This window comes from Setaria italica, chromosome VII (genome assembly GCF_000263155.2).
Source record: "Setaria italica strain Yugu1 chromosome VII, Setaria_italica_v2.0, whole genome shotgun sequence".
Lineage (NCBI taxonomy): Eukaryota > Viridiplantae > Streptophyta > Magnoliopsida > Poales > Poaceae > Setaria > Setaria italica.
In genome coordinates, this window is record NC_028456.1 from 20,247,003 (window position 1) to 20,313,629 (window position 66,627).

General features: G+C 46.1%; 10 protein-coding genes, 3 long non-coding RNA genes, 1 other non-coding gene and 1 pseudogene across 17 annotated transcripts in view; 9 read left to right on the forward strand and 6 right to left on the reverse strand.

The window, feature by feature from the left end:
• The window catches only part of LOC101758855 (thioredoxin M3, chloroplastic), a 1,881-nt gene extending 1,685 nt beyond the window's left edge, over positions 1-196 (reverse strand). The window contains exon 1 of the mRNA XM_004975574.3: positions 1-196. This exon is cut by the window's left edge and continues 107 nt beyond it. Coding sequence (XP_004975631.1) covers positions 1-140 — 140 coding nt within the window. The 5' untranslated portion in view covers positions 141-196.
• A 9,569-nt stretch (positions 197-9,765) lies between these two features.
• Positions 9,766-11,669, forward strand: LOC101764817 (putative magnesium transporter MRS2-D). Its single transcript, XM_004977937.1, has 6 exons — positions 9,766-10,098; positions 10,198-10,371; positions 10,490-10,618; positions 10,733-10,878; positions 10,980-11,139; positions 11,253-11,669. The coding sequence occupies exons 1-6, from the start codon at positions 9,766-9,768 to the stop codon at positions 11,529-11,531; spliced, it is 1,221 nt and encodes a 406-aa protein (XP_004977994.1). The 3' UTR covers positions 11,532-11,669.
• A 1,661-nt stretch (positions 11,670-13,330) lies between these two features.
• On the forward strand, positions 13,331-18,128 carry LOC101759254 (uncharacterized protein At4g26450). Of its 3 annotated transcripts, none has more exons than XM_004975576.3 (5): positions 13,332-13,531; positions 13,678-15,623; positions 16,325-16,490; positions 16,619-16,667; positions 17,621-18,039. In XM_004975576.3, the coding sequence occupies exons 2-5, from the start codon at positions 13,732-13,734 to the stop codon at positions 17,671-17,673; spliced, it is 2,160 nt and encodes a 719-aa protein (XP_004975633.1). In that variant the 5' UTR covers positions 13,332-13,531; positions 13,678-13,731; the 3' UTR covers positions 17,674-18,039. The 3 variants fall into 3 exon arrangements, with proteins under 3 accessions (XP_004975632.1, XP_004975633.1, XP_004975634.1); XM_004975577.3 differs by having other exon boundaries at positions 13,681-15,623; XM_004975575.3 differs by having other exon boundaries at positions 13,331-15,623; positions 17,621-18,128.
• A 147-nt stretch (positions 18,129-18,275) lies between these two features.
• LOC101760216 (protein GrpE) lies at positions 18,276-20,786 on the reverse strand. The gene is made up of 3 exons (XM_004975578.3): positions 20,528-20,786; positions 19,306-19,767; positions 18,276-18,745 (listed from the first exon to the last, which is right to left on the reverse strand). The coding sequence occupies exons 1-3, from the start codon at positions 20,732-20,734 to the stop codon at positions 18,563-18,565; spliced, it is 852 nt and encodes a 283-aa protein (XP_004975635.1). The 5' UTR covers positions 20,735-20,786; the 3' UTR covers positions 18,276-18,562.
• Positions 20,787-20,960: 174 nt separating this feature from the next.
• LOC101760626 (F-box protein 7) lies at positions 20,961-26,523 on the forward strand. The gene is made up of 11 exons (XM_022828604.1): positions 20,961-21,337; positions 22,537-22,623; positions 22,755-22,861; positions 24,061-24,177; positions 24,250-24,346; positions 24,986-25,059; positions 25,221-25,274; positions 25,367-25,471; positions 25,556-25,614; positions 25,704-25,914; positions 26,067-26,523. Exons 1-11 carry the CDS (start codon positions 21,328-21,330, stop codon positions 26,124-26,126), a joined length of 981 nt encoding a protein of 326 aa, XP_022684339.1. The 5' UTR covers positions 20,961-21,327; the 3' UTR covers positions 26,127-26,523.
• A 146-nt stretch (positions 26,524-26,669) lies between these two features.
• LOC101761027 (acetyltransferase At1g77540) lies at positions 26,670-27,718 on the reverse strand. Its single transcript, XM_004975580.2, has 2 exons — positions 27,353-27,718; positions 26,670-27,016 (listed from the first exon to the last, which is right to left on the reverse strand). Exons 1-2 carry the CDS (start codon positions 27,632-27,634, stop codon positions 26,933-26,935), a joined length of 366 nt encoding a protein of 121 aa, XP_004975637.1. The 5' UTR covers positions 27,635-27,718; the 3' UTR covers positions 26,670-26,932.
• A 1,012-nt stretch (positions 27,719-28,730) lies between these two features.
• Positions 28,731-29,887, forward strand: LOC111255667. The gene has a single exon (XM_022828222.1). The coding sequence runs from the start codon at positions 28,836-28,838 to the stop codon at positions 29,778-29,780; it is 945 nt and encodes a 314-aa protein (XP_022683957.1). The 5' UTR covers positions 28,731-28,835; the 3' UTR covers positions 29,781-29,887.
• A 674-nt stretch (positions 29,888-30,561) lies between these two features.
• On the forward strand, positions 30,562-32,967 carry LOC101765625 (annotated as a pseudogene).
• A 625-nt stretch (positions 32,968-33,592) lies between these two features.
• Positions 33,593-36,474, forward strand: LOC101761954 (U-box domain-containing protein 33). Its single transcript, XM_022828023.1, has 6 exons — positions 33,593-33,931; positions 34,067-34,295; positions 34,375-34,795; positions 34,885-35,007; positions 35,201-35,701; positions 35,884-36,474. Exons 1-6 carry the CDS (start codon positions 33,703-33,705, stop codon positions 36,472-36,474), a joined length of 2,094 nt encoding a protein of 697 aa, XP_022683758.1. The 5' UTR covers positions 33,593-33,702.
• A 1,980-nt stretch (positions 36,475-38,454) lies between these two features.
• Positions 38,455-42,199, forward strand: LOC101761681. Of its 2 annotated transcripts, XR_002678414.1 has the most exons (4): positions 38,455-38,852; positions 38,991-39,113; positions 39,456-39,509; positions 40,774-42,199. It is a non-coding gene; the product is annotated as an uncharacterized LOC101761681 (long non-coding RNA). The 2 variants fall into 2 exon arrangements; XR_215522.2 differs by lacking the exon at positions 40,774-42,199 and having other exon boundaries at positions 39,456-40,291.
• Positions 42,200-42,335: 136 nt separating this feature from the next.
• Positions 42,336-47,599, reverse strand: LOC111257847. Its single transcript, XR_002678415.1, has 2 exons — positions 42,784-47,599; positions 42,336-42,671 (listed from the first exon to the last, which is right to left on the reverse strand). It is a non-coding gene; the product is annotated as an uncharacterized LOC111257847 (long non-coding RNA).
• A 3,753-nt stretch (positions 47,600-51,352) lies between these two features.
• LOC101761424 lies at positions 51,353-52,532 on the forward strand. The gene is made up of 2 exons (XR_002678629.1): positions 51,353-51,922; positions 52,037-52,532. It is a non-coding gene; the product is annotated as an uncharacterized LOC101761424 (long non-coding RNA).
• Positions 52,533-56,125: 3,593 nt separating this feature from the next.
• On the reverse strand, positions 56,126-56,197 carry TRNAQ-UUG. The gene has a single exon. It is a non-coding gene; the product is annotated as a tRNA-Gln (tRNA).
• Positions 56,198-56,439: 242 nt separating this feature from the next.
• Positions 56,440-59,306, reverse strand: LOC101762635. The gene is made up of 4 exons (XM_004975581.3): positions 59,054-59,306; positions 58,706-58,906; positions 57,224-57,334; positions 56,440-56,870 (listed from the first exon to the last, which is right to left on the reverse strand). Exons 2-4 carry the CDS (start codon positions 58,820-58,822, stop codon positions 56,646-56,648), a joined length of 453 nt encoding a protein of 150 aa, XP_004975638.1. The 5' UTR covers positions 58,823-58,906; positions 59,054-59,306; the 3' UTR covers positions 56,440-56,645.
• Positions 59,307-65,262: 5,956 nt separating this feature from the next.
• Positions 65,263-66,627, forward strand: part of LOC101763048 (serine/threonine-protein kinase SAPK7) — a 5,014-nt gene continuing 3,649 nt past the window's right edge. Inside the window, exons 1-6 of the mRNA XM_004975582.2 lie at positions 65,263-65,578; positions 65,677-65,751; positions 65,838-65,939; positions 66,062-66,115; positions 66,223-66,315; positions 66,556-66,627. The exon at positions 66,556-66,627 is cut by the window's right edge and continues 21 nt beyond it. Coding sequence (XP_004975639.1) covers positions 65,459-65,578; positions 65,677-65,751; positions 65,838-65,939; positions 66,062-66,115; positions 66,223-66,315; positions 66,556-66,627 — 516 coding nt within the window. The 5' untranslated portion in view covers positions 65,263-65,458. The remainder of the gene's footprint in view (positions 65,579-65,676; positions 65,752-65,837; positions 65,940-66,061; positions 66,116-66,222; positions 66,316-66,555) is intronic.

Below are 66,627 nucleotides of genomic sequence, written 5' to 3' on the forward strand. Positions count from 1 at the left end.
CACGGCCACCGCCGGGCGGAGGAGGAGCCGGAGCCGACCAGCCTCCAGTGGCGGGACGCGGAGGGGGAGAGGGCCGGTAACGCCACGGCGGAGCAGAGCTGGCGCGGCGGCGCGGGGCAGGAAGCGGCGGCGGCGGCCATGCGTGACTTCGTGAGTCGAGGTCGAGTCGTGGCGGAGAAATGCGGTTGGTAGAAAATTCACGAGACAGCCGCACACGGCCGATCCTGCCTCAAGACAGCGACGGTTGACCCCACGGCGAAAACGTGCGGGCGCCCGACTGCCGAGCGTTGGGCGTTAGACCCTTAGCCTTGCGATTTCTCTCGCGTCTCGCTAAAACAAAATAAATTTGACGTAAAAATAAATTTCGGTAATAGTCTCTAAATTTATGAGATATTCTCGCTTAAGTGTACAAACTCTAAATTTCAGTAAATATAACGTTTGGATTGCAATATATAAAGCATAGGAATTACTCCCTCCGTTCACAGATACTAGGCGCAACTACTTTTTCTATTTGTCCACGGATACTAGGCGCAAGGGGCTGCGCATGCGCTGGATCGACGGCTGGATTAATTGCTGGAGCGTTGGACTCCTCGTACCACTCCCCTCCCGTTGAATCTAGACGTTATGGCGTTAACTGAGTCCATATATCTACCCAGAATAGTAGTCCTTGCATGCATCTCTCGCTGGCTTCTCATCTCTTACCACTTCACTTGCATTTGACCGACGATGGCGAAGCGGCAGGTCGTGAGTGCCCGTTGCATGCGCGCCCGATGCATGCAGCAGCAAGCGCAGCTAGAGCTCCGCCGCGCTCGAGCCTTTCGTGTCGTGCCATCCGCGCGCGGCAGCTGGCGAAGAAAAGCTATGAAGATGCCGTCTCCATGCAGCAGCAAGCCAACGGTGAATCTGGAGGTCATCCGCTCGCGACCAAGGCCGATGTCGATCATGGCGCCGAGATTGACTTTGACAGCATTCGGTATGTCCCTGACTCACTAGCCGGCGACACCTATGTTCCAGACTCATTTGAGGACGTCGAGGAAGAAGCTAGCATTGCTGTAGCTGTTGCTGCCGAAAGAGAAAAAGAAAGGGAAGCAAATGAGAAGGCCCTTGCAATCGTCCGTCCTATGATGTACAAAATCGTTTTTCCTAGTTTTCCTGAATTGCATGAATGATCTAAATATTTTCATGATGTAATCGATTACATGCAGTCTAGTTTGCTGAAGATCAAACAAAAAAGAGACATGTTGTAAGCTATGCAGTGATGAAACGCACTGCATCTACATAAATTTCCTTCTCTACTTGCAGCCTTATTGGAAGTTGACCAGTTCTCTCCAATGTTCCCTTATTCATATGCGGAATTTTGTAATGATGTCCTCCTTTTGCAAGCATAATCTCCCTCATGCATGCTTGTAGTGTAAGGAACACACGATTTGCCCTGTCCACCGGGTATTCTAGATAGGCTTTAACCACATTAGCCTCAATTTCTTGGATGGTTGACGGAGATGACTTTTCAAACAATGTCTGCAAGGCTGCAAAAAAGCCTAGATCCAAAACATTAAGATCAGGAGAATTGGGTGGCTGACACGTCAACCTTATATCCCACCCATCTTCTTTTGCAACACGGCAAAAATCCGGGTCATCAACTGCAATGTGAGTCTTCGCGTTGTCTTGTTGAATGAATATTGGGCGTCCTCGTTCTTCAGCAGGCCATTTTTCTTTGACGGCAGGCAAGACCTTGTCGACTAGAAACGTACGGATAGTTTCTCTGTTGACCGATGTCATGGCCTTTACCTCCATGGTTCCTGTAATCAACCATGCATGCAAGTAGAGTAACCAAGATAAGTAGAGTTGCTATACTTAGTGCTCCTATTTAAACAAAATTAAAATTCGTACCTCTCGGCCTATTGGGACTTTTTCTCTTGGCCGGCTCCAATTTAGTGAAGGGAAAAATTCCTATTTTACCATCAAATGTGCATACACCATTCTCAAACCTTGGGCGGGCTGTCACAGCAAGAAACATCACCTTTTCAATGAAATTTTTGCTCTTCACAGCTCTACGAGGGATCTCTTCGCCCGGCGCCAAGTAATAAATTTGGTTTTTCTTTGTCCTATAAAACCATTTCTCATCTATGTAAATGACATTGTACAAAGATTTGAATGTTGGGTCATCTGGTAAGCTAAGGTTGTCAAGCATTTGTGTGCAAAATCGCACACGTTCCTTCATGTTTTGTTCAGTTAAGGTGAACTTTATGGCATTTGTATGGCGCCTAAACTTTCCTTCTTGTAGACGCTTATGCAATGTGCTCTTTGGCATCTTAATGGAATTGGCTAGGCTACGGATAGTTTGACGCTCTCTAAGTGGCACATCTTTGATTACATCTGGGTTAAATGGATGTTTTTTACTGCCACAATTTTTTTTTCTTATTGGAATCAAAAGCTGAAATTCCACCACCAGTTTTCCCTTCACGCCATGCACGCTGGACAACTCTCCACGGCACCCCCATATCACTAGCAACAGATTTCGTCACTCCCTCCTTCAGCACGCCTGGAGTTGTTCTTTCTAAGCACATCGCGTACATGATTCTTTTAAATTCAGGAGGGTAGTACCGCCTCCTCTTGATATTGGCAGGAGTGCCTACACAAAGACATTGGCATACTCAAATTTTGCATGGGACTGTTCATTCAGCTTTGCATGCATAAAAATAAAAATAAAATAATGAGTGGAGTACCTGAGTCAAATGCCACAACATCAGCTTCATCGCCGGCGTCTGCTTGAGGCACGTAACCAGCTTCCTCAACTTGCTGCACAGAGGCCGCCCCTTGAACTTGCTGCACTGTGTGTGCACCGCTGCCTGCTTCAGGTTCGCCATGGACTGCTTCAGGTTTGCCATGGACTGCTTCTGCTTCAGCTGTGTTGCCGTCACCTTCACCTTGGCCATCTTCATCTTGGTCGTTGTTGTCTTCGCCGTCAGCTGTATCATTGCCAATAAGTACACCGCTCGTACAATGAAAGAATACAAAAAAAAAGAGAAAAGTCTCTGTGATTACCTTCGTTGCCATCGTCCCAAACATAGTCGTAGTTCAACTCATGTACTTCTCCCTCAAATTCCCCAATCTCATCCCAGTTGATAGGTTCATTCAAATCTAAACCAGGCATGGTGTTCAAACAAAGAAGGAAGATTAGAGAAAGGAATGTTGTCAGCCGCACGCGTGCTTGCATTGCCTATTTATAGGAACACAAACGAGCCATTAGTGGCGCCACTTGCATGCCGAAAAACCAAACTAGTTAGGCGCCAACAGCTGAAAAGATAGCGCGGGCGTAGATGAATCTGAAAAATTAGCGGATGTAGATGAAAGCCGAAAAAATAGCGCGGGTGCGATTTGGATCTGCATGCAGGTGTGAAAATTGGAAGGAAAAAACGCGCGTGGAAACGGGAAGGAACGCGGGCTCTCGGAAAAACTCGCGCGAGCGGCTGCATGGTGCATGCATGCACTGGAGACGGAGAATGCGGAGCGTGCTCGATCGGTTAACGGCGCGTTACGGAGAATGCGGAGCGTGAAGTTATTACGGGGAGGAACCGAACGTTTTTTCTGGCAACGAGCCGTGATTAATGTCTTCCTTGGTCTTTGCAATTTTTGAATCGCGCCTAGTATCCGTGGACGGAGGGAGTAGAAAAGATAGAGGCATACCAAAGTTTTCAAGCCTCATGTAAGTTTGCCTTCGTTTCATAAGAATTTTGTTGGATTTTAGAATGATCGACCCTTTGTTCTAAAGGATCACAAAGAAAGGAAACATTTGCATATGAATCCTGTAGGTGCAAATTTAGGGACAATATACGAACGCACTCGAACGTGCAGCGTGCAAGGAGCTCCTTGCAGCACCTCCACAAAGGTCGGTCAGACCGGTTTTGCGGCGAGTCCAGCGAAGAAGCCAACGAACGCTCGCCCGGGAGGGATCCTGTTAGCGTAGGCGCACGCAGGGTTGTTCTAGGGTCGGCAGGCCACCTAGAACATTCTCAATCGATGTAGAGACGAAAGAGGAACAACAAGTAGTAGATTGGAAAAGCTAGGGCAAAGGGAAAAGATAAAAGATGTATTTTTGATCGATTGGATGCCCTCAATCGACCATGGCACTTTATATTTATAGGGAGGGGAGGTCTTGCCCCTAATGGAGTCAAAACCTTTACAAATCTCGTGCAAAAAAATACAACTCCTACTCGGACTCTACAGATCCAAACCGGTCTGACCTGTCTCCTCGGGTGCAGATCTTACCGAGGTCATAACTCTCTCATCCGAACTCCAAATCGGACATTCTATATATGAATTTTGATCTACTCAATGAGAGCTACATAATAGTGAAGTCCAATTTAATTTGGAGGATTTTGACCAAACTGGTCTGACTGGTTGGGAGACCGGTCTAGACAGGTCTGACCAGATCTGCCAATTTTGGTCGTCAACACATGCCTCCCTATTTTTTGCAAAGTATGAGTGCCAAAAAACACTCTCCTGGACCAAAATTACCTAAGGACGATTATGAATAATGCATCAGCCATATATTTTTTCCTCTAAGGGTGATACCATCTTATCGGCCATAAGACTTGCTTTTAATTCAAGAAACAACTTGTTTTGGCCTCCATACTTGCTTAGTAGCTGCTAACCTCGCTAGCATCACCTCTGCATGTTGCTCCACTGATCGTTGCTTCCGTAGTCGTTGTAATCTTCTCTTTTGAGTACTCAGCTGTGGGAATTTTGAATTTTTCTTGATGTCTTTCTCACCTACTTTATGGTCAACAGATGGACTTCTGTCCAGATCATTGCTAGCAACAATTGGTCTTTGCATTGAACCATAATTTGGATATGTAGGAGGGTATTGAATGATATATGGTTGCATATGTAAACTACCATAATCCAAAGGTGAATAATAGCAAGGATATGACCAAAACTATAGTGTAGTCGATCCAACATATGAATAAGGTGCGTCAACATAATTAACTTGAGGTTCATAAAAGTATGGTTGTTCCTTAGGTGAAAAATTCAACCTTTTACCTTTATTTGGCTGACTTCCTTGTTTCTGGTTCCCTTCTTGTACTTGGCCAAAAGTTACTCGAAGGTTGGCTTCACCATGGTCTTTAACTTGGAGTCAGCCCCACTGCTTCTGGATGAGCCGGTCAGACCAGTTCTGAGACTAGTCTTTACAGCACTGGCGTTCTTGCTTTTGTCTTACCCCCGAGCATTGAAGTCTTCGATGTTCCTTGAGGGGCCTTCTGCAACGGCACTTTTTCCTTCTGTTTTTCCTCAATAATGATTACATTTATCCTTTTAGCCTTTTTAGCTTGATGTGGCCGAATTTGCACTTTAGGATTCCGTACTTTAGTGGTGTTCATGAAAGCATTTATAGGAAAAGGATTCTTATCAACCTGCATTACACGAATCTTTAATTGTCCTTCATTGATGGCTGACTGTATTTGTTTACGAAAAATAGTACAATCATTTGTTGCATGAGAATGAGAATTGTGCTATTTGCAATAGGCATACCGTTTTAAATCTTCAATTGGCGGTATGGCATGAGACAATCTGATTTTTCCAATTTTTAACAACTCATCGAAGATCCTATCGCACTTGGCTGTATCAAAAGTGAGTTTAACATCCTCTTGCCAATTTTTATTAACCAGCTTGATAGAAGCACAAGCACTAGGTTTATCTTTAGGAGACCAAACAAATTCAGCATCATAAACATCTTTACCTTCATCGTCCGAGTTGCAAGATTCACAATTAAATGCATAAACACGATGACTAGTCTTTTCATTAGATTTTTGTTAATTCCTAGATTCTTTAAGTCGGTTTTCATTAGCTAGAGCTTTTTGCAATAACCGACTAACATCTAGGAATTCTTGACCATCTAGCTTCTCTTTATGAATCAAGCAAACCAGCATAAGCAAGATCAGCTAGATCCCTATTAGAAATTGTCAAACTATGGCATCAGTTTCTAGTGTCTCTAAATCTTCTAATATACTTAAAAACAGATTCATTGGCTTTTTGCTTAACCAATGTAAGGTGTGACAATTTTAATTCAATTTCACCAGTAAAGAAATAATCGTGAAATTTATTCTCTATATCAGCAAAGGTGTGAACTGAATTGGGTGGCAAATAAATAAACCAAGTAAATGCAACACCCGATAGAGATAAAGGAAACAATTTCATCTTACAAATATAATTAGAACTAGTTTCACCACATTGTATAATAAATTAGCCTATATGCTCTATTGTATTTCTACTATTATCACCATTGAATTTAACAAACTCTGATATTTTAAATCCTGGTGGGCATGAGATATACTCATAACTATCAGGATACGGTCTTTGGTATGACCGATTCTTGACTTTAGACTCCGTACCAAAAGTTTGTCTAAACAACTCAAGCATCTCTTCTCTAAATCCTTCCATCCCATAAGTGGCTTTAGGATTACTAGCCAATTCAGGACATTGTGCTCGAGTTAAAGTAGGCTGTGGTGTGGTATATGTTGGTGCTTGGTTCGGCAATGTGTTAGAAACATGCTTCAACGAACTATTAGCATTAGACAAAGGAACATATGAACCTACAAAGGGCTCGCTATACACAACCGTATGTGGCATCATAGCATTACTAGCGGTAGTTGCACTCCCTCTACCAGTCGAATTACCAATGGTAGTCCGGCTATGTATGTGGTTTATTGGTGATGCACCAATGGAAATTTTAGGTATATGCAAATCTGATGGATTCTCAAGTGCACTATATTTAACATTTTCGGTATTAGAAATAGATGCATTAACATCATTACAAGAAAATTGTTTATCAAATTTGGCCTTTACTCGCTCTAAACGAGAATTAATCATAGACTCAAATTTTGACTCATGGTAGCAAATTAGCTCCATCAATAAGATTAGCAACTTCTGAGTTAGCTTCAAGTGGTTTACTCACATTGGGTGTTACCTTTGATCCTTGATCAAGGAGAGGAGGAAACTGAAACTCTTTAATCTGCACCACTCCTTGTTGACGAGTCTTTTGAAAACCCGACATCAATTCCTTCCACTCTTCCGAAAACCCAACATGAATTCCTTCCACTCAGCTTCCCTCGAGCTTTCTGAAATTCCTTGAAGGCTTGGCGCTTGTCATCCGGAACATCTCCGTCGGTCATGTCGATGATGTTCTTGGGGTCGATTTCCGCAGTAGCTCCTTTATCATCGGCCATAGCAACTGACAGATCCTTCTTCTTCTTCCCTAGAGGAGTCACCAAAATGTGTTGGCGCAAATTTAGGACCAACACACGAACGCACTCGAACGTGTAGTATGTGGAAGAGGCTCCTTGCATCAGCTCTACACAATCCGGTCAGACCGGTTATGTAGACCGGTCAGACCGGTTTCGCCGGTGAGTCCGGCGAAGAAGCCAACGACCGCTCGCCTAGGAGGGACCCCGTTAGGCAGGCGCACGCAGAGTTGTTCTAGGGTAGGGTCGGTAGGCCACCTAGAATGCCCTCAATCGATGTAGAGATAAAGGAGGAACAACAAGCAGTAGATTGGAAAAGCTAGGGCAAAGGGAAAAGATCAAAAGATAAAAAATGTATTTTTGATCGATTGAATGCCCTCAATCGGCCGTGACCCTTGATATTTATATGGAAGGGAGCTCTTGTCCTTAATGGAGTCAAAACCCTTACAAATCTTGTGTAAAAATACAACTCCTACTCAGACTCTACAGACCTAAACCGGTCTGACCGGTTTCCAAATCGATCCGATCTGCCTCCTCGGGTGCAGATCTTCACGAGGTCATAACTCTCTCATCCGAACTCCAAATCGGACGTTCTATATATGAATTTTGATCTACTCGACGAGAGCTACATAATGGTGAAGTCCAATTTGCATTTAAAGGATTTTGACTAAATCGGTCTGACCGATTGGGAGACCGGTACGGACAGGTTTGACCAAGTTTGCCAATTTTGGTCGTCAACAAATCCATGTTCCAAGGGAGGCTAAAGGGGCATTCATGCCTGTTTTGTCTGTGTCACATTTCCATTTTTCTTGGATTATGTACGGAGTGCCCGTGAAACTTAGACCCAAACAAAGAATTGCCAAAAGACAGTAAAAGAAAAAAAAAAGTAGAAATAGGATAGAAATGCATGAGCAAAATGGAGGATTGAAAAGCACAAGAATTTATTGAAGAAGTTGTTTGAATGAGCCATAAGAAAAAGTAAAAATTTAGGTTATTTATGTAGAGTGGACGAATCGTACCGGTTGATTTTGCTTCTCCGTTATTTTCCTCGGCAAATTAGGTCCTATATTAGCATTGTATGAGCCGAATCTACCTCGAAGGTAGTCCTCCCCCTCGGCAGGTAAGTAGCCTTTGCGACTAACATCTTTGCTACTGAAGGGTATGGATCCTGGATCTAGGGGAGGTGATGGCGAGGAACTCCAACAGATTCGGTTTCCTCCTCACTAATTGATGGAGCCTAAGACTGCTTGACGACTTTAAGACGATCGGATGGACGAGTCTCAGTTCGTAGCTAAACAAGTCGAATGTCACACCGTTCAAGCTTGTTTCAGACTACTAATCTTTCAATGACATCTGCAGGTTGTCTCCATTGGCATGACCTCTTGCAGCAAGGCTGCCGCCTCTGAAAGGAACGAAAACAATAGAAGCGCCACATTGGGCTGCATGGCTCCCTATAGGCCGTCCAAATCACCGGGCGGGGTTTCGCCGAGCGACGCACCACAGCTTCGCTAAACCTCTTCAACTGCAACTCCACTAAAGCTCCGGAACCGCAACTTCACCAAAAATATTACAAATTTTACCAAAATAAACTTATACAAATTAGAATAAAGTTTGTTTCTTTTTTCCTCAAAGAAATCCTTAACATTGAATGAAAATAATTAAACTAAAAATTGTCCATAACCGTTTACTCTTACTTTATCATATTTTCCATTACAACACGACGATTATATATACGTGGACATCTCTACCAACGCATGCACACACAACATACTCGTATGAGCACCTTCAAGAGAAACGATCGAGATGGAATATCATAAGATTGATAAGTCACCGTATGCACATCACTATCGATACATACATACATACATACCCCTCCACTAGCAAAACAATTTATTTTTGAAAGAAACTACTGAAGAAATAATTAGCTGTAAACGCAAACATCTGTGCTGACTCTTAAGATCTGAACCCCAAGTGAATAGATATTCTACCGGAAGAAACATAACCAACCGAGCTCGCTTTTGCTTATTGTGGTACCGGCTCCACATTGGACGGTCCGTAACACAGCGAATAAGAGCCGCGCATCAAAATGTACCGCGACAAGTGAAGCCCATTGCAATAAGCTAAGCTCCTGTTCCTGTTATTGTTCCTAACGGCTTTCCAAACAAGGAAGCTCATTCATTCATGCCTGCAGGCTACACCACTAACCTGCCCCAAGCAAGCAAGCTACTCCAGTGTCATGCACCTTTTATTCCGGACGTCGACAAACAGCTACGCAACGCAACAGCGGAGAGACCAAACCCGCGGGCAGAAAGGGCGGCAGGGCCCACAGGGCAGCGGCCGTAGACCGCCTCCGCCCGCAGGCCCCAGCTTGAGGCTTGCCCGCCTGCGTCTGCGTTGGTGTTCCCGTGCTCGTGCCGCCACGCCACCAACGCGACACGCACATAAGTAGCCGCACTGCCGCAGGCCGCCTCGCCGCCCTCGCCATCCGGCTGCCGCGCCCCAATCGAGCCGTGCGTGCAAGGCCATGGCGTCGTCGGCGCGGCGGAGGCACGCGGGGTGCGCGGGGGAGTGGGCGGCGGTGTCCGGCGCGGGCGCGTGGCGCGTCGAGGCGGCCGGCAAGCACCAGCTGATGCGGCGGACGGGGCTCCCCGCGCGCGACCTCCGCGCGCTGGACCCGGCGCTGTCCTACCCGTCCAGCATCATGGGCCGGGACCGCGCCGTCGTCGTCAACCTGGAGCGCGTCCGCGCCGTCATCACCGCCGCCGAGGTGCTCGTCCCGGCGCCGCGCGACCCCGCCGTCGCGCCGCTCGTCCGCGAGCTCCGCGCGCGCCTCGCCGCCTCACCCGCGCCGCCGCAGGTCTCTTTTACGTCCGTCCGTGCCCACCTCCGCTCCGATCCTTCTCTGTTTCCTTGGACCGTTGTTTGCTGAAGCAAGGTTTGGTTTTTACGGTGGAAGGAGGACGGAGCGGCAGAGGACGGGGGTGAGTTGCCGCCGAGACGCGGCGGGGGAGGCGGTGGCGACGGCAACGGCAAGGACGGGCAGGCGTTGGGAAGCGACAAGGTCCTGCCGTTCGAGTTCAGGGCGCTTGAGGTGTGCCTCGAGTTCGCGTGCAAGTCGCTTGAACAAGAGGTACGGCCTGCCGGTCAAATTGCAGCGATCAGCTGTTGTTTCATGCTATTCGCAAAAAAAAAAAAAAAAAAAAAAAACTGTTGTTTGACGCTGTTTCCAATTTGTGTGTGTTCTTCAGACTTGCACATTGGAGAAGGAGGCGTACCCGGCTTTAGACGAGCTCAGCTCCAATGTCAGCACTCTCAACCTTGAGCGCGTGAGGCAAATAAAGAGCCGATTGGTTGTTATTTCAGGGAGAGTTCAGAAGGTGAGTTGCTCGATCACTCTGACTCTCGTGAAAAATGTCTTCATCGCCATGTTACAACAGTAATGGGTGAGTAAAATTGAACTGCTGAAAGTGTCATCGTGCACCTTCCGACAGGTCAGGGATGAACTAGAACACTTGCTAGACGACGACATTGACATGGCCGCCATGCACCTGTCCGAGAAGCTCGCCTACCAAGCCGCTGATAGCCAGTCATCGAGATTCGCCGCCGACAACGAACCGAGCGAATTCGATGAAGAGAGGTACATACCGAAAGCTGATCGATAAATTCCAAGCTAGGAAGAGTGCCTCCCTCGGTGTCAGACAGAATACAGACGTAGCATCAATCAATGTGCCAATGCAGGGACGGAGAAGTCGAGGAAGAGGGAGGATCATCCGAGGGCGGCGGCTACGGCAACGGGACCTCCGCCGCCGCCGGCTTCACGCCCAAGATCGACGAGCTGGAGATCCTCCTGGAGTCCTACTTCGTGCAGACCGATGGCACCCTCAACAAGCTCAACACCGTACGCCGATCTCGCACCCTTGACGAACAAAATGTTAACAAACCTTCTTGCAATTTTGCAATCAATCGTGATGAACACGAACTGATACGGGTTGAAATCTGAAACTGATGAAGCTGCGCGAGTACGTGGACGACACGGAGGACTACATCAACATCATGCTGGACGAGAAGCAGAACCAGCTGCTACAGATGGGGATCATGCTGTCGACAGGCACGCTGGTGGTCAGCGCCGCCATCGCCGTCACCGGCGTCTTCGGCATGAACATCACCATCCCGCTCTACGATAAGGGCGTCGGGGCCTTCTGGCAGGTCACCGGCGGCATCGTCGGCGCCACCGCCGCCATCTACCTCGTCGCGCTGCTCTGCTACAGGAGGAGCGGCATACTGCAGTGACACCGGAGTGTGGACCCGGCTTGGACGTTAGTATATGACACAAGAAGATACACGTCATCTTCCGGTGTCAAATAACAAATTTTCTCTTCTTGCTAACCTTCATGATGACGCTGTTACATCAATCTTAAGTTAAATTATCTGGAGAACGTGCTAAGGTCGAAATTTGCGAGCCCTAATCCCTTTATTTTTTAAAACATTGATGCGTCGTTGTCTTTTGGCGCCTTTTCTCGTACAAACATTTTGGGTACTGTCGTAACAAAATTGTTTTCGTTTTCGACTTTTTTCCTTGAGAGGGTGGCAAGTAGATTGGGGGCTATCCCATTAGGCCCAACTAGAAATACAAGTCAACATTCAACATTTTTGAAAATTTGATCAACATTCGAAAATAGTATATTCAACTTTTTCTTAAACATAAATCAACAATTTGTAAAACGATACAACACACAACATTTTTTATGATCTATTTCAACATTTGAAAAAATGGATTCAACATTTTTACAAATAAAGATCAACATTTCCAAAAGTAATTGGATTGTTCTCTTTCTCTAGCAACGGCGCACCGCGCACGCACAGCAGCAGCGGGCCGACGGCACGCCAGCGCCACAGGGCCGCGCTGCTGCGGAGCTGCTTCGGGGCCAGTTGGGCACCGGCCGACGGCGCTGCCGAGCCGCGGAAGCCGCTGCTGGCCTGGGCGACGGCGACCAAGGGGGTTGCGGTGGAGTTCAAGGGTACCAGGAGCCGGCACATGGGGCAGCGGACGACTGTGGAGCGCGGGCGCGGTGTCGCGGGAGGCGGCGCGACAGCAGGAGGTGGCGCGCGCGGGGAGTGGTGGAGATTGGGGCTGCGAGCGGCGGCAGCTCGTGCAACGGAGGTAGGGTTGAGGAAGACGAGCGTATCCTACGGATGAAGTTTGTCGCACGAATCTCAAACATTAAAAGTCTAGTAACAAACCAGCTACCGGAACGTGCGTCGGATTAAGAGTAGACTAGATTGTTTCTAGCCAATTTGTAGACCAGCGCTAGCCAGACAGGGATTCTGGCTGTGCGGCTATGCCTATTGTAGGGCCCCATGGATGTAATCCCTGGCCCAATAACACGCATCAACAGTTTAAGAATTTTCTTTGCTATTAAAACATATCTACTAATTATACATAGTTTAACTTACATTATTTGCTGGGAAAAGTTCAATTTACATTTGGATTAAATTGAAAAGTTATGATTAGTAAAAATGACGTGGTGTTACCCATGAGGCCACTCTAATGCCTTCCTCGGGGAGGCAAGAACAAAAGAAAAATAGAGAATCTCGTAGGTTTAGAACAATATAAGAGAAATTCCTTGAGAAGCTATACAGCCCTTTTAAGAACAAATAATAATATACATATAATAAATTCCTACAAAGTACTTGTGCAATGACTTGTTCCATAGGAATCTTAGTGGATTTCTCCATAAGGTCCAACTACGTGTTTGTTTGTGCCCCTTTTATGACTAATGTGTTATTATGCGCCTCATCCAAATAGCAAATCGTGTAACTTTCCTGTGTTCTCTTATCTCATCGCATTTGAGCTGCTAGTAATATGCTTTTCTCTTACTATGTCGAAGAACGTGTACGACCTAACCATGAGTCCCTGACACCAATCTGCACGTAACTGGCCCATCCCCTCGCTGACAGATCCACACAACTGCTTCTCTGGCCCACGTGTCTGTCACGCAACAACATGTACCCCCACCACGCAAATTAAAAACCACCTGTGCACTCCCTCCTCAAGGGAAACGACCGACCGAAAAAGCTTAGAAAAAGAGGAAACGAACTTCTTGACTACGAAACATCAAAACTAGCATCTCTCGCAAATCACTCTCAAAATTTCCTCCATTTTTGTCGAAAAAAAAGGACGACGAAATTCATATTCCGGGAACACCAACCCTGACTCCGTTTTGACGCGGCTCCGATGGTCGCCGCCGGCGCCTCAGCCGCCCCCAACCCTCCTCGCCCCTCGCCCTAGGGTTCGATCCGAACGCCACCAGAATCTCGCGCCCCTCTATTTTGTCTTATTATTATCATCCATTTCTCGTCTCCCAATTTCATTCGCTCGATTTGCTCCCGCTGCATCTGATTCTGTCCTGCCCCCCGGGGAATGGATTGGGCGCAGCAGCAGCAGGGCGTGAGCCTGCCGGCGCCGCGATCCGAGCTCCACGCCCCGCGGATGCAGTACCAGCACGGCGGCAGCCGCAGCCGCATGCCGCCGTTCGCGCGCGGCGGCGGCGCCTACAGCCGCGGCCCGAAGCAGTTCTACCCGCCGCCGCCGCCGCCGCCGCCGCCTCCGCTCCCGGCGGCCGCGCTGCCTCCTCCTCCGCCGGCGCTGAACAAGTACGAGGTGCTCATGGAGGCCGGCCGCCTCGCCGCCGAGTACCTGGTGGCCAAGGGCGTGCTCCCGCCGGGCTCCGTGCAGCAGCGCGGCGGCGCAGTCGGTGCTGTGGGGTGGGGCCAGCTGCCGCCTCCTCCTCCGCTGCCGGCGGGGCAGGAAGCCCCGGAGTACTACAACGCCAGGAGTGGCCGGCGGCAGGTCGATGATGAGTGTGGTATTCGTAACGCCCGCTCGCGGCGGAACCGTGGTGGTGATTACGGTAGCAGCAACAGCAGCAACTACAATGGAAGGGGGAAGAGGAAGTTTGGGGCTGATAATAGGTATTCCGATTCGGGGAGGGATAGGGGGAGGAACAGGGGGTATTTGGATACCCGGAGTTACGATGAGGATGATGAGGATGGGGCTCCTGGGTTCAAACGGGAGCGGCGAAGCAGTGGTGGGATTGATGAGGTTGGGAGTAGCGTGTCAGGTGTGGCTGGGGAGGGGCCATCATCGAAGGTGGAAGCGATGGGGGAGTCGGAGCTGGAGGATACTGGGTCAAAGGCTAGTTCTAACAGCAACCTTCGACAGAAGGCTGATGCTCTGCAAGAGGTGGAGGATGAGAACGAGGCAAATAAAATGCAGGAGGACAGTGTGGTGTCTAATTCAGAGGTAGTGGAGCAAGTGTTGAATTTAGAGGGTAATATCAACAATGATTCTTCTGGTGCTGTTCAAGAGGCAGAGACAAAACATTTGCCAGTATTCTCAGGTGAAAAAGTCTCAGATGGGAGGCCTGAAGATAGTGGCATTCTGAGTGAGAAGGTTGAAGATGATAAGACTTTGCATGAGAAGGCTGAAGATGATACAACGTCAGATGAGGTCTCCATTATGGAGAACAATTTACCTAATGATTCTATAAATTTGCTAGGCTATTGTAGTTTTGCAAGAGTTCCAAAAAGACCACGATCAGTGCTTGCAAACAGGAATGCAGCACCAGCCCGAAGAGAATTTGCTGTGTCTGGACAGATCAATCTGGTTACTGCTGAAGAAATATCGCAGACAACAATGGATGGAGAAGCTAACACCAACTTGATAACTAATATCCAGGAAGACAGCAAAGATGAAGTGGTCAGACAAGAACATGCTGAACAAAGCACTACCTGCAATCATGTGTCAGAATCAATGACATTCCAGGAAAAGGGAACACAAGATGAAACTGAAGAGATGGAAGAACAGAAGAACATACCTCAACATTATGGAGTTGAGGATAAGGAGCCCAATGAACCGTCTCCTTCATTTGCTTCTCACCAGAATAGCTTCAGTTTGCAAGTTGAAAAAGGAATAGAAATTTACAATTTAGATACGCCACCACAGGATGAAGTGTTGATTGATCCACCCGATAAAGGAAAAACAGTTGATTCGGAGTTATTGCCTAATATGAAAGCAGAAGCTGGTGTCACAATGGAAGAGGAAAAGCTTGGTCAGTCTAGCTCATTTAAAATACGTGATCTCAACCTGGTTGGTAGTCCAGAGGTTGCTGACATGCGAGCTGATCCTCGTTTAGGCCAAAGCTCCACTGCTGGATGTCCAGTGGAGCTACAAGATAATCAGCAAGTTGAATTTGGAACAACTCTTGGTAACAATTCAAGTAATGCTGACACATTTTTATTGGGAAATAAGGCAGTTCAAGTTATTGATATCGAAGATGACCCACCAATTGAAGCTGGTGCTTGTGACACTTCAAAAGCAAAGTGAGTTGTTCTTCTCTGCTGTTTCATTCTGGTGAAAGACACATAGAGTCATAGAGCGAATGCCTTGTTTTTGTTTCTGATATTATGGGTTGATAAAATACAGGGAATCAGAGCCCTAAGGGAAACTTGCCTTGGACTAGTTACCTGTAGGTGACATATTTTTATAGACAATTATGAGTGTTAGCTACAAGCTATTGCTAATACGCTGGTGTTGGCAAACAAGGTCAACAGCTGTCATGCGACTACTCGGTTCATGGCTGACTCCTTGTAAATCTTGCCATTATGTCAAATAGTCAACAGCTAGATATGCACTTTCACATTTAGTTTTAGTCAAGAAAAACATGGAGCCCATTCATATCTGCTGGAGCATGTGGGCCTTTTGCTATAGTGAAATCAAATTTTACCCCTAAAGAACATTGATTGGACTTGTTAAAGATTTCTGGCTTGCATGCATTTTGATTACAGAAACTATGTAGTAGCAGTGTTGACGGTCAGTGTCTTTCAATCTAATTATTATAGCCCATGCCACAATTATTTCTGCACGGTGCATTGATAGCATGGAGCAGCCATCTCCGGTCATGTTAGTATATGCACCAGTTAACTGTTGTTTACTACATATTCTTATTACCCCCTGTGGCATCTGGCCATATACTTTAAATCCGATGCATTTTGGTGTACTAATACAATCTACTGTCAATCAGAGGTGAGATGGTATATTCTAGCATGGAGAACTTGACGAACCCACCCACGAACACCGATGCCCTTCATGGTATCCAAGATGGCTATAGTCTTGCGATTTCAGATTACCTTGGTTACCAATCAATACAAACAGACCTTCAAGCTGGGATGGACCTAAATGGTTCAGAGGTGAGGTTTCCTGCTATGTTTAGCCATCACATATACACTTGGGATATAAATTCCAGAGTCAGATCTTGCCTCATTTGTGTCATCTGTAATGGAGTACTTACATCCTTTTTTCTTTATTGTTCCTGCAGGGCATAACTGTCATGGATGATCCAATATATAGTTCTCTTGGCGACATAGGTAGATTTTCTGCTTCTTCAATTAGTCTTTCGACAATTATGCGCTTTATATTTTCATTTTGTTGGTAGTTGTTTAATCCATATTTGTATGCCACCATGCCTCCATTTGTGGCTTTGCTGACATTCTGTCATTTCCACACTTTTTTTTTTACTTTGAATGGCTGTTTAAAACTTGAAAAGGCCACAAGAGATATGCCTAAGCTTAATTTCTTAATTTTCTAAATTAGAAAACAAGGGAGACATATATGTGGTCGTTATATACTCTCCGGAAATTCATGCAATATAGATACTTCCTCCGTCTCAGAATATAGCTAGGTTTAGAATTTTTCAAAGTGAAACCTTTTCTATTTGACTACGAATAGCGAAATAATCATAAAGACTAATAACATAAAAATGATGTTAGTAGATTTATCGTGAAACCAACTATTATAATATGTAACCTTTTTTATTTGAAATAAATTATTTTTAGAGATATTGTTGATCAAAGTTAAAAAGATTTGACTTTGGAAAAAAAACCTAAACGTAGCTATGTTCTGAGACGGAGGGAGTATATTGAAGTTGCTCACATCTAGCAGCATATATTTTTTAATCCGATGCAGATAGATAGTTCCATGGAAGTGCAGTTCATGGGTGGTTTTTGCCATCTTTTTTTTTTGGGGCAGACTGGCGAAGTATAACCATCTCTATTCTGTGTAACTTCTTGTGTTGTATATGTCAAGAGGGAAATCTAAAGAAGGAAATTTTAATGTATGATATTCTCATAATTTGAGTTGTGTCTGGTTGTCATTCTCCAGAACTGTGGCTCAAACTTGTGTACAAATCATTAGCACTAGCGCCTTTTCTATCTACTAGGTCACTGGAAGCCTGGAACTATTTCTTAGTACTATGCTAGAATGCATCTTGTCCTAAGATCCTTGCGTGACCTTTGGTAAATTTTACTCCTTATGGTTTCAGGTTTTATGGAGGTTTGGGACCAGCAACCTCAAGACTACGAAAAGTTCTTCTGAGGCATGAAACCATGTTGCTGAAACTGTCGCATACATTGACAGATAAATACGAGTTACACAACACTTGCATAGACAGAAACAAAGCCGCAGATTGTGCCAAACACATAGAATCCCGTATGCTCGTGCGGCAGCTGCATCTCATACACTTGCATATACCAGGCCATATTGCCACTTTTGCGATACCAGGGCCAGACTGGAGACGCTCAGTTGCCCTGGCTTGTTACCCGACACACACACTGCTGTAAAGAGTTGTCGCATAGCTGTCTGTCATGTAACTCAAGGGAATTCAAGCCAAGCCTGATATTCATACCAAACAATTCCTCTGTAAACAGTTCGATATTTTGCAAAATAAATGGTTTATTTGTTATATCTGTATTCTTGTATAGTGCTGTAACCTGTAAGCTGCGTGTGGCTTGTTTGGAAACGTATCAAAAGTAAGGCAAATATCCCTTCAATTGGGTAGATGATTTGAATTAACTTCCTAGTTAATCTAAGGGCATTGGTTTATATCCTGCAGACCAAAACAAACTGGACATTCAAATAACGTCTTCAATCAAGTTGTTAATGTGTGGAATGTGCCAATAGCAAGAAGGTAGATGGAATCCATTGAACGAGTGGTTTATCGCTCATAAGTGGAGAAATCGAGAAGTCAATACATCTGGTATTCTGGTTATGCATGTCCAATGCTTCACTGTTTCGGTGGGCAAAATTCCAGCAGATTACACAACAGCAAAACTTCAAGCTGGTGCTAGCTCGCAACACCAGAAGTGTACACATAGGTGAAACTCATTTGAGATCAAATGCCTCCGTCATGTTATGAACAGAAAAAAAGTTTCTCAAACTATATGGTGCTTTGGCTATCAGCTGCAGCTGACAGTTTCAACCCGATTCACACAGCGGCATCTTTGGCCGCCTCCACTGAGCTCGCGCTTTGTTTGCCAGAGCCAGTAGAAACCTTCACAGTAGCAGGCCTTAGTAGCCTCTCCTTCAAGAGGAACCCTCGGCGGATTTCATGCGAGACAATCCCTGCCTTGAACTGCGAGGATTCTTCTCGTGCGATGGCCTCATGTACCTGCATAAGTAAACACAAGGTTATGAGCCCACACAGTGCTACCTATACTATGAACAGAAAAGTACTCTCTTCATCCCAAATTATAGGCCGTTTTGACTTTTCTAGATACATAGTTTTTGCTCTACACCTAGATATAGCATGTTTAGATGCATACCAAAAACTATGAATCTAGAAAGCTAAAACGACCTACAATTTGAAACGGAGGGAGTAACACTTCTCAATTTTCATGCATATCTACACATTTTCTAGCCGAGTAGCTGCAAAGCACGGAAAGTAGATGATTATTTTTTCTTCCCAATATTCGATATGATTTTTGGATCAAGAGTTATACTGCAAAGTAGATGCTGCATGTTACCCATAGTTATCAGGAAATTGCACGAAAGCTAAACTCATCCTATTGAACCAGGCCATAAAAAACTAGATATTATGACGCACTTGTTAATACATAAACTTTTTTTTCATGTTCAAAAGAATCCAATATGTTGTCTGTATCCAATTTTTTAGGGAGGAGCCACTGAATGTGAACAAAAGGGATGACAGAAATAGTAAATTATACTTACCGAAGGATCAAATGGCTTGCCAACTGTTTCCACAACTCCTACACCCAAATATCTTAGTGTTTCAACTAACTGCTTGTATATACCTTGATAGCTTGTGCTGATCTTTTGCTCCTTCTCAGTCTCAGGGGTGTTCTCTAAATTTGTCTTCTCAAAACTATCAACCAGAGGCAACAGACTCTGAACAACTTCCACCTGTATATTTGATGTAAACTTTGCTCGCTCCTTTTCAGTCTGCTTCCGGAAATTCTCCAGATCGGCATTTAAACGAATAAACTTCTCCTTCCCAGAAGTTATTTCGGCTGTAACACTTTCAAATTGAGAAGCTACCCTACTCTTCTCTTTTTCCACAGAAGTAATTGCCTTCTCAACTTCGCCAAGAACCTCATCATTTCCATCTAGAAAGGCTGTCTTATACAGTTGAATTAGGTCTTTCATAGGAGGGAAATCTTCCCCATTGACAACCTGCAGAGACACTCATTTTGGTGAAACTTGATGAACACACTTATCAAAATCAAATGCATAACAGGATCGAACAAAGAACATGAGCAGTTCTGAATGATTCTATTTCTCTTTTCATTTCATTGCTACCAGCTATGTAAGTATATCATCACTTCACCTCATTGCTCACAAGTTGCAACAGTAGCTTAAATCACAATCTTTCAACTTTGGCTTAAAACCCGTGTTCCAATTTCATCACACCGTGCTTCAAACTATTCAATTTATCTAAGAGAAAAAAAAGGCATTTCCCAATGTGTCCAAACACTCATGTGATTGTCAGAATAATAGCAAGGCAGTCTAATTTTAGCTCATCTTCTCTATCTGGCCAACCCCATGCAGTATAGGTAACACTGGAAGTTCTTGTCGTCCAGGGCAAACAAAGAGCATACTAAAGATGGGTACTTATCGCAAAATTAGCAATGGCACCTTAATACACACGTTCAGTTCTTCCTCACCCACTCTAACACTCCAATTGCAACGTGTCACGGAACCAACCCTTGAAGAATAAGGCACACCTAAGAGCACATATACATAAGAAAAACATTGAACTAACACAATGCAATCGCCACACTTCAAGAGCAGTGCTTCCCAATTCTCTCTGCTCCTCATCAAACATAGTACCCCCAAAGGGGCGAAATTCTCCGCGAGCTAGTTGCTCCACAGATACCTCCCCACTCCAACCCATGTAACCACAAACGGCAAGGAGAGGTACCAAACATCTCACCTTCGGGTCAACGCCAGCGCCGGCGGCGATGCGGAGCGGCCGCAGCTCGGCATTGGGGCGCCGGGTTAGAAAAGCGGGAGCCGGCAGTCTAGGTCTCCAGCGAGCTTGCAGCACGGAGGCCGGAGCTGGGTTCTGGAGGCGGCGGCCGGCGGAGCTAGGGTTCGCTGCGGCGGAGGCGGCGGGGCCGGAGCAGAAGGTCGCCGCCATACTGCCCTATCTATTCGTCTTCCCCACCAACTGTCCGGAAAGCACCCGAAAAAACAAAAAGAAAAAAATTAGTAAATGCCATGTAAAAATGGCGCTCGCTAACCCCTCCGGACGTCCGATCGCGTGGGATCCCCGCCGTTGGATCGACGTGGGGCGGGACCCGCCCGTCAGATAATTAGAGGCGGGCGAGACGGCAACGTCGGCTAGGTCGCTGCCGCGCCTCGAACCATCTCGTTTCGTTTCCGTTCACCCCCCTCGCCCTGCTCGCTCGCTCCCTAACCACATCTCGAGCGCGCTCTTGGCGGCCGCCCCCACGCCTCCGTGCTAGTGCCGTGATCCGACGCGCCGCTCTTGGAGGTGAGGATCCCTGTCGCTCGCCGGCGCGGTGCGAGGTCGGGTGCCGTATTAGGATCGTGCCGCCTCCGCCGAGCCTTGGTTCGCGGGCCCGGATTTGGCGCGCTTGATTTGCAGCTGGGGAAGCATCAAAAGGGGAACGAGAATTAGCTAGCTCTGCAGAGGACACGGGCTTTCACGCCCCTCGCGCGCAGCGCGTACGCTCTGCTTGAATAAATTGGAAGTCCTCCAAACTTCTAATGGCTTCAGGTATTCCTCGGTCCTCCCAATTTCATTGGAGATAATCTCCTTTTCCCTACATACTTGTTTCATTTTTTTTCGTTCGGGTTTGCATGTGAATGTAATGAATTGGTAGCACGTGATGTATGAATCGCTTAGAATGAAGTGAGTTATGGTGCAATTTTATTAGAATCCTTTTTCTATTCACGATTTGGTGTTTCTTGTATTCAAATGAATAAATAAGGTATGATTTTCAAACCAGGTGCTGGTCTTGATTGTTGGCGCATATTTATTTTTGGTGAAGAACCTTATGTGCTGATCCGTCAATTGGAGTTCTTAAGTTTTTCCCCAAATTGAATATGTGGTGGGTCAAATTTTAGATCACCTGGAAAATCCAGCTGTTTGCAAGGGGCCTAGATTTCTGTGCTCATTTAACTACTCACTGTAGTTGTTCATGTGATACATTGCCCCTCATTCCTCAAATTGTTCATGTGATACTGTATCACCTTATATTGAAGTAGAATACAAAGGATTAGGATTGAATTTCAAAAAAAAAAAAAAGATTAGGATTGTAATGGACATTTAATAATGTACACTTAGGTCATCATCAGTAGTTGGAAGTTGTCATCCTGTATCAAGGCCTATGGAAATAAGAAAAGCGCCTGACTCAAGTGCATAAATGCCAGTGGAAAGCGTATTGTGTATGATATCGTTTGACAAGGTGTTAGTATACTTAATTAGAGCTACTCTTAGTGCTGTCACTTAATAAGGAGATAAACTGCTATCATAATTCTTCATTTAGGATTGTGCTGTGCTAGGGCATGACAAAGGCTATTCTGTGAGATATAACATATGCAGTATAAAGGGGATGCACAGTCTCGTCAAACTTTCTTGAAAGCATAGTCATATTAAGGGGAAAACAATTTTTTATTATTATACTTCAATTGTACTACCTCCGTCCCAAATTGTAGGTCGTTTTGGCTTTTCTAGGTGCATAGTTTTTGCTATGCATCTAGATATAGTGTATGTCTAGATTCATAATAACATCTATGAACCTAAAAAAGTCAAAATGACCTACAATTTGAAACGGAGGGAGTATGTAAGGATTGTATTTTGCATCAAGAGTTAGCATGCCTGCAGGACGTTGTGTTTCTATGGCTGAATTCTGGATTTGTCCTTACCATTCACTCTCACACACTTATGTGATATGATAATCTCTTCTCTTGCAGATATCTCTGTTGATATTCGGCCGGACTTTAACTCATTTGATCATTTTCTAAGCATGCGATATGTTGCAACAGATAGACCCTGGATGAGTAAGTATAATGAAGCTGTTACTTGAATTTAAGTATTGAACTGGCTGTCTGCCACTCTCTAATGACGGTCGAACATTAGCTTCTCTAGTGCTACAGGGAGATTAACATTTTGGTCTCTAATTCCTTAACAGAATTATATGGGATAAGAGTTCAGCCTGTGCTGCCATTCAGAAGTTTGAGCTGCAAACCTGATCCGGCACTTATTCATCAGTGCCTACCTGATGAACTACTTCTTGAGGTGATGGTTATATGAACTGAAAGGGCATTTATTTTCATTTTCTTAACACATAAAAGAAAACACTTTACTGAATTGTTCTCCATTTATATCCATTCCATGTGTTGATTAGGGGGGCCAACAAAGATAATTAAAAGACAAAACACTGCATCTTGCGTTAAAAATCTTCTTAAAATTAAGGGTTTCAGTAGAAAAAATAGGATCATGAGGGGGCCCATGGCCCGTGCTGGTCCCCCATTGGCTCTGTCACTGATCATGAAGAGGAACTCATATACTTGATTAATCCATAATATATTTCTTGCTTGGAAAATATCCATTTTATACTCCACTGAAGCATCATGAGAGTCCACTTATAACCTCCTAAAGTATTGTTTGGCTGGCTTAATCGCTTGGTGTCTCATAATACCGGCTCACATCACCCCCTATATGCCGATTTTGGTAGACTATTTTGATGGCATGGAAGGTTGTACGGCAATAACATCTTGTTTCTTGTTCTCTCTCAGACTCTCGCTACCTGATCCCTCTTTTGCAGCTACATACTCAATTACTCATCCCAGTTGTATTATCCTGTGCCAGCATGCGGCTGCTGTTCTGCTCTTTCAGTATTCCTTTGAGCCCATGACATCCACCATATGCAAGCACTAATATATGTATACTTCAAGTCACGACATGATGTAACATGCACACCACCAAGGGGGCTAAGCAATCATTTCTGGCACACATGCATCCAGCATCCTAATGAAGACATAAAATGCAATGCAAATAGGATGAGATGTACAAGTAACTCCATGTTTCCATGCATCCAATTGGTGATAATGTTTGAGTACTGATCTTAGCTAGGAAAGAGAGAGAGAGAGAGATGAGAGTAAGTTCACATTTAAAAATCATATATGAAATGGTGATGTGGCACCATTCATGGCAGCACACATCATCAACACCGCCTAGCAAAACCAGCATAGGGGTGTTATGAGCTGCTATTATAATCTACGGGGGTGAAGTAAACCCAACAATACTTTAGTTTGCTAAGTAGACTCAATCGATACATTGGGGGGAGTAAAATGGATTTTTGTCCTTCTAAGTAGAGAGTCCTAAATGTCACCCATGTGCCTCATCTTAATCCTATCATGACTTAAGCATGAAAAGAAGTCAGTGATCTATGCAATACTGCCTTGCTCAACTGTTTTATATATTCTTTTCAACAGATTTTCACAAGAATGAACCCATATACTTTAGGGAGGGCTGCATGTGTCTGCCGCAAGTGGAAATATACTGCACGTAATCCTACTTTGTGGCGCGCTGCATGCTTGAAGACCTGGCAGGTTAGTGTACTTATATTTTGCTCAGTCTTAATGTTCTTACATTTCTGAAGCATGCAATTTTCTATTATGAAGAGGAGTGGAATGGAGGCAAACTATATGATGGTTCGGTCATTGTATGATTCTTCTTGGAGGAGAATGTGGCTGCAGAGACCAAGAATTCGAATTGATGGTAAATATTCAAGAAGCCTTATATCATATAGTATGATGCATTATCAAATAGCATATTTCTCCAATTAGATGAGAGTGTTTTGTGGGGTTTGAATTTTTTTTAACCTTTCCAAGTGCTGGCTGTTATCTACGATTTTATCGATGAAATGATCACCATGAGAATGACTGAATGATTATTGGAAGGGTCTTTAAGATGTTTATCTGAATGTATCTGTGTTCTGTGACATAAATCAAAACCTCATATGGAGGGCTAAGTGGATACACAGAACTATGACTTGACATTTTGTTCCAGTGTGCCCAATTTAGTTTGCACACTGAGGTCTAATGCATCATGGATGTTACATGCAGTATATATCTATAATTTGTTAGTATGATCAGCAGTGAGCCAGTGACCATGCTCTTTGACTCAATTCTGAGTTAAAATGAAGGCATCCTGTGAACTCTTAGTTTTAGTTTTATAGGGGCAAAGCTCATCCATTGCCATTCATGGCGATAGTTCGTCTCCAATAAATATGTTTATCTTTGAAAACCACATGAAAGTTCTCTGAATTTCTCTGTTTCTATTGCTGCCTAAACGATAGAGCTTTCAGTATTGTGGGTATATTATATTTGCAGACTTTGATACTTGTTGCTTCTTCAGGTCTCTATGTGAGCAGGAACACCTATATTCATACTGGAGTTACAGAGTGGCAATTCAAGAAAACTGTCAATGTGGTATGATGCCATGATGGCACTGTTTGTTTCTTTAGAACTTCATATGACTTACGTTTACAAACACTGATCATTATGGCTGTATTATGATCAGTTTCCTTATTGATTTCATGTTCTAAGGGTTTCCATCTGTTGGTATTAATGATAGTCCCTTTCATGTTCAGGTTTGCTACTACCGTTACTTGAGATTTTTCCCTAGCGGGAAGTTCCTCTATAAGGTCCCTATCGCAACTCCTGTTGTCATTTGTCAACACTCAACAGCACGATTCTCACTTGTTACTCCTTTTCTTTTTGTCCCTGTGAATAGCAGATTTCCCCAGATAAAGTTAAAGATGCTGTCAAGTGCATGCATTTCCGGGCATCAAAGGCTGATTGTGTGTTTAAAGGCGACTATGTACTGTCAGAGGATGGCCAGGTCAGAAGTTCAGACTTCCTTTATGCTTCCTTCGGCTATGTCCATCACAATCTTCCTAACACGAGCTATTCTTCTGTCATGCAGATAGAAATGGCACTCCTGTATCCAGGGCATCGGTACACACTTGTTAGGATGTGCCTTAGGTACCTCATATGAAATTGTTGTCCATGTTTTGATGATTGTTGCTAATTGCTAGTTCCTAGCCATTGAAATTTTTGCCAACATTCTGCAGGCTTAGAGGCACCAAAATTGGTGCAAACAACAGGTTGGACGTGCTAAAGATCCTAACCACTGGAGTGAATGCAACGGAACTGAAAAACTGGACAGGCAGCATACTTGAACTTGTTGAGGGCTGGGAGGAGGATGAGACACATGACCCTGATGTCCCTGCCGTTTCCCACAGCAGGGGCTTGTCTCCCTTTGTATTTGTTCCGTTTGAGGAGGTATGTGATTTTGATTATGGCTAAACGCATGTTGTACTAGTTCACTGTGATCAGGCTGCCATTATATGGAGAGTTATCTGCAGCTTGTAGTTCAATTTCTTATACCAAGCATAGTATGATTGCCTGAACCCTGAAGTGTGTAAATTGTTCAGGCTGATACTTCAGTGCTAAACCTCCCAGTGGAGAAGATGGACTACTATGTCCCTGGGTGAGCTCCTCATGACGACGTATGACGGAGATGATTGATGGCCCTATTGCAGGTTGGGGTGATGATAATGGAGATGATCAGCGATTTCATTTCCTCGAGTAACTCTTGCTATAGCAATATGTAAATATGCAAATGTTGTTGTATTTCCTCTTTTCAGGTTACCTGTACGCAGCTGTATGAATAATTATACATTATGTTTGTTGATGCTTGGAAACACACTAGGCAGGAAATAAGTTCTTCGTTTGTTGATGCTTGAAAACAGGGTGGGAGGAAATGAAGCTGTGTGTCAAAACGAGTGGAACCACCCTTTTGAATATTGTGACTCTGTACTATAGAAACAAGCAGTCAATCATTGTAAACTCATGAATCTGAATATGCATTTTCTGATTGTACAGTTAAAACTTTTGCATCTTTCTTTTTCCCCCCCTATTTTCGAATTGAATCTTCACATCTAGCTACTTGAGTGCTACCAAATGATCAATAAGCATTCGAGTATGTTCTGTAAGTTTCTCTCCAAAAGAGAGCAATGACGATCCTGAATTCCTGATGGATGGGAAACGCATGCACGTTTATTTTTGCCCCTTCAGGTTCAGCGGGTGTCGCAGAAGTTACACATGAATCTGAAGCCTCTGTTCCCGAAATCAAATGATTGTTAGCAAAGGAGATATCCAGAGTGTGTCATCTGACATCAAGGACTCGCAAGAGGCGCCACAGAACTACACACAGTTCTATCAGTATCAGCTGGGTATTTGCTTTATTTAGTAGCAGCTGGCGCCTTCGATTGAGTGAAGTGGATGTTCCTCGTACAACCTACATGCTGCTGGGTTTGGGATGGGGGTCCTGATCCTTGTACACGAGCTCCTCCAACGCCGGATTACGAGGCAGATACGTGTCCTGCAGTGCCAGAAACAATCGGTACTTCAGCAGAAAATTGACTAAATTTGCTAAATTGTCACAAGCCCAGCATTTGCAGAACAATTTACAGCTTAATTAGGATGCGGCAAACTCAGTAGTTGAAGAACATTTGCCAAATCCACCAGAAAAGAACAAAATTGCTAAATCCTAATGGGTGCGCTCAACGATCTCCCCTGTAGCTGCAGGTGATTGTAGAAGCTAACAAACCTACTAATCAATTCCCGAATCCTCCTCGAAGCATCAGTGAAACGATAGAAGCGTGACGCAGGAGATAAGCTAGTGGGGAAGCAGAGGAGAAAGAGGGGGATCACGCACGGAGATGTAGGAGCAGGTGGGGACGACGCGCATGCCGCGGCCCCGCGCGTGGGCGAAGGCGGCGTCGCAGAGGCGCGCGGCGAGCCCCTGCCCGCGCTTGCTCCGCGGCACGTACGTGTGCACCATGTCCATCACCGCCGGCGACGGGAGGCGGTACTCGAGGAAGGCCTCGCCGTCGGGCGTCTCGAATCTTTCCTTGTCTTCTCTCCACACGATGCTCTCCGCCTCCGGCGGCGGAGAGCCCTCCACCTCCCGCTTGCCCGCGCCGCCCTCCTTCGCCATCGGATCGCCCCGGTGACTCTGCTGCTCTTCGGAGTCGGACTCAGCTCGTTGCTCGTGCCGGCCGCCGCACAGATGATTGGGGAATGGGGAACCTGATTGGGAAGGAGCAGGCAGCTTATGGGCTTGGCCCAACCAAATCTTCGATGGATCAGAAATTTTTTGGGCCTGTGTGCATAATCTGGGCTGGGGCCGTACCCTCCAGATATTGCAATGGGCTGCAGGATTCTGCCAACATTTGTAGTAATTTAGAAGAGAAGTTTTCTGTTTTCGTTCACAAATCAAAACTGTAGGATTCTACGAGTAGAACAAGAAAAAAAAACCGTCAAATCTCTTTAAACAAAGGAGAAAGGGGCTGCCAACCAATCTTTACCGGGCCACATATCGTCTTTTAACACAAATTACAGAGCTACTATGGGCATCGAAATATCTTTAGAAAAAGCAAAGCAAATCAAAGCAAAGGAAGCGCTAGAATTTCACGCTTTGGAAAAAAGTGAGGAGAGAATGGTGGCTGTGAGAAGCAAAGCACGCAGCCAGGCAGCGAACAAGGAACCATGCGTGTTTCAGAGATCGATTTCACGCTTGTCGTAGCACGTATAGACAAGCAAGGAACCATGCCTGTTTCAGAGAAAGCAAGCTAAGGTAGCTGCTCGTTTGCAGTAGAGTTTTGATTCGGTGCACAAGGCACAAGCTCGGTACTGACAATTCAATTTGATTTGATGGTTTCTGCGGACGCAGGAGCTGGCGATAGGTGCTGATCAAACCAGCGAATTCATGGGTTAGATCGGCCTTTCCTGTTCGTTTGCCTTCTATACGGCAAGAGGATCGGAATTTCATCATGCACTTTGAGCTACGGTACTACTGTGATTCATGTGACTGTAAGCGTTGGTACTTTTAATCCAAGCAAGTTTTCAGACACCAGTGCACTCTATTAGCTGGTTTGTACATGCGCCAACGTCCACTGATTCATACACCCTATTAGAGCATGCATTCGTATTGGATTAACTGCTTGTTAATTGAAGCTGCAACGAATTAATGTGACCTCACTTTGCTTCCTGCTTACTCCACTGCAGCCGATCACGGCAAGAGACGTTGACAGCGCAAGAGAGGAGATCATTTTATTATATTCGGAACAACAGAGACAAAAAAGGTCATCTATTTTGATGGTTGGAGTGGCTTTGGGGCGGTACCGGTCCTCAGATCCATGGCACAAGAACTCCGGTCAACCAAAGCTAAGAAAACTCCTCCAGAATTATGCTTTGACACAATAACTTACATTGATTGCTCAGCGTGGGAAAGTAGAAGGGTGATGCAAAGGAAAATCGCCGAGGAGCTCAAGCTTGACCCTGAAATAATGGCCATGTTTGACAAGCAGGATGAGGAGGACGACTTCAAAGATCTGTATCATGACTCCAGGGACACGGTCAGCGAACTAACACATTCACAGTTCCGGTCACTTCTGCATGAAGAAGCCGCTGACATAGCTGCTCGCCAATCATGGATGCAGAGCATCGACCAAACAATGGTAATAGAGTGCTGCTTGTACGAGTTATTCTTACAATATAGTTTTCACAGTGCCACTGAATTGGATTGGGTGTCTCATGCTCCAAACTACTGGATGTGCGATGGGATCATTAAAGGGGATGGAACAAGGAAGATTAGTGACACATTGCATCAGGAAATACGTTGGGAGTTGGGTGATTCTTTTCTTGGCAGCAGCATGTTTGAAAAACTCATGGAAGATCTGAAGGCTCCATTTTTGGTAATCAATGACGATGTTTCCTTCTTTGAAAAGAGACCGTTTCGTTGGATTTGTGTCACCTCAAAAAATCTGCCAATACAAGAGGATACAAAAGCCATATTGGAAAGGGCATCGTCTGTGTTCGTAGCACTTGAAAAGTCTGATAACCCGCAAGGCTTACCAAATGGGCTTCTTACACATTGCAGTAACCTTAGCGTGCTAGTTTTATATTATTGTGCCTTCAATTTTATATCACCTCCTTTCCTCCAGTGTCGTGGATTGAGATTCCTCGGATTAGATCACTGTACACATGACAACACAAGTGAAGGTGAAAACTATACAAACTGGGTGTGTCTACAAAGCCTATGGGTGCTTGACTTACGATACACAGAATGGGGAGATATCTGAAGAAAAGATGGATGTCATGGCTAACCTCAGGGAGCTGAACATCGAGGGATTCATGTCCTGGCAACTGATAAGCAAATTACAGGGTAGGTTACATCACCTTCAAAAGCTTCGGATATTCAAACCTACTAAAAAAGCAGAGGTGACAACAATGGATCACCACAACTCATTTATGGACAAAATGAATATGGAAATACTTGATTTGTCTGGTAATAGAGACATGGAAAACCTACCGGCAAGCTTATCAATAGCAAAAAACCTCCAGATGCTTTTCCTTGATGGTTGTGACGGGCTAGAGAATGTCGTTGTGCCCGAGGGGCTTCCCTCTTCCCTAAGGTTGTTTAGCTTTGATGGGTATGGACGGGTAACCCACTGGATGCCATCTTTTAAGGTACCTCTGGAATCTTCTGAGCAGAAGCCGCCGATTGATGCAGATAAAAGGGATGTCAAAACCTCCAAGATATCTCTGCAAGGCTGCACGCAATTGGAGAATTTGTTTGTGGAGCTGGACCTCTCAGGATGTGCAATCAAGGTACTTGACTTTACCACTATGGTGGTAAATGTCCCGGTGCTCAAGCGGCTCTTTCTGCTGGGTTGTAAGAACCTCCGCGCAATAATATGGGGCTCATATGATTCAATGGAACTGCTAAAGCTGGAGTTGGTATGCATAGATACACGACCGGAGAGGAGAGGGCACATGGGTTTACTCGCCCGTCTCTTGCCCAACATAAGCATTTCCTTCTGCAGTTGCGTGCTATTCTTGCAGACGTGAGGCTCGCTAGGTCCTTGTTTCCTCTAGTGCGTCATTATACAAATGAAAGGACCGTCAAGAAGATGATTGAACCCAGCAAGCGGCAGCACGATGATGCTGTGAGCCGGTATGGTGATGTATTTTCCAAGATTGGTGATGCCCCGATGCTGGTCTTCCTGCAGCCTCCGACTCAGCAGTTGGATTGTCATATTGAGATTAGTGATGGGAGCCATAGCTTGGAGAGTGAACTGTCACATTCTAATTATTTACATCATCTAATGGCGGAGTTCACTAGATCCCTGCATGTGCACGATGCCTCGACCATCGTTAGCATGCCTGCGTAGTGCGTACTGGAGGCGCCTGAGGTGGTGCCGCACGGAAAGATGCTCTACAATCAACACAGTCTTCCCTTCTGGCGGTGATACACCTGCATTGGAGACTATATGGGCATCGGATCTCCAGATAGCCTGCAGCATCTGGAACAAAAGTTACCGTTAATCTAAATGCTTTGAAAGTCTTAAGCATATGCACCTGCACTCCTGCCCCAGGCTTCAGTTCGTGCTTCCTGTGTGGGACGCTTTCTTCCCTAGCCTGGAGAGCCTCCACATCATCCACTGTGGCGACTCATGCACGTCTTCTTGCTGGTCGAAATGTGGTGTACCGTTCCCGAAGCTGACCACCATCCACTTGCACGACCTGCCAAAGCTGCAGCAGATCATGTCCGAGGTCAAGATGCATGCTCCCGCGCTCGAGAACATCAGGATCAGGGGATGCTTCGGCCCGCGCCGTCTGCCGTCCTTGAAGGGCCGCGAGCCAGGCGTGAAGCGGCCGACCGTCGAGATGGAGAAGGACGTGTGGGACGGGCTGGTCGCCGGCCACCAACCCGGACCTCTTCGAGCCGCCTATGCACTCGCGCTACTACAGGCGGAAGCGCCTCCTCAGGGGCACCGTCCTCAGGTACACACATATACGCATACCCGTTCTGCCCTGCATGTTGATATGTTAAATAATCCATCCACCCCTTGTTTTCTCTGCTACTGACTCCACACTCACTCACCATTGACTGCTCTGCCACTCGCATCGCCCAGGTGAATCCTGAGCCGGGCATCTGCTGCTGCTGGGTTTCGTTCATGCCGTGTGCCACTTACGTCGATTTGGTTTGTTGGACAGCACTGCTCCAGCTGCTGCCTTTGCTTGAGCTTGTTCTGAGAGGTACAGGCCTCGGGTTGGCTCCTTCCTGCCCGTGCTGATGGCCGTGTTGGCCTAGCGGTTGGTGTGTGTTGTGTGCTTCGGAATAAAAATGCGGCCTGGTTTAACTTTCTTCCTGCGCGCGCGTTGCGCTCAGGCGGACAGACCCGGCCGATGTGTGTGCCTACCCACCAGCTGCGTGTGGGTTTGATTTGTGTGGCTTGATGAGCGCCTGCTGCGCCGTGTGTGTTGTTGGGGATCCGGATCAAAGATTTCACCCTCGCGCTTAGGAATAGGAGAAACTTAACTTTTGCACCGCGCCATCACCTTCGCATCACATCATGACCTCCGCATCATGCTGCGAGGGTGCCGGATGTTCTCCTTTGTGTTTGCAGGCGGATTGTGCTATCGGTTTCCACGCAAAGGTCCCCAACATCTACGGGAATGGACAACGGGAGAGGTTAATGGCATCGCGAAGGTGAACGTAAGGACCGCCATGATTTCTTCCGGCGAAGGTGTTTGTGAGGTAAGTCACGTTGAAGACGTAGGAAGGATGGCATGAACCGCGTGATCTAGTTGAAGTGTACAAATCGGAACTCTTTCTTTACCAAAATGTACAACATATTTTAGAAATGTAGTGGTAGAGTGGGGATAAATTCAGTATGAAAAAGTCGGTTGGCCTCCCTAGGGGAGGCACCCTGGGGCATGTTTTTTGGAGAAATATAAGCTTTAAAAGAGTTTTATTTTCCATCTGTACGTGCTTTCTTAAGTGTTCGGTGAGGAGCTTGCTTTGAAGTTTGCCGATCGTGGCAGCCCAAAGTTTGTTTGCTATATATGCTGTGTGTGATGAACGACGGCTGGTTGTGTGCCTGGTGCCGGCTGCTCTGATTTGTGATTGTGAACCATAACAAGTTATGATGTATGAAGTCTGTGCTGTGTGTGATTTATTCGTGCGATCATCAGTGTGGTGATGTCTGTATCCATGCGTCCGTTTCCACTTGGGAAAAGAGATCGATAAGGTTCTGTATTAAGCAGTGCACATGTTTTAGCGTAGCTACCAACGATATGATTTAGCTTGTGACTCAGCAACCCAGGTGCCGTGCCATCATCGTAGTGACGAATCCTTGATTTTTCTTAGGTAAGGATACAGTTTGTGATTTCAGGTCTGTGAACCAGCATGTTCGGAGGACTGCTTCGCAGCTGCCTGCTACTGCTCGGCAGATGTTGCTTCTCAACCCACGTAATTATTAGTATGACCTAGAACATTTGTTGGGTCTGGTTCCTCTCTTTTGCCTCCATGGAGAAAAAAATAACTCTTACCACATACTGACTCCAACACGAATGCATGTTTGTGTGAACGGTCGGAAGTGGATGAAAATATGAATGGAGGAACAGAGTTCTCCAGACTCCAGAGCACGGTAGGATCACTTGTGAGCTTAATCTGAAGACTGAAGCATACACAACAATTAACTGAAATGGTTACTCGAACAACAGATGCCGCAACAATCCAGGAACCCAAACTTGCTGTTTGTAGCAAAGCTTCTCAAGGACAATGCCCGTGCATTAGAGATTGCTTCAGCTGGCCTTTATTTGTGCTGCGGATGTAGCTACCAGCCTACCACCACAACCTCCATCTCTGACATTTCTCTTGAGAAATATATGAACACGCTGTCATTTTATCACACTCGATGATTTTTATAAATGTCAAAGTGTTAATGAGCTGACTATTTTTTTTTAATGTTGGCTGGCAAGTGGCAAGAGAATATTACTGGAAGATTCGATTGGTACTTTCCCCTTGGCCGGCTACAGTATTAATATAAGTACTGTATCTACTGTATAATATCCGTTGGAGTGAAGAAATGGCAGCCTAATCACCTGCTAAAGTACTAAGTACATGCGTTCAGAACGAGAACGACGCTGACTTTGCTTGTTCCCGAGAACAGTTGCTAGAGAGAGGGAGGAGCGCATCACCCCGCCGCCGGGGTGATGGAGGTCCTGAGCCCGTCGCCGTCGCCGCCGCTGCCCAGCCCCTGCCCAAGCCTCCGCTGCGGCGGCCGCCGGGAGCAGCGCCACGGCGAGGCGTGGGTCCACGTGGCCGTGGGGAGGTCGCCGGAGAAGACGCTCGGGCTGCTGCGCTGGGCCCTGCGCCGCTTCGGGAACCCCCGCATCGTCCTCCTCCACGTCCACCAGCCGTCGCCGCTCATCCCGACACTCTGTGAGTACCGTACACGGCTCTGTCACATACCTCTGTTGCGTTTCGTTCAAGTGCTCAGTCACTCATCCACTCATTCGTTCGTTGAACACCCAAATCGAATGAAATGGCTCCAAACTAATGAACTGGGAAATTCAGTAGGAAAGATTCCGGCGGCGCAAGCCACGGAGGAGCTGGTGCTCTCCCATCGCAAGTCGGAGAAGGAAGAGATGGACAAGGTCCTCCTCTCCTACCTCGCCTTCTGCCGCAGGGCCCAGGTGCAGGCAACGCTTCTTCGCACGGAGAACGACCAAATCCACGACGGCATCCTCAACTTGGTCAACCATTACAGGATCACCAAGCTTATAATGGGCTCTACACCTGACAAGTATGCTTCTGTTATCTCTTGAAAGCTAGTAGCATATATTACGCTCTGCTATTTGTCTGAACCGTATTCTGGTGTGCAGTTGCTTCAAGTTGAAATATGGCAAAGAATCTTTAATGGCTAGCAATGCTCCTGCATTTTGCCAAATCTGGTTCGTGTGGAGAGGAAGGCAAATCTGGACCAGAGAAGCGAGTGCAGCCATCGACAACAATGCTCCGGTTCACTACCAAGATGATGCCATGACAACAAAAAGGATTAGGTTCAGCTCATATTCTAACAACACCGAAACAAGACTTGATGAAGGACATGTCACGGGCGAGGCACTAATGACAGTTGATCTTAATCAAGGCACTGTTTCAGATTATGACGCTCTTGGGGCACGTGAAGCCAACCATTTCTACAGTATGAACATGGCAAAATGGCAAGATGCAGAACCGGCACTCAACTCAACCTTCTTCTCTGATTCTTCTGTACATATGGACACATTACCCTTCTATTCTAAGGTGGTCCCTCTGCTTCATCTATATATGCATCCATAATTTCATGCTTGAGACTTGTGTAAAACATAATATGGATAGGTTTTTTATTCCAGGAAGTATTGGACAGAAATCTCAAACATGTAATGATGGAAGCTGATGAATCAAGAAAGGAAGCTTTTGTTGAACTGCTGAAGCGCAAAGAAGCAGAGTCAAAAGTAGCAAGTGCTTTTGCCAGGGTATGCAATGTAATATATTCCGCATCATTTAAAAATATCATGTATTTACTTTGCTACCCTATTCCTGTAACTGTACAAGATAACTCGAAAACCAGCTGAAATCCAGATACTCAGCAGTCAGCATCCAATGTCAAATAATGTGAGGTTCTAAACATGTGTTCATTTGCATAACCAGCTTCTGGTCTCTGTGCAGGCAAAAGAGTCTGATTCTGCTAAAAAACATGAAATAAAAATGAGGGGGGAACTTGAAGCTTTATTGGTAGCCACAAGAAAGCAGCATGAAGATCTTATGAAAAACAAAGAGAGAGCTGTAGCAGGGTTAGAATCTTCTATGAGAAGATTAGCCATCCTAGATGACCATGCAGCAAAGATAAAGCTTCAGACGGATGAGTTTTCAGCAGAGCTTGAGCTGATCCAATCTTCCATAGAAAATCTCAAGCAGAACAAACTGAAAGTGCCAAAGCTTGAAGAATTGCCAAATTGCATGTCAAATGCTTTTGGAGATGATTTGTACAGCTTCAGAGAATTTACATTGTTAGATATGCAGTCTGCAACATGTGAATTCTCAGAGAGCTTCAAGATACAGTCACAAGGTCATGGGTGTGTATACAAAGGAGGAATTATGAACAGAACTGTGATGATTTATAAGCTGCACCCACACAGCATTGAGAGCGTGAAGCAGTTTCAGCAAGAGGTATTCCATGTTTCCCCGCTTCCAAATTTTCTGCTTATTTGCTGCATATCTTTGGGTCTGATGGAAATGCAGATAGATTTAGAAATTGCTATTGAAATTATGGGCTCCTTTATCAGTGCCGTGTGTACCTAGGAGGATATCATCATTTAGCTGAAGATACTTATTTCCGTTTTCTGTCTCAGGTTTGTATCCTTGGCAGGGTGAGGCACCCTCATATACTGACATTGGTTGGGGCATGCCCAGAAGCGCTGTGTCTGGTCTATGAATATCTGCCAAATGAGAGCCTTCACGACCGCCTCTTCAGCAGATGCAACAGCCATTGGTTGACATGGAAAATCCGTGCACGTGTTGTTGCTGAGATATCGGGTGCTCTGCTGTTCTTGCATTCATGTAAACCTCAGATGATCATCCATGGCAACTTGAAGCTTGAGAACATCCTTCTAGATAGCGAATTCCACTGCAAGATAGCCGATTTTGGTATTTCTCGGGTATTCACGGATAACACGACGGATTACCCATCATTTGTGGAGGGTTCCGAGCTGAAAGGGTCCTTTCCCGACACAGATCCAGAGTACAAGAGAAGCAAAGTAATGACGCAGAAGTCTGATATATACAACTTTGGAATGGTGATACTCCAGCTACTGACCGGAAAACAGGAGCTTGAAGGGCTTGCTGGTGAAGTAAGGCGTGCTATCTCTTGTGGCAAGCTATCATCCATTCTCGATCCAACGGCCGGGCGGTGGCCTACGGAGGTGGCTGGAAGGCTAGCATAGAAAATGTGACAAAAGCAGCAGATGCAAAACAGGCCAATCTTGGAAATAAAAAGGAGCTCAGGGAATTGTCATTAACGTGGACAGGTAGTGAGGAGGAGAAACAACATTGTCATAAGGTGCTGGAGGGTCTCGAAGCTCCTCCTATCTTGCACAATTGTTAACTTAGGCAAAGGGTATGGAACTGGATGTGATGAGTAATGAGGAACTTAGTATCTTTCTTTTTTTTTTCCCCTGCAGGAGATAATGCATGATCCTCAGGTGTGCGCTGATGGCTTAACGTACGAAGGGCGGGCGATTCGTAAGTGGATGGAGACTGGGAGGGGGACGTCGCCGGTGACCGGCCAGAAACTAGAGCATCGAAATCTCACGCCCAACCACGCCCTTCGCTTTGCTATCCAGGATTGGCTTCGTCACTCCCACTCCCTGATGAAGCTCTAGCGTGGCGTTTGTTTTGCTTTTCTGGTCTGTAAAGATTCACTTGTAAAAAGGAATAACGTATGCATAGAATCTAGTAACACGTAGTACTGTATATATAAATAATTTGAGTAGTTGCTTTAAGGTTTTTCTGTACGATTTTGACCAAGAGCTTTAGTACTTGACGGAATGTATCGGTAGTTTGTTTGATCGGTATTGCAGCTGCAGGATCACATTGATCACATACTTTTGTCCATTTATGCACTGCTAGCATGCCCTCGTACTGCAGTTACTAATCTCAGAATTCGGTAATTTAGGAAAAAGTCCAATTTACTACCAGGTAGGTCCAAATAATCCTTTAAAGAAACAAAAGATTTACTTAACCCTTCATTTTGCTAAACCAGTTCAAACCACAGCTTTAACACATACTTAAACCGGATTTGATGATTTGGCAGAATTAGGAACACTGACTTGGATCCACGTGTCAGCCCTGCCCTGCCGCCGCTTGCTACTCAGCGCCTGGAAGCGGTTTCCTCTAGCTTTGAGCCTCTACCATCGAGTCACCGACATACGGATCCCATCACATTTGGGTCCATATGGCATTGGCTCAAAGGCATGGGATCGTTCCCAGCGTCGGCCTCACAATAGTCTGTGATCCCGCGCGGCTCCTGGCCTTGCCCCGCCGCCACCTGCTGCCCGGCGTACGGGCTCCCGCGCCTCCGCGCGGCGCACGGACTTGCCTTGCGGGGGAGCGCAGACAAGGAACCGCTGATTTGCTGGGGTAGTGCCACCGTCAGCTTAAGGATGAGGCAATGCACGTCCTTCACCCCCTGCTTGGTATGTGTTCGATTAATTTCCCCTAATATTTGGCTCTGACGGAAAAATCTGCCTGGATGGGGAACCCACCAGAGAGTCGGCGTTGATGTTTCGGCCACCCAGGTCAGCTGACGTGTCGATCCTAGTCAGCAAAACTAGTTTTCTAATTCTGCCAAATCATCAAATCCGGTTTAAATATGTGTTAAAGGTGTCGTTTGAACTGGTTTAGGAAAATGAGGGATTATGTAAACTATTTTTTTTTAGAGTTTACTAGTAACGTGCACGTACGACACGCAGTGTTTGCGAAACAATTTATTTAAAGGATATGAAGAAACAAACCAAACTTATATCCAAACACATAAATGAAGGGGGAAAACTCATTTTATAAAGGCACTAATATGACGGAACTCAGAAGTCTATACTTGAGGTAGTAAATTAGACTTTTTTCTTTTCTTTTATCTTGGTACAGCGGATAGTATATGATCATGTGACTCTATGCCTGTGAATCCTGAGCCGCGCACCTGCAGCTGGTACGCGAGATCAGTGGCTTGTTCGCCGGCGACGGATGCTGGTTTTCCATTCATGCCGGTGTGCGTTGGTACACTGGTTTTGTTTCTTGGATTCTGCTTCCTGTACTGATGGTAACCGAGCTAGTTAGTTGGCCTAGCGGGTGCTGTGTGCTTTTGGAATCTGGTCTCCAAACCAAAGCGTCGATGGCCCAAAATCCCGGTATTTTTGGCTGCAGAATGATGGTGATTACCAAATTGTTTAAACAAAAGAGAAAGGACTGCCAGCCTGCCAGTCTCTACCGGCTCACTAATCAATCGTCTTTAACACAGATTACCGAGCCACGGCGGAACATCTTTAGGAAAACAAACACAAAACAAAGCGCCACAAATCTCGTGCTCTTTTTTGATAAAATAAAGAGAGAATGATGGCTGTGAGAAGCAAAGCACCAAGCCAGCCAAGGGATTTTTGCAGAGAGAGCAAGGAAGCTCCTACCGTCCTACGCCTCTCCAATCCTACTAGATCGTATTTCCTGCGGACTCCCGGTTGATCAATGGAATGATGGGTTAGATTGCTGCGCACGCCTTTCCTTTCCTCCTTGGTCCTGGCGGAGGGAGGCGATTCTTCTCTACGGGAAACAGGTGTGTGTGCTTCTCCATATATATGTGCATTTGCTCTCTTCGAAATACTACTGGTAGTGTACCGCTGCTTGTTTACAATAACGCTTAGGTGTACAAGCTTGCTTGGTACTCACAGTTCAATGGTTTCTTGGGGCGCAGGAGCTGGCAGGAGGTGTTGATCGAACCAGCGGATTCATGGGTTAGACTGGCGTTCGTGCGCGCCTTTCTTGTTTGTTGGTCTTCTACGACAAGAGGACTTCCATCATGAAAGCAGAAATAGAGGTATGGTACTACATGAATTGTAATTCATGTGACTATAAGCATTGATATTTTAAATTCAAACAAGTTTTCAGACACCAGTGCACTCTACTACTTTTTTTTTTGAAAGATAGCAGGAGCACTGCTAATTCATTTAAGAGAGGAGGGAATTGAGTTTACAAGTGGTTCAATATTACAGATAACAAATATAACTCGAGTGTTCATCATCTAAAGCGAAATTAAGATACATTGCCCAGGCTTGCACGCGCTCGGCGGCCCATGGCCAGTTCTTCCTGAACCCTCTGTAACACTTACTCTGGTCGTAGCGTCAGTTGTTGAAAAACTCTTCTATTCCGTTCGTTACAGATGTTCCACGCCGTGATGATGATGATCGCCGCCTTGGATCGTCGCTGTTGCTTGGTGAGTGCCTGCAAGACAGTAGACCACCAGACCTGCAAGTCCTGGTGTTCATCAGTAGGAGTGCTCACTTGGCCATCTGTCCAGACGCTGACCAAATGCCAAACTTGTTTGGAATAACTGCAATGTAAGCATAGATGTATTGCCATCTCAAGCTCCTGGTCACAGAGTGCACAGATCACATTGCACTGCCAGTTCCTAGCCACGAGTTTGTCAGCAGTCAAAATTTTACTTTGTATGAGCAACCACGCGAAAAACTTGTGCTTTGTCTCGATGGGAGCTTTCCAGATGGAAGATGCATCAAATGTGCTATATGTCCCTCTAAATTGTGCTTCATATGCAGACTTTGTAGTATATTGGCCATTGCTGGTCCATCTTCACGCAATCTGGTCCTCTTGATCATTGAAATTTATTTCCTAAACCAAGTCCCACAGAACTACAAATTCTGCCATCTCTTCCATTGTTTGCATCCTCCAAAGGCCTCGAGTCCAATTGTGATTAGTGGCATCCTCCTTCAGAGTTTTATTCTTTCTCCAGGCTAACTTATATAGTCTTGGAGCTATGTCTCTAGGAGCTTTCCCTTCTGCCCATGAGCATTGCCAGAACTTTGCAGTTTGGCCATTCCCCACCGTGACTATCATGCTTGCTTTGAAGAATTGCCTGTCAATCTCATCACATGGAATGTCTAAGCCTGCCCAAGGTCTGTCTGGTCTAGTCCACTCGTACCACAACCATCGCAGCCGAAGAGCTCTACTAAAGGCTCCAAGTTCAAGGATCCTCAATCCTCCAATTTGTTTTGGTATAGCTGTTTTTTGCCATTTGACTAAGCAGTGCCCACCATTTACTTGTTTTGATCCTTTCCAAAGGAAACTTCTTCTTATTCTGTCCAGCTTCTTCAAGGCCCATTTCTTGAGTTTGAAAACTGTTATGAAATATATGGGAATTGAGGACATGACTATTCTCACAAGTGTCAATCTTCCTGCTTTGTCCAGGAGTTTTCCTTTCCGTGTCTACAGCTTTCCTGCTACCTTGTCAATTAATGGCCGAATTTGAACTCTTGTTAGCTTTCTTGTGCTGAGTGGCAGACTCAAATAGGTGCATGGGAAACTCTTGATCTGACATGGGAAACTTTCCATCACTTGTTGAATATCTATCTGTTCACATTTGATTGGATACATTGCACTCTTATTCAAATTAATATGCAGCCCTAATGCCTTTCCAAAACCTTAAAAAATTGTGCTGATCACCTCCACCTCCTGTCTGACAGGATTCAGAAAAATTTCTGCATCGTCAGCATACAAGCTTGCTTTGAACGCTGTTGCTCTTCCCTGAATTGGTGATAGCAGGTTTTATTGCTCGGTCAGTCTACTACTGATTTATACATGCACCAATAATATTCATTGATTCATACATCTTACCAGAGCACGCATTCTTGTTCAAATACCTACTTGTTAACTGAAGCTGAATCAGATTAATTTTTTTGGAAAATAGAATAGTCTCCAACCTCTGCGACCGCACACAGCCAAACTGAATCGAATTAATGTGGCCTCACTTTGCTTCCTTGTTGCTCCACTGCATTATATCGGTGCAGGAGGTGTTCACATAGCCAGAGAAGATATTTGATCATATCCGGAGGGACGGAGACAGAAAGGTCATCTATTTTCATGGTTGGAATGGCTATGGGACGGCCCCATTCCTCATATCCATAGCACAAGAACTTCGGTCAATCAAAGCTAACAAAACTCCTCCAGAATTATGCTTTGATAAAATAGTTTATGTAGATTGCTCAGTGTGGTGAAGTAGAAGAGAGATGCAAAGGAAAATCACGGAGGAGCTCAAGCTTGATCCTGAAACAATGGCCAGGTTTGATAAGCAGGATGAGGAGGATGACTTCAATAGTGTGGACCATGGCTCTAGGGATGTGATACCACGTGTTACGCAAGTGATTGCCCGAACCCAGTGGAATAGAGATTTTTTATGATTTTTCCCAATGGAAGTGATGACGAGGTTGATATCAACAGTTTTGGTTTTACTCCACATGATCTTATGGACATTCAAAAGACGGTCTTTGACTATAGATGCCGAAAAATATGCGATAAAAAGCAAGCTACGATACACCCATCTTCTTCTTTATGACATACGGGCTGCCTGGGAATTAACAAGTTCAGAATTCCTTGATCTGCTACATGAAGAGGCTATTAACATTGTCACTCACCACCCATGGATGCAGGGCATTGACCTAGCAATAATAACAGAGTGTTACCTGTATGAGTTATTCTTGCTATATAGTTTCCACAGGGCCACTGGATTTGATTGGGTAGCTCATGCTCCAAGCTACTGGACGTGCGATAGGATAATTAAAGAGGACGGAATAAGGAAGATTAGTGATACACTGCATCAGGAAATATGTTGGGTGCATGATGCTTCCGAGCTTGGCATGTTATTTGAAGAACTCATGGAAGATGATGTGGAGGCTCCATGTTTTGGTAGTCAAAGACAATATTTCCTTCTTTAAGAAGAGGTCATATCGTTGGGTTTCTATCACCTCAAAGAATATAAAATTACATGAGGATATGAAAGCTATATTGGAAATCGCAACGTCATTGTTTGTAGCGATTGAAAAGTTGGATTGTCCACAAGACTTACCAGATGATCTTCTTAAACATTGCGGCAATCTTGGTGTGCTAATTCTCTCTAATTGTACCTTTAGCTTTTTATCACCTCCTTTCGTCCAGTGCTACGGATTAAGATTCCTCGGATTAGACCATTGCACAAATGACAACACAAGTGAAGGAGAGAACAATACAAACTGGTGTTAGCAGCAGGTAGTTGGGAGGATAGAAGAATTTGGATTCAAGGTAGGAAGCATGGATATGGGATTGGAGAGCAGATGAATGCTTAGGTTTAGGATTCAGTTTACAAGATGATTCATAATCTCCCCATCCTTTTACATATAGCTAGCGACGGCGGCGCAGACTCACGCATACACCTAATCCCATTCTAGGCCACTGAAGCGGTGGTTATCCTTCCTGGTCCGTGAAGACTTGCGAGGCCTAGATAAGCTTGCTCGAAAGCGATGCTGACATCCCCCCCCCCCTTCTTGACTTGCTGGTTGTCCCCAAACAGCCGCACGAGGAAACTACTACTGTAAGGCACCAAATCCTCCTAGGTAGCCAAAGAATCAGGAACATTAGACCATTTAATCAATACCTGAGTCACTTGCTAGACACCCTATAAAACCGAACAACAATGCAAAATATTCTTAGGAATGCTCCACCTGAAGGTGTGGTCAGATAGCAATGGAGTCACCTCATTTGGAGTACCCATAAGTTTCTTGAGTTGTGAAACATGAAATACCAGGTGAACCAATGAGGAATCTGGAAGTTGCAACTTATACGCGACTGAACCCACACGAGCTACCACTTGATATGGTTCAAAGAACTTGAAAGCTAATTTCTGGTTCGCTCTGGGAGCCAAAGATGACTGTACATACAGTTGAGCTTTCAGGAATACCCAATCACCAATCTAAAAAGACCCCTCAGTCCTTTTTGCATCAGCTTGCTTCTTCATTCTCTCCTTAGCCCTGAGTAAATGTTGATGGACTAAACCAGTCATCACATTATGCTCCTAAAGCCATTCAGCAAGATCTGACACTGTGACTGCATCATCTTCAGATATACCAAAGTGATGAGGTTCATAGCCATAAAGAATCATGAATAGAGATTTTTCAGTTGTAGAATGAGGACTGTTGTTATACCAGAATTCCACCAGAGCTAACCATTGGTTCCAAGTAATGGACAAGCATGCACAAAACAATGTATGAATGTATCCAGGCATTGATTACACGCTCAGTTTGCACGTCTGCTTGTGGATGATATGTTGAGCCCATGTTCAGTGTAACATCAGCAAGGCGAAACAGCTCCTTCCACAATTTACTTGTGAACACCTTATCGCGATCAGAAACAATCATAGTTGGCATACCATGTAACTTGTAGACTTGGTTATGGAACAGTTTAGCTACTGAAGCAGCCGTGAAGGGATGAATCAAGGGCAAAAATTGTGCATACTTGGAGAAGGTGTCAACAACTAAAATACAGTTGGCATGCCTAGATTTAGGTAAGCCTTCAATGAAGTCCATAGTGATTACCTGCCAAGATCTTGTGGGCATTGGTAACGGTTGTAGCAACCAGGGAAGCCGAGACCTGTCAGGCTTAGCCTGATGGCACACCAAACACGACTGAACAAATTGCTGGACAGCCTTCTTCATGCCCTGCCAAGCAAACATTTGCTCATCCTCTTGTATGTGACAGGTACTCCTGAATGACCCCCAACTGCGGAACAATGAAAAGCTTTCATCAGCTTGTTCTGAAGTATGTCATCCTTCCCAATCCATATTCTATTTTTATAACGGAGCAGATCATCCTTGAAGGTGAAATTAGACACTGTTGTTTCCTCCACTACCAATTTAGCCATTACAGTCTGAGCATGACTATCTTGGCCATAAAATGCTACCACCTGCTCTAGCCATTGTGGAGTACTAGTAGAAATCACTGCACATTCAGCCTCTGGTGCTTGAGATCTTCTTGAGAGGGCATCCGCAGCTCTATTATCCACTCCTTTCTTATAAATGATTTTGTACTGAAGACCCAATAGCTTGGTGAAAACCTTCTACTGCTATAGTATGTGCAGACGCTGTTCAGATAGCTGAACTAGACTTTTTTGGTCCGTGTAGATATGAAACTCACCATATTGCAAATAGTGCCTCCACTATTCCACTGTTGCCAATATGTCCATGTACTCTTTCTCATAAGTAGATAGGCCTTGAGATCTAGGCCTCAAGGCTTTATTGATGTAAGGCAAAGGGTGCCATTTTTGCATCAGGACTTCACCTATCCCCACTTCACTGGCATTAGTTTCAATACAAAATGGAATTGAAAAATTGGGCAAAGCCAATACTGGTGCTGAAATCAGTGCATTCTTTCGAGCTTGAAATGCAACATGATGGTCAGAGGTCCAAATGTACACAACTCCCTTTTTTAACAATTCTATTAGAGGTTTAGAGATAACTCCAAAATGCTTCACAAATTTGTTGTAATATCCAGCCAAACCCAAAAACCCTCTGAGTTCTTTCACATTGGCAGGAACAAGCCAGTCCATAATAGCTGAGCTTTTGCTAGGATCTGTAGCCACTCCATCCTGGCTGATAATGTGACCTAGATATGTTATTTATCTTTGAGCAAAGGTACACTTGGAAAATTTGACTTTCCACTGATCTTTAGCTAATAGTTGTAAGACCAGCTTGATATGTTCCAAATGTTCTTCATATGTGTTACTATAAATCAAAAAACATCAAAGAAAAATAGCACACACTTTCTAAGCAGTGGAGCTAATGTGGTATTCATTGCTTTCTAAAATGTAGACGGGGCACCCAAACAACCCAAAAGCCATTACTCTATTACTCTAAATTCATAATGTCCAGAGTGAGTCTGGAAAGCTGTCTTATAAGCTTCACCTTCTTTAAGCTTGATCCGGTGATAACCTGCTGTGACATCTAAGCTGGTGAACCAACTTGCCTGGCCCAATTCATCTAAGAAGTACTCAATGAGCGGCACTGGGTATTTTCACTTTAATGTGATTGCATTCAGATGCCTAAGTCAACATAAAATCTCCAAGTTTTGTCCTTCTTAACCAGCAAAACAGGTGATGAAAAAGGTCTAGTACTATGCTGAATAATACCTTCTTGCAGCATTGCTATGATCTACCTCTCAATCTCATATTTGATTGCGGGAGGGTATCTATATGATCTTACTGACACTGGAGTGGCCCCTTCCACCAATGGAATGCTGTGATCACAAGGTCGAGAAGGAGGTAGCCCACTAGGAGCATCGAAGACATCACCAAATTCATCCAGCAATTGAGCCAACTCTGAAGGAACTTCTAACTTGATAGTTGCCTTATCAGAGATCAAGACAGTACAAACCTTAACAATAGAGCCTTCATGTAATTCTTGCACCATACCCTGTAATATAGAAATAGGCCCCAAATATGGAATGGCCATCCACTTTTGCTTCCAATGCACCTTCGTAGGGCTATATTGCTCTAACCAGTCCATGCCCACTATCAGATCATAATGGCTTAATGGCAAAAACCTTCATGTCAGATTTAAAGGAACACCCCTAAATTGACCAATCAGCCTCAGGTAGGTGAGATAAACAACTCATTCGTCCCCCATCAGCAACCTAAACCCCCATTGGTTTATGCATTGGGAACACCCCTTGCAAAGTTGATGCCAGTGTTGTACTGATAAAAGTATTGGAACTCCCAGAGTCAATTATAATCATCACCTCTTTGCCTTGAACTAGACCTCTAAAATGCATTGTCTTTGGAGCTTCAGACCCCGACACAGCAGCCTCAGAGAGAGAGAGAGAGAGAGAGAGAGAGAGAGAGAGAGAGAAATAGCTGTTCTGGAGCATCCACATATCCTGCCTCAGTATCACCCTGTTCATCTTGCAGTTGGAATAAATCCCATATTTCCTGGATAACATGCAACTAAATAGAATCTGGACATTTATGATCCCTGCTCCATTTTTGTGCACATTTGACATAGAGGCCCTTGGCATGACGGTAAGCACGTAGTGCTGACAGCCTATCATGCACTGACCTGCTGCGTGATTGTTCCGCTAGACGCTTGTCATCAACTTTTTCCAACTTTGGTGGTGGTGAAAGTGGCAAGGACTGCTTGATTGGAGGTCTTGGCATGTGGAAATAATCATGTTTTCGCATCTCCTTCTTCTTGTCATGATAAGATACCTCTTCCTGCAAAAGGGCAAGGACACAAGCAGTATCTAGAATGGGAGGACGCTGAACTAGAACAGCAGATTTGAATTCACTTTTCAATCCATCAATAAAATGCATGGTATAATAGAGAGGGTCAGTGCGAGATTCATAAGTTGTTAATTGATCAACCAGCTCAGAAAATCTCTCTATATACTCTGCCACACTACTCAATTGCTTAATGTGAAATAGCTGTCTTATCAAAAGCTCATGATATTCTTTGCCAAAATGATCATTTTGCAAAATTCAGACTAGGGCACACTCCTGACTCATTTCTCTAATGATTGCAACCAACAAGCAGCAGCTTTGGTAAATTACATGGACGAAATTTTAATCCAAGCATTAGGATCTACATGGCACAGCTCAAAATAATCCTCACTATGCCTGATCCACAATCTGGGGTTATCACCATCAAATTCAGGGAAGTTTAACTTAGGAATTCTATCAGGACCTAAACTACTAGCAAAACCATGACTAATCTAGCAATCAAAATTCACATGCCTAGTGTCAAATTGCGGTTGCGAACTAGATCTAGGTAACTGCTTTGGAAGTTCAGTAAACATATCCTTGTCCGGGGAATATGTGTGGGTTAAAACCGCCCCAAACACATTCTCCCAGTTCCCCATCTCAGTGCGGTGCCCTCTAGGGCCGTCAGCTGGGTTGCCGGCAGGAGAAGACGCCGCAGCCGACCCAGGTTTGGTGAAGATTCCTACCGAAGGTAAGGGCGACGAATCGAGAAGCACTCGATTCACAGCTTTGCGAAGTGCCCCCACTTCAATCCGCAGATCCTCCATGGATGCTTCAATCATCGAAGACCAGCGCCGCATCCTCCATGACCTTAAAATGGTCACCAAGGCTTTTCTCCATCCCATCGATGCGATCTGACACTAACTCTTTGAGATCATCCAGCGACGACTTCAAGCACTTAAGCTCATCGATGATCTACTTCAGCTGAGGACCCATGGCACCCAATCCCTTACGAAATCGAGTGAAGTGCTCGTGAGAAATTTGGTGCGGCTCCAGATCGGTGTCTCTGATACCACTATGTTAGCAGCAGGTAGTTGGGAGGATAGAAGAATTGGGATTCGAGGTAGGAAGCACGGATATGGGATCAGAGAGCAGATGAATGCTTAGGTTCAGGATTCAGTTTACAAGATGATTCATGATCCTCCTGTCCTCTCAACTCTTGTTATATATAGCTAGTGGCGGCGGCGCAGACTCACGCACACACCTATCCTCTTGGCCCTTTTCTTCTCACTTCTTGTTTTTAAACAAGCCCTCTCTCTTGCTCTCTTTCACCCTCGGTGGTTTCATGTGGTGTAGTCTTCTTCTTGTTTGGTTGTGGCATCATGGGTTGTTTTGTGGCTGAGAACACGGTTGGCGCCCTGTTGGTCTTAAAGGAATTCGACACCAACAGATGTGTGAATGGAAAGAGATAGCACTTGTAAGTTCTCAAAAAATAATGAGTCTCTCTTTACAACGGGGTAGGACTCCCCTTTTTACAGCGACCTAAGAGCCACTTTACATTCCAAAAATATCCTTTCTCAACCACTACATTCCTAGGATATGTTGTACATAAAGGTCATTGGGGTAACATGTACAAATTAAATTCTACCATGTAGTCACATTTCTCATGCCTTCATGTAGTCACGCTTTCACCTTCATGTTGTCACGCATCTCACATCTTCATGTTGTCACGCTTCTCATGCCTTCATCCTTTCGACCTCGGGACTTCACCTTTGCACCATAAAACCTCCAGCCTCGTGCCTTCACCCTCGGCTCGAGAAAAATACCCAACCTCATGGCATTTGGTCCGTCATGCTACTCCAAGAGTTTGTTACCTCGTGATGTCTCCCTTCATGTTCCGTTCCTGAGTAAATAGTAAAATAGGTGAAAGCTCGGTGCTCCAGACTGGTTCCGAGCACTTGAGGTTCAACTCAATTAGAGTTCGGTCATCAGTTTAACAGTCGCTAGCTTTGAGTCCCTAGGGCAATAGGGAGGAAGCAAGGATAAGGGTTTTATCGCCAGAACAACTTTCTAAGAAGTTGCGAGGTTAACTAAGTTTTTTTCCCTAGTCTGGATCTTGCGAGGTTAGAGAGTTTTTACCTACGAACGGTCCTCGAGGTTGTTTAGTTTTTGGGTGATCCTCAACATAATCTCTGCTCCAGTGTTAGCAATCCCAGATTTTTTCCAGCCCTTTACAGTTGAGACTGATGCATCTAACAAAGACATAGGAGATGTGTTACAACAGGCTGGATACCCTATAGCCTACATTAGCAGAGCACTGGGACTAAAGAATCAAGGTCTCTCTACTTAAAAGAAGGAAAGCTTGGCCATTCTTATGGCAGTGGACCATTGGAGGTCATACCTGCAACCCTCTGAATTTATCATTTTGGCTGATCAAAGAAGCCTAGTGCATCTGGATGATCAGAGGTTGAACACCTACTAGCAACAAAAGACATTGACTAAACTGATGGGATTGCAATACAAGATTAAATACAAGAAGGGATCTACAAATAATGCAGCTGATGCGCTGTCTAGAGCTCCTCATACTGAAGCTGAAACTTTTGCATTCTCAGTTGCTCAACCTGTCTGGTTAAGAGAACTCCAGAACAGTTATGACCAAGACAGTGAGGCCAAGCAGTTAATGAGGAAACTAGCAGTTCATCCTGAACAGGGCAAGTACAAACTGTCACAAGGAATCATCAAATATAAGGACAGAATTTGGCTGGGTCATTGTGAATCTTTACAGCAACAAGTCATGCATGCACTCCATGCCAGTCCAATTGGAGGCCTCTCTGGTTTTCTAGTAACTTATACAAGAATCAAGAAGTTATTCAATTGGCCTCAAATGAAGAAACATGTGCAAGATTTTGTGGCAAATTGTTCTGTTTGTCAACAAGCAAAAACAGAGAGGGTACTGTATCCAGGCCTTCTACAACCACTTGTTGTCCCAGATCATGCCTGGCAGGTAGTCACTCTTGACTTCATTGAAGGGTTGCCTGTCTCTTCTTCTTATAATTGCATCTTCATTGAAGGGTTGTGGACAAGTTCTCTAAGTATGCACACTTTATCAAGTTGAGACATCCCTTTACGGCTCTAAAAGTAGCAAAAGAGTATATGGAGAATGTCTACAAATTACATGGGATGCCTCGTGCCATGGTGTCAGACCGAGATAGAGTTTCACCAGTCAACTATGGCAGGAGTTGTTCAAATTGTCTGAAACTGAACTCAGAATGAGTTCTGCTTATCACCCTCAAAGTGATGGACAAACAGAGCATATCAACCAGAGTGTGGAAGCATTCTTGCGCTACTTTATTCATTCTTATCCTACCTAATGGTCTCAGTGGCTCTCTCTGACTGAATTTCGGTACAACACCAACTTTCACACAGCTATGAACAAATCTCCTTTTGCAGTCCTTTATGGTCATGAACCTAGGCATTTTGGGATAGTTGGAGTTGAGTCTTGTGCTATACCTGATTTGGAACTTTGGCTCAAGGAAAGGGAAACTGTCACTGGACTGTTGCAACAACAATTACTCAGGGTACAGCAAAGAATGAAAGTACAGGCCGATAAGAAGAGACCTGAAAGATCATTTGTGTGGGTGACCAGGTGTGGTTGAAATTACAACCATATGTGCAACCTTCTATGGCATCAAGAGCAAACCATAAATTATCCTTCAGATACTTTGGTCCTTATGAAGTGGTGAGCAGAGTTGGTTCAGTGGCTTATAAACTGAAACTGCCACCTATTAGCATAGTGCATCCGGTGTTTCACGTCTCCTTGCTCAAGAAGGTTAGAGGTACCGTGCCCCCTTTGGTTTCTTCTCTTCCACCAGATACATCGTCTATGCAGGAACCCGAGATGGTGTTGGATCAACGCCTGAAGAACAGAAACAACAGGGCTGTCTCTGAGCTGTTGGTGAAATGGAAAGACTGGCCTGCAGAATTAGCTACCTGGGAAGATGAAGATCAGGTACGTCGCATGCTACCTTCTGGCACGGCTTGCGGACAAGCCATAATTCGAGGAGGGGAGAATGTCAAGAACCAGCAGCAAGCTGGGCCACCAGGAGAAGAGGCCGAAGATCTGAAAGGGAAATGCATCAGAAGGCCCAACGTTCGTCTACATGGACCTGAGTGGGTGAGGCCTTAGAATCAGCCCATGTAACAGGCAGCAGCAGCGTTTGCTTGTAAGGGTACTTAGGGTGTGTTTGATTACTGGGTTGTAGTGGGTCGGAATGGGTTCGACCCACATTGTCCCGTGTTTGGTTGAAAAAGGATGTGGGTTGGGTCCAACCCAGATGGGAATATTCCCACGAGATCCGGGTTCGCTGCATTCCTCCAAAACGGAGGAACCACGCCGACCCAGATGGACGCCGTGCTTCTCCGTCTCCGCGCTTGCCCGCACACCGGCGCGCTTGCCGCCTCCCTCGGTCGCCAGGCTCCGGAACGCGCACCCGGGGCTCGTCGTCGAGGAGGCAGGCGGCATGAAGGAGGCGGCACTGGGCGTGGAGGAAGCGGGGGCCGGCGCGGGGCGGGGATGGGGCGACGCTGGGCGGGGAGGAAGCGGCGCCGCGCGGGGAGGCGTCGCCGGGCAGGGAGAAGGCGGTGGCGGGCGGGGATGAGGCGGGGGCTGGTGCGGGGCGTGGAGGAGGCGGCCAGCACTGGGGCGGGGAAGAGGGAGCGGGCAGCGCCCAGTGGAGGGAGGGAGCGGGCGGCCCGGTGGAGGCGGCGGTCGGCGTCGGGTGACGAGGAGGCGGCCGGGAGGGAGGGAGCGGGCGGAGCCCGGCGGAGGGAGGGAGCGGGCGGCGCCCAGTGGAGCGGGCGGCCCGGCGGAGGTGGCGGTCGGCGCCGGGCGACGAGGAGGCGGCCGGGAGGGAGGGAGTGGGCGGCGCCCGGCGGAGGGAGGGAGCGGGCGGCGGAGCGAGTAGAGGAGCAGAGGAGGCAACCGGGAGGGAGCGAGCAGAGGAGGTGGAGGATGAAGAAGATGGCGTGGGAAAAAAAAGAAAAGAAGAGGATGACATGTGGGCCCCGCAGCTAATAGGTGGGCCCCACAACTAACGGTGTTAAAAGGACATCCATCCCAACCCTCTCAACCTCCCCAACCAAACAAAAGACTGGCTCCAACTCATCCCTCTCTATCCCTCTCATCCAAACACGAGCTGGGTTCACTCCAACCTACAGAAAGGGGTTAAACCAAACGCATCCTTAAAGCATTGCTTGTGGGGGAGGAAAACTCGTCTTGGAACCTGTCGGCGTTGGCGACGGCGAGCTCATGCTCGAGAACCCGACGAGGTCCAATTCCTGTATCTTAACCAGAATTCCAATCTTATAGAGTGAATCGTGAACTCGAGATCTAGTGTTGTGACACAGGATCAGGGGATGCTTCAGCCTCCACCGGCTGCCAGCCTTGAACGGCCGCGAGCCAGGCGTGAAGAGGCCGGCCGTCGAGATGGAGAAAGACTGTGGGACGCGCTGGAGTGGGACGGGCTGGCCGCCGGCCACCACCCCGACCTCTTCGAGCCGCCTGTGCACTCGCGCTACTACAGGCGAAGCCGCCTCCTCAGAGGCACCGTCCTCAGGTACATACATGTCTGACAGTCTGAGCATTGGTTTGTTATAGCTCTATACTACTGTCTGACTGCATACTCACTCACCATTTACATCTCCTCTACCTCTCGCATTATATTGCCCAGGTGATTCCTGAGCCAGGCATCCTACTGGTGACATGAGTCATGAGAGACCAGTGGCTTGTTCGCCAGCGATGGATGCTGGGTGATTTCATTCATGCGCTGGTTTGGTTTGTCTTGTCGGATGCTGCTTCAGCTCTCAGCTGCTTCCTCTGGCTGAGCTTGTTGTGGGAGGTAAGGGCCTCAGGCTGTTGTTAGTTCCTGCCTGTGCTTTGGAATAAAAAACGCGGCCTGGTGTTCTGCCTGCGCGCGTGTTGCGCTCATGCGGTCAGAGAACGGCCGGTGTGTGTGGCTTGCAATCGGATCTGAAACAATGTGCTTCCAGTCGCAGCTGGGTTTGTGTTTGCCTGCCCTCCTGCTGCATGTGTGTGTGTGTGATTGGGTGTGTTTGATTTGTTTGGTTTCATGATGAGTGCCTGCTGCGCCGTTTGATGATTTGTTTGCGTAGCTAATAATAAGCAGCAGCTGCGGCGCCTGCCGTGGCTGCCCTGAGTTTGTTTGCTATGTTTTTTTTTTGAACGAACGGGCACGGGACAGTGCCTATTTCATTGAGATAGTAGAATAGTACATGAAAGTTACAAGGAAGTTACAAAATTAATCACGTAGCGCTATTACTCTCTTGATAAAAAGGACGCTAAGGCTCTCGCCCCCGCTGATATCCAGGTGCCTGCTTCCTCTTTGATTTTTGCCAACATTGAGGTTGTTGCCATCTCTTGATGGTTAAAAATTCGTCGATTTCGCTCCTTCCAGAGTTCCCATATTATTAGCAAACCCATAGAGGCAACTCCTTTCCGAGGTGCTTCAGTCCTTGTCATCATATTGATCCACCAATCGAGGGCATTGTCGGTTGGGTGCCATTCCGAGGGTTGTATGCTGGGTTGCGAAGCCCAATTGGCAACGTGGCTCCATAGTCGCCTGGTGTATCTGCATTGGGCCAGGATGTGATGTGCTGTCTCTTGTTGTCCGCGGCATAAAGGACAATTTGGTGAGTGAGGCCATCCTCGTCGCGCAAGTCGATCAGCTGTCCAGACTCGGTCCTGTAGTATCAACCACGCGAAGAATTTGCATTTGGGTGGCGCCCAACATTTCCATATTGTTTTGCTGTGTGGTGCATAAGTGGAGCCTAGGAACTGCGCCTTGTATGCTGATGCCGCTGAGTACTGTCCGTTTTGTGTGAATTTCCAACGGATTGTGTCTTCCTGTTGTTCTTGCAGCGTTACTGGTGCTAGTAGCCGCCATAAAGTGACGAATTCTTGCAAGTGTTGTGTTGTCAGTCCGGCATGGATGTTAATGTCCGCCACCCAGCTAGTATTGTGTAGGGCTTCTGCGAGTTTTTTATGTTTCCTCCTGGATAGTTTATATAGATTGGGCGCAATGTCCTTTGGTCTAGTTCCCCGTTCCCAGGCTGAGTGCCAAAAGCTTGTTTTGCGTCCATTGCCCACTGTGATAGTTGTGCAAGCCGCGAATAAATGTTGGTCAGAGTCGTCACATGGGGTACCCATTCCAGTCCATGTTTTCCCCGGGGATTCCCACTCGTGCCAAAGCCAGCGCAGTCTCAAGGCTCTAGCGAAATTGGTGAGGTTCAACACTCCTAGTCCGCCGTTTTCTTTCGGTAAGCAGGATTTCGTCCAATTGACCTTGCATTTGCCACCTGTCAGCATACTGCCTCCGGCCCAAACGAACCGTTTTCTGATTTTGTCGATTTCTTCCATTACTTCGCTTGGAGGTTTTAAGACTGTTAGCAGATATAACGGTTGTGCCGAGAGCACGGCTTTGGTGAGGCAGACTCGGCCTGCTTGTGTAATGTTGCGATTGTGCCATCCAGAAAGCTTCTTGGCTGCTTTGTCTATTAGTGGCTGAAAGTCCACTTTCCGCAGACGTCTTATCGCAAGTGGTAGTCCAAGGTATTTTAGCGGAAAGCCTGTGCGAGTGATCGGCCAATCAAAGAGGGTTTCATCTAGGTCCACGTTATTGCAACTAATGGGGGCCACAGTTGTCTTCTGTAGATTTGTTTGTAGTCCTGTAGCCTCGCCGAATAGGTGCAATAGTTTTGTGACATTTGTGACGTCTGCTTGAGTTGGCTTTATGAAGATGACCGCGTCATCCGCGTACATAGAGATGCTGGTGCGCGGCGTACGTTCACCTAGCTTTTTGAGTAGTCCCATGCCCGTCGCCATGTGTATGAATTGATACAGCGGATCTATCGCCAGGATGAAGAGAAAGAGGGATAGTGGGTCTCCTTGTCGTAGTCCTCGTCCATGCATTATTGGGTCAGATGGAATGTCGTTTATCAGGACCTTGGAGGTTGATGTGGTTAGTAAGGCCGTGATCCAGTTTCTCCATCTTGTGGGAAATCCTCTATGTTGCAATAATTCAAGCAGGTAGTCCCAGCGTACCGAGTCAAAAGCCTTTGAGATGTCTAGCTTCATTAGCAGCGTCGGCATTCTGTGCCTGTGGAATCTTCTTGCCATATTCCTAACATAAAGGAAATTGTCGTGGATGCTTCGTCCCTTAATGAAGGCACTTTGGCTTGGCGATATCAATTTGTCCATATAGGGTTGAAGCCTAGTGGCCAGCATTTTTGTAATTATCTTTGCTATTGAATGTATGAGACTTATCGGTCTGAATTCATTGATACTCTCGGCTCCATCCTTTTTGGGTACTAGTACAATGTTGGCCGAGTTGAGCAAATTTAGGTCGTTGCATCTACCCGCGTGGAAGGCGTTTACTGTTGCTATAATATCTCCTTTAATTATATTCCAGCAAGATTTGAAGAACAAGCCAGTGAAGCCATCTGGTCCCGGCGCTTTGTCCTTGGGCAGGGCAGTTATTGCATTTTCTATTTCCTTGTCCGAAAAAGGGTTGTCAATGCCGGTTAGATCCACTGGTGGAAACTGTAGTTTTTCCCAGTCGAAAGTTTTGGTGCGGGCAGGTGGGGCAGACATCACACCATCGAAGTGATTCTGGATTATCTGCTGTTTTTGTGAGTGCGTTACGGCCCAGTCATTTCCCATCCGCAAACGTTGAATGAAGTTTTTTCTTCTTCTCCAATTTGCCTTGAGGTGAAAAAACTTAGTATTTGCATCACCGTGTCGTAGATAGGTTATCCTAGAGCACTGTTTCCTTCTTGCTTTTTCTATGGTTGCCCATCCTAACAGTCTGTTTTTGAGTTTGCTCCGTAAACTGTGCTCCGGTGCAGTGAGCAATCTTGTTTCCTCGGCTACGTCGAGGCGTAGGATGACTTCTTGAGCCATATGCATTTTTAATCGAGCCTCGGAGATTAGCGTTCGACTCCATGATCGTAGTGCTTGAGCTGTTTTGTATAGTTTGTAGCCCAGCCTATGGAACGGCTCAGTGTGGGTGGTCGGCTTTGACCATTCCTTGGTAACAATCTCATGAAACCCTGGATGCATTTTTAATCGAGCCTCTGATTCGTGTGCCTGATGCCGGCTGCTGTGATTCGTGAACCAGTTATTAAAGCTTCAAGGTATGGTGTTTCTGGTGTGCGAATTGTTCTTGCGAGGATCAGCTGGGAGATGTTTGTATCCATGCATCTGCTTTCACTTGGGAAGAAGAAATTTGATGAGGTTCGTCTACATTAAGCAGCACATGTTTTTGGCATAGCCATCAACGAAAGAATTAGCTTCCGATGCGACATTGAAGTGCCACCAATCTGACGACTTCTTAATTTTGCTCCAGTACGGGGACAGTTTCTGTTTTCATGTCTGTAAACCGGGCAGAATCCGCCTGCATGCTCTGTTTCCTCTGAATCCACAATTCTTCTGAGCTGCAAGCCTGCAAAGTTTACTTGTTTTGATTCCGCTAATCCGCCTCCGCTTCCAAGGAAAAAAGGATACAGAAACTCTTTCACATTTGCGTTCCATACTTGAACAAAGAACCTGATGTTCATCACTCCTTTTATGATCCTTCCAAAGCAGAAATACCAACATAACAACAGAGCGCTCGAGTCCAGACTCACAAGACTCCAGTAAAAAAAAAAACAGATGCTCATCGCGCCTTTAATTATCACTAGTGAGCTTAATCTGTAGACCAGAGCATAACCCAAAACAAAAACAAAAATTACCAAAATAAAAAAGGTCCCACCGGGATTCGAACCCAGGTCGCCAGATTCAAAGTCTGGAGTGCTAACCACTACACTATGGAACCGATTGATGTTTATTTTCTTTGTTATATTTATTTATACAATTTATCATATTATAGCACTGTACAAACCTACTTGAATTTCTGGGATTATAACATGTTTCTACCTAAAAAAAACAGAGACATCGCATTCGAGGTGAAAAATCTTAATAACTTGACACCTAGAATCAGCAGATAGCATGTTAGTGCTCAGATCACAATATATTCCATCTCATAGCCCATCATCGCACCAATCAAATCTTCCAAGGTAATAAAAAAGTGAAGGAAATTTATATGTGAGCCGATAGTAAATGAATAGCCTCTGAGAATCACAAAATTGGTGATTGACTAATTGTCGCATTGTAAGTACATACTTATTACCTAGCCCAAAACATATGCAAAGATCAAAGAGTATGCACACGCACACAAACTTCCGGAGAACAGGAACGACACACAGTATCTATTTTACAGTTTCTTATTTCGGAGGGATTTCTGCTACTTTTTCACTCACTTGAGCATCCTTAGACTCTAGGTTGGCGGCCTCAGCTCTTTTCATTGCGATTTCTCTTTGCATTTTTATTTGCTCTTGCATAACTTTTGCCATCTCCTTCATTTGCTTTTCTTCTTTCTCCATCTGCATATCTGTTATGATCTTAGCATTCTTGTCGATTGGTTTGAAATATTCATCTATGGCAGTTTCCTGAAATTACAATGGAAAACAAGTTAGCAAGACATTACAAATGGACATGCATAATACAGGAAGCATTCGTCTTATTGCCATGTGCGCAATCCCATGAAATGATGAAACTGCATCAGAAACCTGAACTTCCACTTCTAATATATATTCAAAATATTTCACATCAACCAAACATGTACGATTGCATTCTTTTTGCATGAGGACAGCATGATGGTCAATCTTTGTCCAATCGTCTCTCACTTCTCTCGGCACAGGAATTCATTCAGGTTTTACATTTGTTCAGAAACTAAGTTGTTGCAAAATGCAGTATACATTTCCAAGGCAAGCATTAATTAATTTTTTAGATGGAAACTTACAGCTTCTTCAAGATGCTGATTGAGAGCTTGCATCTGCTGAACCACTTGACGAACCTCCGATAAGATAACTTTTTCTGGCTGTTTCTGCAGCTCTTCCTTCCTAGCTTGGGCCTGAATGAATAATAGTAAATCAAAGGGATCAAACTGACTAACTGTTTTGCGACGACTGATATTTGTAATTTTAAGACGGATATTTACTTGATGGGAAAGCTAGCTTTTTATGTATCTTCAACTCTCTTACCTCTCTCACATAACAGCTCTACCTGCTACCCCCTACCCATATCTAATTAGCATGCTCTATGCCACTTTCATTTCTTGAAAGTAAATAGTTTTGGGGCAGAACACTGGTTTGCATTACATGAAGGTGTTCCTATAGCTAACATTCTAAGCATAGTACCATATATACCAATATTTATCTGCAATGGTAAAACATCATTCATGTGAATACTGAATAGACTAAGAAACTCACAGCTTTTCCCACTCAATATTTATGCTGCTAAAATGCCAACATAACTAACAGTAACAACATGAAAAATCCAAGAACTGTGATGCATTATGACTCGCTACACAACAATCCAAGAGGACAGATGGTAAAAAGGACACATTCTGATAGCCGTTAAATGACTAAGTAATCCAAATATTTTCCATATCCAGGAGATACTAATAACTTTTTAAAAAATGTTCAAGGGTTGATGCAAAATGCAAAAAAAAAAAGTGCAAAAATACTCATTGTTCAATGATCATCGTTGCGCAAAATAAAAGGAAAACATAAGTCAAAACCACACTTTATAATAAGGAGCATTTTCAACTTCAAATCAGTGCAATCTCAAGATACCCCAGTGCAACACCATGACCAGAGAGAAAACCTTCCTATAAAACCCATACAACAACAAATTGTTGGAAGTTAAAGGGCAGGGTTGTACCACATCATTAAACCACATTAAAGAGTATTTTGCATAACTCTGCATAACTGTAACTAACTCGGTCTACTAACTAAAGATCAATACTCATGTAGGGAAGACATGGAAATGACAACATTTTGAAATGGGTATGATATAACAATCAGTTGCCGTCAACATTAAGAACTGCATAAAAGTTGAAATACATAGGGTACCTCTTCGGATCAATCATTTTGACCAAAAATACAGATTTTCTGTACCTACTAGTTTCACACGCGTGACCAACCCACACTGCCACGTAAAAGTAGGTTTGGCACTAAATGTTAAGCGCTAGACACAGTGCAAATCAGCTAAACATCGCAACTTAAATTGAACAGGGAATGGCAGTTCCACCACGGAAACTCTTTTGGTTAACCTTATCCTATTTTCAGCAAGAGAGGACAGGAAGAAGATTTGGTATCATGCAGGATTAAAAGGCATAATTGGCTATACTTTTACCAGCAAATTGGTTCCACCACACAATTAAACAGGACAGTAGGCACTGCTAGAATATCGAATGAAATCTCGTGGCGGAGGTACTTGCCATCTCGAGGCGCTTCTGCAGCTGCAGCCTGTAGGACCGGATCCTCCTCTCCTCGTAGCCGGACATCACCCGCACGATGAACCACGCCTTCCTCCCGAACTGCACCAGCTTGTCCATCCTTCCGTGAGCGGTAAGGTAGCACGCGCCCGCCGACGCCCAGCACCTTGGGGGAGATCGGCCTTGCGCGCTAGGAAGAAGAGCCTAGTGGATCCACGGCTCGATTAGACAAGCAGGTAACCACGCCGCAACTGAATCGGCGACTAACAGAACGGATAGAAAATGAAAAGAGTCGAATTTTGAAGAACAAACTCCTGGAACAATCCACCCAGGCTGGCGTGGGTCACTTACGAGGAAATGGGGGAGCCGATCCAAGTCCGAACGGATCCCCACCCCACGCCGGCGCGGTCCAAGAAAGAGGGGCGGGAGGAAGAGGAGGGCGGAATTGCCTTGACGAGGAAAAAGGGTTCAGCGGAATGACGACGCGCCGACGGTGAGGTCGCCGATGGTGGCGCGCGTGGCGGCGGTAGAACAGGGAGGGAGGAGGGAGAAGGGAGAACCCAGCCAAGCCCGTTCTGCAGGTTTTCTTTTTACGGTTTTACCCCTAAACCCAGCGCAGAATTACGATGAAACGGAGGGCCTTTGATGTCCCTAAACAAAAGCGTTCGGTCATACTACCAGTTTTTTCATCAGATGGCCATGGCCCGGTTCAGCTGGTTTTTGCCCCGAGCGACTTTTTTTTTAAAGTTCTACGGAGGCGGGGTTCATTGAAATGGCCCATAACAGCCCGCATGATAGTATTTACATAAGGGTTACATCGTAAGATTTACATTGCCGTAATAAGCAGAGTACATCATGTATCACATATGCTAGTTTCTGATTGCTTCATCTTGCAGCGCCACAACGCCGCGTCCGCCTTGCAGGCCATCAGTGTTTGCCGAAGTGCCATGTGCTCATCGCGGAAGACAACTCCATTTCTTCTTTTTCCGAGCTACCAACAACACAATAGAACCATGGTCTCAAAGTGCATGCTAGGTATGTGAGCTGGGCACGGTAGCTCGTCAAGCGTTGTGGTCGTGACGCCCTCAGGCAGTTCAAACTGAAGTGATCGCTAGAAAGCTTGGGCAAAGGAGCACTGAAAGATGATATGTGTGGTTGTCTCTTCTGTGGCACCACACACCTTGCAGGTAACTTCTATTACCACATTCTTCTTCGGGAGGTTGGCTCGGCATTGTACTCGATTTTGGACAAGAAACCAGGCAAAAAAATTGCACTCAAGGCGGTGCTCTGTTCTTCCAGACGAATTTGGATATGGAGGAGTCAGTGCCTTGGGCTGCCGGTAGTAGTTTGTACATAGCCCCGTGTGCACCTTCCCTCCCAGCACTACAAACGGGCAGAGCCACGTGTCTTCATCGACCGAGAGGCTAACAGCTACCCTGATCCGGCACACAACATCAAGCTCTTGACGGGCCATGGGTGTCATCCGTGGCACCAGGTCTGGTTCCAAACTACGGTTAAGGACTTCTCAAACTGTTTGAGTGGATCGCTTGCAGTGACTCAAGAGAGCAGGGATTTGTCAGCCAGGTACTCTTCGTCGTGCCAGACATCAAACCAGAAGGATATTGAGCGGCCATTCTAATTTCCACCGTGGTGATGGCTCGGTAGAGTGGCAGAAGCTCCTGAAGTGCGTCCCAGTGTTGGCCCACGAGTTCCCCCTTCCAGACTGGCAATACCGGCGCACCCATGTCGCCCATGACGAGCCTTGTGGATGATGCAGCCGGTGTAGAAGCTTTAAGAGAAGATAGGAGTTCTGTACACTCAGGTTGGTGATGCCAACCCCACCCTGATCACGAGTCCCCACCCTGATCACGAGTCTCCTGAACCTTTTCATAGGCCATGAGGCAGGAAGCTCCCCAGCCCATAGGAAGCCTCGCCGTCTCTGATAAATTTTGGAGATGAACCTAGGAGGCAGCGGGATGGCGCACATAAGCTATATGAGCTGGCTGTCCAGAACAGAGTTGACCGAAAGGATTGCCATCCTGCCAAGTATGTGTCGGCTCACTCAATGTAGGGGTCAAAAGTATTGATATGTAGCTTCGCACAAGAGAGCGGCAAGCCTAGGTACGTTTGAGGCAAACCATCCTGTCGGCAGCCAAGAGCCTGAACGCACTGGGAGACAGTCTAGTTGTCAGCGTTTTCATATTTAACTGGACAGTTTTAAACGCCCACATTTTGAAACTCTGGGTATGTTTGATTCTTTTGCTGAACTCGAGGGTGGATCCACAAATGAATCAAAAGGGTGGCTTATTTCCAAGTGACTTAACTTAAGCCCAAGAATTGAGCAAAAGGGTGGGCGTGTTACGGTGTGAGGCTCATGCTCAGCATTGTTCCGTTGGCTGGAAATGGGCTGAAATTGCATAGGGCTATTCAGGGTTGCTTGGACAGGACCCGGGCTGCAGCCCCCTACATCCAGCCCGTGTCCTGGATCCGTCCTTGGCTGAACTGGGATGTAACCCAAGTAGGCGAAATAGGGCTATTACATGTCTGTCTTCAGTTCATTATAGGAAGGCTTATTAGCTAACTAGTTAGAACATGCTTATAACAATTAAAATTGCAAAGGCACGCTAAATATATTAGATCAACGCTGCGTCACCTCCGCGGTGACTTGGGAGGTGATCTAGTTGTGGCGCCAGGACACCTCCTCGAGTTCTTTTTGGTCTTGCTGTCACTGGTGCTCGACGTCGGAACCCGTTAGAAGGCTAGGAGGGCGGGGTTCATGTCAATGCGAGGAGCTGTTGCTCAGAAATGGAGACAGCGGATGGTGACCGCGCAATGGGTAGTGCTTGCAGGCGTGCGGAATCAGTGGTCTCACGATGAGGGCCGTTCTGGCATGGACTGCTGCGGCGAACGCTCGCGTGAGTTCATCATCACCATCCTATGCAAGACACCTTGTTGGCTGGATCGGTATAGCGGCATACGGGCTTAGGCCATGCTGGCAGCCAACCTGCACTGCTCATGGTGTTTGGCAGTGGTCCTCAACCATACAGTATGTGGCGGTGGTGCAAAATTTTTAGCTTCCATATGCAGCGCGACGGCTACGAACTCGTGGGGTCTTCAGTACCGGTTCCTAACCACCTTTAATACCGGTTGTGCAACCAGTATTGCTACTTTGGTACTAAAGGAGGACATTTAGTACCAGATCAAATAACCGGTACTAAAGGAGTACTAAAAAATTAAAAAAATGAAATCCGGCCACCCTCCCGCCTGACCCCTACCGCTGCCGCTCCTCCTTGCCGCGCGCGGTGCAGAGAGAGAGGATAGAGAGGAAGATAGGGGAGAGAGACGGGAGTAGCCGGGTATGCCCCGGGGAGATGGATTATAAGACGGATGGGGTGACAGGGAGCTCTTTAGTACCGGTTGGTAACTCCAACCGGTACTAAAGGTCTCTCATTAGTATTGAGCGGAGGCTCCACCCGGTAATAATGGGTGACCTTTAGTACCAGGTAGAGCTCCCAATTGGTACTAAAGGGGGTCAGGGGACTCCTCAAGAGCTATCCGTTAGACCCGGTACTAATCCTCGTATTAGTATCGGGTCAAAAACCAACCGTACTGAAGGGTAGGATCAATGCTCAATTTTTCAGTAGTGCTTGCATCCATCCTAGCGGAGTGGTGGCAAGTAGATGCGTGGTGACAGCGACAGGTCATGTTGCGATGATGGCAGATGTGCGGCGACGGCTGCTTGTAGCATGCCTAGGCCGGCCGGAATTTATCTGGTTCGACGGCTTGCATTATCGTGATCGACGTGCTTGGGGTGGATTTTGCGCGTCCCCTTGCCAGATCCAGGCCGTCCCGGGACGGCACCATCGTTTGGATCGCCATTAGGTATATGGAGGTTCCTTGGTGGGTTCCGACCAGTGCAATGGTGTGCGACACTCACCATGTATTGACCGGCGTTACACAACATGTACATTTCTACGTGAAGGTAAGATCGATACACGCTGGGTGATGTTTGTTGGTGCCTGGGTGCAACGGTTTCCGAATTGCAGGGGCCTGGACGCATCCCTTGTCCTCCAGCGTGGCCACGATGAGGTCCGGTCGTGAGGAGCACCTGGTGAAAGCCATGCATGCCCGTCCTCCAGCTGTGTATAGCACAGAGGGGAGCAACGGCAACGGCAATGGCGATCGATGCCGGACCGGACACATGCAATGATGCGGCGCAAAAGGCCGGCGCGCGGGCCGGGGCCGGGGGTACATGCGAGTGCTCTCAGTGCTGCGCCATGCTAGCTTGGCCGGTCGGCCCGGTGCTTGGGGAATCTCCCCAGGAAAGTCAACACCGAGTAGGGTCAACTGGCTCGCCGACCCTACACGGTACACTTGGCAGGGCAGGGGGCCGGCCGCGAGCCATGGCAGATCGATGCGCCGGGGCAGGCAGCCTTAAACAACAAGAGACCGTCACCGACGCCGCGACCCGGGCCAGCTCGCCTCATCAGCACGCCTTCTGATCTTGCGCGTTCCCGTTTCGGTCAATAGACTCTAGGGAAGCGATGGCGCTGTGGCCTCTGTCCGGCGAGCAGCCATGGGGGATGGAGGGGGGAGCCCCATGCCGGGGCCGCGGGGCGCGGCGCCCATCCTATCTCCTGGCCGGTGCGGCGCGGTGCGGGTGCTCTGCCTACGCGATCCCGATCCGCGCGCGCGACCCGCGTGCTCTTTATTTTTCTCCCTGCTCGGAGGACGGCGGCGCTGCCGGTGCATGCACGCGCGGATGGACGGCGACGCAGACGCACGTGGATGCGTACGTCGACTTGTGGTCCACCGTCCACGGCCCGGCGAGAATCCACTGCTAGATCGTGTTAACGGATGGAGTCGGTAGTCATTCCTTCCAAATCGAGGGTCGCTTCAGTTTTTCAAATTTATAGATATTTGTATGCATTTAGACATATATTATATTTATGTGCACACAGATATATATGTATCTAGAAAAATCAAAAGAATCAATAATTTGGAATAGGTGGAATAGCACCTAATAGCAGCTAGAAGCTCTCTCAAACAAACCAAAACTATTATTCCTTTGATTTCAGGTGCTACTTGCAACTCATCATCAGCAGCAGCATTTTTCACTGTATCTAGCATTTTTCTCTTCGTTACATCCAGAAGAACTAACCTTTCGAATCACTCGTATAGTTACTCCCTAGATAACCAACTGAATAATAAACATTACTTCTTCAATGAAAAATAATGTGGAACGTGGATATCCATATACGTGTGGTGGTACTAAATTTGTCCGCTTATATACCGTTAAAATTTTGAAATAAATCACAAAGCCTGACAAGACCATGCGCTCATGCGACGCTACTACCACCACTAAGCCTCACGTGCCCATGTGATGGATGTGCCCCTCGTCGCGCGCATCCCTCGCCCTCTGCCGCCACCGCCAGCCTCGCAGATCCCCTTCGCCCCCCTGGGCTCGACGCTGGAAAAACGTAGGGAAAATGGAGGAATCCAGTTCCTATAGGTTTATTCACTGTAGCCGCGTCTGGAACAAAGGAATCAGCTAGCTCAAACCGTTCCAGAGGAAAGGCAAGCAAACCTGTACTTTTGGAGGAAAGGAACACTTGCGAGGCTGCTCACGCACTAATCAAGCTTGCATGGCATCATTCTTCTACGCAGTGCTACTCTTCTCTTTGGGGGTGTTTGGATACGAGGTGCTAAACTTTAACAGTGTCACATCGGATGTTCGGATGCTAATTAAATGGTCTAAACATGAGCTAATTATAAAACTAATTGCAGAACCCTATGCTAATTGGTGAGATGAATCTATTAAGCCTAATTAATCCATCATTAGCAAATGGTTACTGTAGCACCACATTGTCAAATCATGGACTAATTAGACTTAATAGATTCATCTCGCAAATTATACTCCATCTGTGCAATTAGTTTTATAATTAGCCTATGTTTAATACTCCTAAGTAGCATCCAAACATCCGATGTGACAGGTGTTAAACTTTAACACGGTGTTCCCAAACACCCCCTTTCTTTTGAAACGAGCAGTGCTACTCTCCGGTCTCCAGAAATTGCAAGTTCATTAAATCAAAATAGATTTGGAAGAAACAAAGAGCAATCCATGGAAACCTGCTGTGTTTAGTGCCTACTTCCATATTTTTTATATTCTTCTAGTTCCTACTTCCAAACGCTAATTCCTACACAATTCCTGTGTTTTTCCATGAAAAAATTGTGCACTCTTGTAGTCCCAACAAATTAGATTAGTGCCTACTTCCAATTTTTTATATTCTTCTAGTTCCTGCGTTCCCAACGCCCGTTCCTACATAATTCCTGTGTTTTTCCTTTCCTCTATTTTCTCCCATGCATATTCCTATGTTACTTCCCAAACAGGCCCTAAAAAAATTGGCAATTCACGCAAGGACCGTAGCACAAACTGCAAGAAACCAGAGGTTCAAAACGCAATCAAGAAGCTCCCAAAAAAAATTTCGCAAGCAGTTAGGCACGCCAAATCATGGCGAAGGTTAAACTAATCACCTAATATAAAACGAGCTCTTCCTCCCTCGGCTGTGTTACCGAACTCATACTCATCCCAGCAACAAGCTTCAAATCCCTCCCCTCCGCTTTCCCTCTCTCCCTCTTCTTCCTCAACTCCTCATCCCAGCGAAACTTCAAACCCTCCCGAGAGATTCTTCTGCGCGCCAGTCCGATCGATCGGAGAGCCCTCGCGCGCAGTCCTCCCGCCCCGAGCTCGGAGCCATGGAGAGGTACGAGCTGCTCAAGGACATCGGCGCCGGCAACTTCGGCGTGGCGCGGCTGATGCGGAACAAGGAGACCAAGGAGCTCGTCGCCATGAAGTACATCCCCCGGGGACAGAAGGTGCGGCGCTCTGCGTTCCTGCGAGTTCTTGGGGGATTCGTGGTGTTTTCCTGACGGGTGCTCTGCTCTGTATGCGCGTCCCTTGCGGTTATTTGCAGATTGACGAGAATGTGGCGAGGGAGATCATCAACCACCGCTCGCTGCGGCACCCCAACATCATCCGGTTCAAGGAGGTGCTTGGAATGGACCCGACTGGAAAATGCGATGTTGTTCTTCCGTGTTACGAATTTGTGCGCGAATTCCTCTACTTTTATTGCAGGTGGTGCTCACGCCGACGCATCTGGCGATCGTGATGGAGTACGCCGCCGGCGGCGAGCTCTTCGACCGGATCTGCAACGCCGGCAGGTTCAGCGAAGACGAGGTCAGGATCATCAGCTACTCGCTCGAGTCAAGGCGCCCGCCTAGCTGTAAAATCATGTCAGTTTCTTCTCCGTTGGGGGTCCGGATTTCTTGCGCTGAATGGTGCCTGTGGTGTTCTTGCAGGCGAGGTACTTCTTCCAGCAATTAATTTGTGGCGTGAGCTACTGCCACTTCATGGTAGGAACCAAAAGAGTGCCATTTTTTTCAGCAAAAACATACACCATGCATTTATTTTGTGCTGACAAAACAAGTATCTGGTGCGAAAATTTCTCGTGGATTCGCAGCAAATTTGCCACCGAGACCTGAAGCTGGAGAACACGCTGCTGGATGGCAGCCCGGCGCCTCGCCTCAAGATCTGCGACTTCGGTTACTCCAAGGTGCTGGTGCTTTCCCTCCTGATTGGTTTCCTTCCAAAAACGGACGAGCTTTCCGTCAAAAGGCGCCCCTTTTTTCACCTTTTGCTTCGTTGCTTGCTCACCTGAAAATGTTTATCCACCTAAAATTTCTTCGTTTTCTCTCGTGTGAAACACCGAAACTGCTTGAACAAGCAACAAGGAAATCATTGGCTCTCGCACTGACGCCTTTCTTCTCCGGTGTGATCCTTTATTTGGTTGCAGTCGTCGCTGCTGCACTCGAAGCCCAAGTCGACGGTGGGCACGCCGGCGTACATCGCCCCGGAGGTGCTCTCC

Excerpts from the sequence above, each read along its gene's own strand:
- LOC101764817 (XM_004977937.1), top strand. The coding sequence starts at position 9,766 with ATGGCGTCGTCGGCGCGGCGGAGGCACGCGGGGTGCGCGGGGGAGTGG. Across the intron at positions 10,619-10,732 it reads TTTCAGGGAGAGTTCAGAAG|GTCAGGGATGAACTAGAACA; the intron begins GTGAGTTGCTCG and ends ACCTTCCGACAG. Across the intron at positions 10,879-10,979 it reads AGCGAATTCGATGAAGAGAG|GGACGGAGAAGTCGAGGAAG; the intron begins GTACATACCGAA and ends GTGCCAATGCAG.
- LOC101759254 (XM_004975575.3), top strand. The coding sequence starts at position 13,663 with ATGGATTGGGCGCAGCAGCAGCAGGGCGTGAGCCTGCCGGCGCCGCGA. Across the intron at positions 15,624-16,324 it reads TGTGACACTTCAAAAGCAAA|AGGTGAGATGGTATATTCTA; the intron begins GTGAGTTGTTCT and ends ACTGTCAATCAG. Across the intron at positions 16,668-17,620 it reads TAGTTCTCTTGGCGACATAG|GTTTTATGGAGGTTTGGGAC; the intron begins GTAGATTTTCTG and ends TTATGGTTTCAG.
- LOC101760216 (XM_004975578.3), bottom strand. The coding sequence starts at position 20,734 with ATGGCGGCGACCTTCTGCTCCGGCCCCGCCGCCTCCGCCGCAGCGAAC. Across the intron at positions 19,768-20,527 it reads GCGCTGGCGTTGACCCGAAG|GTTGTCAATGGGGAAGATTT; the intron begins GTGAGATGTTTG and ends GTGTCTCTGCAG. Across the intron at positions 18,746-19,305 it reads GCAAGCCATTTGATCCTTCG|GTACATGAGGCCATCGCACG; the intron begins GTAAGTATAATT and ends TTACTTATGCAG.
- LOC101760626 (XM_022828604.1), top strand. Across the intron at positions 22,624-22,754 it reads AACAGATAGACCCTGGATGA|AATTATATGGGATAAGAGTT; the intron begins GTAAGTATAATG and ends ATTCCTTAACAG. Across the intron at positions 25,615-25,703 it reads CTTGTTAGGATGTGCCTTAG|GCTTAGAGGCACCAAAATTG; the intron begins GTACCTCATATG and ends AACATTCTGCAG.
- LOC101761027 (XM_004975580.2), bottom strand. The coding sequence starts at position 27,634 with ATGGCGAAGGAGGGCGGCGCGGGCAAGCGGGAGGTGGAGGGCTCTCCG. Across the intron at positions 27,017-27,352 it reads CCACCTGCTCCTACATCTCC|GACACGTATCTGCCTCGTAA; the intron begins GTGCGTGATCCC and ends CTGGCACTGCAG.
- LOC111255667 (XM_022828222.1), top strand. The coding sequence starts at position 28,836 with ATGGCACAAGAACTCCGGTCAACCAAAGCTAAGAAAACTCCTCCAGAA.
- LOC101761954 (XM_022828023.1), top strand. The coding sequence starts at position 33,703 with ATGGAGGTCCTGAGCCCGTCGCCGTCGCCGCCGCTGCCCAGCCCCTGC. Across the intron at positions 33,932-34,066 it reads GCCGCTCATCCCGACACTCT|TAGGAAAGATTCCGGCGGCG; the intron begins GTGAGTACCGTA and ends TGGGAAATTCAG. Across the intron at positions 35,008-35,200 it reads TAGCAAGTGCTTTTGCCAGG|GCAAAAGAGTCTGATTCTGC; the intron begins GTATGCAATGTA and ends GTCTCTGTGCAG.
- LOC101762635 (XM_004975581.3), bottom strand. The coding sequence starts at position 58,822 with ATGGACAAGCTGGTGCAGTTCGGGAGGAAGGCGTGGTTCATCGTGCGG. Across the intron at positions 57,335-58,705 it reads TGCAGAAGCGCCTCGAGATG|GCCCAAGCTAGGAAGGAAGA; the intron begins GCAAGTACCTCC and ends TTATTCATTCAG. Across the intron at positions 56,871-57,223 it reads ATCAGCATCTTGAAGAAGCT|GAAACTGCCATAGATGAATA; the intron begins GTAAGTTTCCAT and ends TTGTAATTTCAG.